Here is a 62,811-nt window from a genome sequence, read left to right as displayed (position 1 = left end):
TCACTTCTTAGGCTCTGTGCAGGAGCCCTGAGGCCTCTGGTATTAGAACTCACGCCCTGGGTGTGCTCAGGCTGCGGGCCGAGCACCAGCCCCCCAGGGATGGTCCAGTATGTGGGCAGTGACAGTCTGTGCCTTGTGGCCCCTCCCTAACCAGTGACCACTGCACTGCCCACACCACCCAGGGTCTGGGCTGCCTCCCACCCTCTGGCTCCTCCCACTGGACGCCTCACACCTGGAAGGACTTGTCCCCGCTGGGCTCCGAGCCCTTGATGAGCTCTGAGTGGGGTCTGCCTCCTTAGGGGCCTGCATTCTCATTTTGCACTGGGTCTTGCAATTATGTAGCTGGTTCTGATTACCCATAATCTGTTTGCTTGCTTGCTTGGTTGTTGAATAGACACAAAGTAATTTCATGTTTGCTAACTCAGGTCTCCGTACAAAACAGACTTACTAACAAGGCAGCATCTGCACGGCCCCCTCCCCTCCGGGTCTGCCCCGAGCACCGCTCCCTGTGTGCCAGGCTCTCTTCCCCACACCCTCACGCACGGCCCCCTCCCCTCCGGGTCTGCCCCGAGCACCCCTCCCTGTGTGCCAGGCTCTCTTCCCCACACCCTCAGTAAACTTCACTTGTTGCTGCCAGATTCCATCTTGGGGCTCCTCCCAACCTGGTTGATTTTAGCCATTTTCTGACTTGGGGGAGTGTGATACATCCCATGTTCCCCTGGAGGAGCACCAAGGCCTGAGCGAGCCAGATGCACCAGCACGTGCTCCCCAAGGCCAGGCGAGGACCCCATTGTCCTGTCGCTCCTCTGGCCCTCTCACCCCTGAACCCTCACTCCTGCTGTGAGGGGGACCCTCACTGGGAGGGGGAGGGGACAGGTGCCTTCTTGGCTGGCCACACACTCTCAGTGTGAGTGTGCCCTGGGCAGGTGTGGGGCTGTGTCCCCGTGTCACTCCAGCCAGCCCAGCAAGGAGTATCCAGTTAAGGCAGAGGGTTCGGGTGGGGTGGAATCCTGGTGCAGGGGAAGTGGGAGAGCCATGCAGGGCATGCCCAGCTAGGAACAGGGGCTGGGCAGGGGTGGGCCGGGGCGAGCTGCCCTCCTCTGCACTTGGTGGTGCAGGACCACAGGCTGCACCTCCCTGTGCTGGGGCTCTCAGGGGCAGAGCTTGGGTAGAGAGGTCATTCCTGCTTCTGGCACACCTGGCCCCGGGCACCAGGACACACCAGCCCCTGTCACTAGGGAGCCATCGTGGTGCATGTGGTGGGACCCAGCCCAGGGTGATGGTGTCGAGGAGAGGGGCCGGGGTGGTCATGAGGGCCACATGGACGGGATCAGCGCCCTTTCCATTTCCTTGGAGGGCAGTTGTTCGGCCCTAAATCGGAGAGTGTCCTGATCTCACTTCCAGAATAGGGAGCTGTGTCCGGTTGCTCAGAACACAGGCCAGAACGCAAGACCAAGCTGCACCAGTGTCACGTGGTGCAGGCTCACGTCTAAGCACTTGCCAGTCCTTTCTACAGCTGCCCGAGCTTGGCGCCAGCTCCCAGGACAGAAGGATAAACTGAGGCATGGGGGCTGGGAGCCTTGCCCGGGAAGGGGCAGAGCAGGTCCTTCCCAGGCCGCCCTACTGAGTCCTGCCCTTGCCCTCCTGCCTGCTGCCCCTAGAACCCCCGATGGGGTGGATGAAGCCAGGGCAGAACAAGTGCGAGAGAAGCCGGGCATCCGAGAGGTCCGCGCCACCTGGAGCGCTGGCACTGCCTCTCTTCCTCCAAGCCTTGGACGTCAGCTCTCGTGGGACAAGAGACCTTTGGAAGGTTATGGTTTCCCCTGTGGAGGGCGCGCAGGTGGCTGCCGCGCTTCACACCAGGCTTCAGGCCAGCGTCCTCATCCTTTGGCTCAGAGTGTGCCTTGGGCTTAACCTGACCTGCGGGGGTGGCGACGGTGGCGTGGCCCACGGTCCCCAGAGGCAAGGGCACAGATGAGAGGGGAATTTCTGCCTCCGACGCTGTGTGAGCGCACACCGTCCAAGGGCCAGCAGGTGGGCGTCCTGTCCAGGGGCCCGCACCCATTGGCAAAGAGCTCCCAGGAGAAAGGAGCCCAGCTCTGGGAGAGGAAGACATCCAGACTCCAGTAACATGCTCAGCCTCGCAGGCGGACCCCGGCTGGGCCCTAAGTTCAGTTACCTGAGTGGGATCTCCTGCATGCCCTCAGGAGAGCAAAGCCTGGGGGCAAATAGAGTGTAGGACTCCTGTGGCACACCATCTGTCCACTGGCCTTCGACTCTCCGACTCTCCGAGGGCTGGTGACCCGCCAAGTGACGTCTCCAGGGGGAGGGGCACAGTGTGGGGCTCCTCCAGCACTGGCTTCCTTGATTCCTTGAAGCCCTTTGGGAAGGCAGGCAGAGCAGGAGCAGGCCGCCCTCTGTCCTCAGGCTGTGGACACTCATGGCCTGGGCTGGGGATTCGAGAGCTACTCTGTGATCCCCGGATCTCAGAGGCAAGCCTGAATGGGCCTCTCTGCTTCCTAGGGGCTCTGCCAAGTGAAGGTACAAGCAGGTGATGCCGGCCAGTGGTCCAGATGCTGCCGCCCAGCCCAGCACTGCCCACAGGTGGTCCTTGGAAGGTGGCCTGACCTCCCAGTGGTGGGCGGAGGCCATTGGAACAGCCAGGCTCACGTGCTGAGTTGGGCCTGCCTCCTGGGGTGGTCCTTGGGGGACGAGTCACAGTGGTGACATTTGTTGTCCTGTGGGGGCTGTCTGGACCAGCTCCGTTGCCCCCTGCAGGACACCATGTGGATGACATGCAGGGGGCTCCCAGGCTCCTGGGCTGGGGTCCCTGTGAGGCAACTGGGATGCAGAGCTGCACCCCCAGGCTGGCTCCACTCACCCCCTGCTGGCCTCTAAGCAGGTTCCTGGGAGCCTCCGATGAGTGGTCACATGTCCCCTGTGGGGACGTCTCTGATGCTGCTCTTGCTACAGAACCCTGACTCCTCAGGTTGAGGCTAGACTCGGGGACAGGCTATCCAAACATCGATGTCTAAATTCCTAGCTTCTCAGAGGGGAAGAGGAGGAACCAGAAGTGCCACGTGCGCAGCTTGCCTTCCGTGGTGTGCAGCAGGGTGGTGAGGCCAGCAGCACCGCTCTGGACGGTGCACCTCGCTGGTCCTCATGCTGTGGTCTGCCTTGGGCTCTGTTACCTGGCCACACCCAGCTGGTGTGCGCTGGTTCCCCTGGCAGAGACGGGGCACTCGGTGTCCCTTCAGTCCACCCCACACACCTTGCTCTTGAGTGGACACATGACACTGGCCTGCTGTAGCTGGACACGCAGAGCGGGTGGGGCAGCCTGGGCGCCGCCTCCTCAGCCCCGTTCCCTGGCCAGTGGTGAAGGACTGGGCTCAGGGAGGTCAGGGGAGGCCAGGCGGGGCCGTCGGCTCTGCTTCTGCCTTGGCAGCTCTCCGAGTCAGGCACCCTGGTGCTAGAGGGGGTGGGGTGGGAGGGCACGAGCTTCCCTGGCCACCACGGGGGCTGCTGGTCGCGGGTGGCAGTGCTGGGCTAGCTCTGCCTGTGCCTGGCACATCCCGGGAGGAGGGGAGCAGCGCCCTCCACCCTTCCACGGGGAGCAGGAGCGCAGGCCTGGCCCACCAGCCGGGGCTCAGAAAAGGGGCACTTTCCCCTCCTGTAATTGTAAATCAGGACCAGGTAGCTGCGGTGCCCTTTGGTCTGGTCGGACGAATCCACAGAGATCAAAGGAGGACCGTGGAGTGAAAAAACAGAAAAAGCCAAACACGAGGAATCCGTTTACCCTTTAAAGCAGGCTTCTCGCTGCTGCGGAGCCTTTATTAAAACGCTTCTCTCAGAGGAGCGCTGGCTTTTCTGGGCTTTACCTCCCAGACTGCGGGTCTAAAGGTCACTCAGTGGAGAGCACAAATCCGACGGTGAAGAGCAGAGTGGGCACCGAGGCTGGAGCCCTGCCGGGCGGCAGAGTGGGCCCAAGTGGCGGGCCCAGGATGGTGGCTTCTGACGCTGGGACGAGAACCCTCGGATGTCTGGTATTAGCTCGTCTCACTAACGTGAAAGAGCCACCATTCCCTCAGGAACAAGTGCCAAACGCAGCTCCGTGCCCTTAGTGCTGCCAGGCACTGGGTTTGGGCCAGAAGGCAGACGTGGGGAGGTCCTCCGTCCATCCAGCTGCCCACTCATTCACCTGTCTGAAAACCTGCTCCACTACCTGCCAGGGACCAGGCACCTTCCAGACACCCCCAGAAGCCAGTGAGGTCCCACACTTGGAGTAGGACAAGCAGTCTCCTGTGTGACACCTGCTAGGGAGGCCTGACCAGGGGCCAGGACCTAGAAGCTGGGGTCAGAGCAGATGTCCAAAGGTGATGCGCAGTGGAGGCTGGGCTGGAGGTGGAGTCTGGAAAGGGTGGATGGACAAGGAAGATGTCCAGACAGGAGGGTCCCTGGGGCCAGAGTCCCCGTCCAGGTGACCTGCTTTCTGATACTTGGAGAGCCTACCGCCTGTGGCTCCCGTGGCCAGGGGACGAAGCACAGGTGCACCTTGAACAGCAGGGTCGAACTCTGCTGAACATCGGGTGTGCCTGGGGATGTGGACACTTTGAAATGCTCCCAGAAGACCACAGAGCCCTGCGTGTCGAGAACTAGAGAGAAGGTGCGTGAGTATGTGACTCGCAGGTGGACGACCGGTCAGCACAGGCCTCCCTCAGAGCGCGAGTCATGGAACTCGCTCTGGAGCCCTTGCTGGGAGAGGAGTGAGAGGGACTTGAAGGGGACACTGACAGCAGCCACACAGCATTGGTGTGGCACGGTGTGCGCCTGTGTAATCCCAGCCGCCTCCTGCAGCGTGTAAGCCTGTGTCTTGGCGTGTCCCTTCAAGTGCTGGGTGGCACGCACCTGCTCAGGTGAGCGATTCACCTCCAGCAAATTGCACCCCAGGGTCAGATACCTCTCAAGGTCCCCACATCTCTTAGTGATGTACAGAGTGTGCTGATGGCCAAGGCTTCTGGTCGACCGCAGGCCGTTGGTAGTTACATTGAAAAGCTGTGGGGGAAGTGCAGGGGAGACCCTAGACAGCTGAGCACTGCAGCCCGTCACTTTCTCACCAGGCTGAGCTGCAGCAGTGCGCCAAGAGCAGCCTGGAGAGGTGACCGAGGACGAGGAGACCTAAGGACAGCAGACCCTCAATGCTACACAACCTCTACTGCCCCTCAGACACCCTCCTCTGAGATGGCAGAGGCAACAGCGTCTGGCTGTCCACCCACTGAGCTTCTGGCTGCTCCGCCGCTGTGCGTGGGTCTCTGCCAGGCCACCCACCACAACAGGGTGAGCTCAGAAGCTCAGCTGCAAGAGCTAGGTGGGAGAGGCCAGGAGAGGAAGGAGAGGGCCAGAGAGGGCTGGAGAGGGCCGGGCAGGATGGTCTGCATTGTCCGGACAGCTCTGGGCTTGCGGTTCTGCCAGTTTTACCTCAAGCTGCCTCTTTGAGTATTGAAAAGCCTGGGTCTTCTCTATCCACCTTTGCTTTTAAATGTTTCCTATCAAGTTGAGATTTTTAAGGACTTCATTTTAAATTTGTATTAAAATTTATGACTTGGATTTTTCAAAAACTGTGATCAAACTACAAGCCCTTCTTAATAAAAACATTGAATACATTTTTAATAGTTTCATGCAGATTTTGATTCTGCAGTGTTGGGTTCCCTGACCCCAGTTGTTCAGGGGCCAGTTCCTACAAACCGGTGGCTTAAAGAATGGGAGTGCTTTGTTAGGCTGCAGATCTGAGGCCGAGGTGTCACAGGGCTGCTCCTGGGAGCACCTGTGCTGTGGCCACCTCCACCCTGTGGCCACCCCCAGCCTTGTGCCCATCCCCAGCCTGTGGCCACTCCCAGCCCAGTGCCTATCTCTAGCCCTGTGCCCATGCCCAGTCCTGTGGCCACCCCCAGCCCTGTGGCCAACCTCAGCCCCATGGCCACCCTGAGCCCTGTGGCCACCATAGCCCCTGTGTGCCCAGGCCCACAGGCCCATGGCCCAGTCTCCCCTCTGCCATCCCGTGGCCTCCTGCCCCAGTGCACCTCGGGCGGTCTCTGTTCTTTCTGCTGTCATGGGCTTCCTGCCCCAGTGCACCTCGGGCCATGTCCGTCCCCCCTGCCATCACAGGGGCACAAGCTCCCATGGCGCCTGCAGCCGCCCACCCCCAGCTACGATCGCTGTGCAGGTACTGGGGCTGCGGGACTCCGCGTGATCTCAGCATGCTCCCTGAGGCCAGAGTCTGTGGCTGAAGGTTCTTCCTGATGCTGAGCAGGCTGTGGGCTGGCATTCCGGCCCTGCCCAGCGTGGACATTTTTTGATACTGGGGATGGAACCAGAGGCACTTAACCCCTGAGCCAGCACTTTGGGCTTTTTATTTAGAGACAGGGCTTGCTAAGTTGCTGAGGCTGGCTTTGAACTTGCCATCCTTCTGCCTCAGCCTCCCGAGCCTCTGGGATCACAGGAGTGTGCCACCGTGCCCGGCCCAGTGTGGGCTTATGCACACGCTGTACACGTGCCGTGAGGTGCCGTTGCCCACATCTGCCAGGGTGGAGGTGGCATTATCTGAGGTCTACGAGTGCCCCGAGTGGGATTCATATGCCAACTGGTGGTGGAGCCTGTAGCAGAAAACTGGGTGGCACGAAGTAGGCAGGTCGAGGAGGCTGGTCCCGTGGAGCCTCGCTCCTCCTGATCCACGGCGACCTCAGGCTAGCAGGGGCTGGCCACCCAGGTCGTGCGGGCAGGTGAGATGCAGGCTGGTGGTGCTGCACCTCGGCAGGCGGATGAGGGGTCCCGCGTGGGGTGGGGCCCCAGCAGCACCCCACAGGCAGGCTCTCCAGATGCCACACCTGTCCCTCCTCCCCTGGAGGGTCAGTGCTCCTGCCCTGTGTGGACGCTGCCTATGTGGAGCTCAGCTCTGGGGGCTGAGGGCCGCACCACGTTCCCTCCAGACCTCCTGAGGCTGGCACCACCCAGGTCTGCTGCCGCATGACGCCCTTCCTGTGTGCCCGCTGCAGACTGGGTCTGCAGTGACGCCAGGGCCCATGTGTGGAGGGGGGTCCCCACCTGCAACTGTTGGGAGTGTTGGAACCTTAAGAGGGGGGCCCAGGGTCTTGGACTCTGGGCCCAGCCCTGCTGCCTCCTCCCTTGTGAGTCCTGGCTGTGAGTGTCTTCACCGAGTACCGCCATCATGATGGCTGCCCTTCTGTCCGCCCAAAGCTCCAGGGCCCACCAATCTGGGACAGAATCTCCCAAACCGAGCAAGACAGGCCTTGCTCTTGTGAGGGCACCAGCTGGACCACTGGTTACAGTAATGGGAAGTTGGCCGACACAGTGCCCACTCAGGACCTCTGTCCCTTTTATCAGGTTGTTTCTAGTTGATTTTCAGGGGCTCCTTCTGAAACCAGGGTGGAATCCCCTGCCCCCTTGGTACTTTCTGAACGGCCAAGTGAAGTGCTCAGCCCCCACACTCTGTAGGCCTCCTTTTGGTCTCTTGCAGAGCTTGAGGCTGGAGAGCACACAGACACAGGAGCCTGGCTGCTGTGGGGTGTGCAGTGGCAGCCGCAGGGTGTGCAGTGGCTGCTGGTCCTGTGGCACCTGCAGCCTGGGGCCCTCCCCTGTTCTCTGCAAGGTGCTTGCCACAGCTCTACCTCAAGAGCTTTGGCTCCTGCTGGTGGACTTTGGTTGTGCTGGGCCTGGGGAGGGGCACCTTCAGCACTGTGTATGGCCCACATGTGACACTGGCCAGACTGCGCCTCACTGAGCTAGATCTGCTGTCTGGACGGTGACCCGAGGGCACCCTGACTCAAAGTGGCTTGGGCTATGAGCAGGGGAGACTCATGTGGCCAACCCAGCTGACCTGCGTGCAGGGCCTCTGCAAAGTCCCCCTTGAGGCTGCCAGTGGCAATCCTGGAGACTAGGCCTTGGGCCCTGAGAGAGAGGCCCTGGCTCACATGGTGTTGGGTCCAGTAGCCTCCATGGTGAGGCGCTGTGTGGGCAGAGGCCTGCAGGAAGCCAGGCCGCTCTCCTGGGACCTGGGGTGAAGGTCATCATGTGGGTGGCAGCAGAGGTCTCTATGTGGGTGGTGCCTACAGGACCCTGTGGATGCGTGGGCTGTGCTGTCATGCAGCATGCCTGTACAGGGCCACTGGGTCATCTGGGTCACAGCAGGGAGTCCATGAGCAGGTGACTTCTCGGGTCTCACTGAGGATGCCGCCATTCAACCAGGTGGCCAGGTTGACTGGTGTACCTTTGGCTACAGAGGGGACAGAGACCACGGAGAGCCAGGGCTAGGTGCCACTCAAGAAACAGGGGACATGCCCCTGGAGAGGCTAATGGGCTGGACAGTGGTGGTGGTCAGGTTGTGGGGACAGAGGGAGGCAGGGCAGAGGAGCCCACCTGGAGGCTCCTCAGTGGCCTGAGTGGGCCGCTGTGACACCCAGCACATGCCATGTACAACCACAGGGCAGCCTGCAAGGCCACAGACCTGGGGCGGGGGCCAGGCCATCCCAGGCACGCCTGTGGGAGCCCAGGGCGGGGGGTGTTGCCTTGGCATGCCGCATGGGAGCCCGTGGGGGGGATGGGGCACCCTGGCACACCTGGGTGGGAGCCCATGGGGGGGGATAGGGCACCCTGGCACACCTGGGTGGGAGCCTGTGGGGGGGATGGGGCACCCTGGCACACCTGGGTGGGAGCCCATGGGGGGGATGGGGTACCCTGCCACACCTGGGTGGGAGCCCGTGGAGGGGAGGTGGACCATCCCAGTACACCTGCGTGGGAGCCCGTGGGGGTGGGCCACTCTGGTACACCCACGGGGAGGCTGGGGATACACCTGCCCCAGGCTCTGGGGAGCAAGTGTGGAAAGCCGTGGTGGGATGGAGGGTGGGCTGGGAGCACCAGGTGACGGTGTCCCCTGGAGCTAGCTTCCCCCACCCAGGTGGAGCCAGTTAGCTGGGCCTGTGCAGGGCAGCAGGACCGGGCAGGAGTGTGCGACACAGCCATGGCCATTTTCTGGACAGGTTTCATTTATTGTGCGTGAGGACCACACAGACACTGACGGCGGAGACGCTAGCATGCTGAGGACACCTGCTTCTACAGAGCCACACCTCGGCAAGGAGGAGGCACGGGCCTTGGCCGTGACTGCGGGGCTCAAGGGACATGGCTCGAGTTTCCCCAGTGTCAGGGTCCAGTCCCTGGTGCCCACGTCCACCTGTGGGAGGCCCAGAGGGCTCTGTATGCAGCCTGCGCCTGCTGGACGGCACAGGGTACGACCTCTCTGCAGGCCACATCCAGAAGCTCCAGGTGACCTGGGGACACGTGCCCTTCCCTCCAGGGGCAGCAGCCAGTGTGCCGTGGAGGTGGCCCTGGGTGGCCTTCTTCACTTGGTATTGCTGATAGCTTTTGTCAACAAAACCAGCCACCAGCATACAGACATGCAGAGACTGACCTTAGGCCGTGAGAATAGTCTGGATTCGAAGGTAAATGTGATTTTAAAAAGCCACTCCCTAACAGGAAAAGTGTCCACAGATGTGATGGTGCCTGAGAGAAACGACACCCTGTTGGTTCTTCCCCAAGGGCCAGCTCCAGGACACGCGGGGTGTCTGCAGGCTGCCTAGTGGCTCCCACGTGCCAGGGGCCCTCGAGCTTCGGCATGTGGCTTACAAGGAGCAGCCCTCCTCCCATGGCCTGGAAGTCCCCAGCGAGGTGACCATGAGCTGACCAAGAAGCCAAAAGAGTGCCCAATCCCACGTTCCAGACCCCAGTCGTCCATGGCCAAAACAGACGAGGGGTGCCAGGCGGGCAGGGCGCTCACATCCAGCCTGGCCACACACGGGAAAGGAGTGGGGCCTCGGGGCGGTCTCCCCGACTCTCCTTCTGCACACTTAGACAAAACAGGACACTTGGCTTTTAAAATCTGAGCAAAATAAATGACCCAGGCAGCTATCGTGAGCACAGGGGTCCTCACACAGTGTATGTACAGTCACCCGGGTCCCTCTCCCCAGAGCATGGGTGACAGCAAGATCGTGTTCCAGGGTGGCCGCAGGGGAGGAGCCAGCCACGTGGACCCGTGTGCAGGGATGGGACAGGCTGGAACCTCACCACGAGGATCTCTGCTGTTCTCACAGGACGCAGGACGCAGGACGCAGGGCGAGCCCTCTATGGGGCGTGAAGCGGTGAGGAGTCAGAGATGGAGCCTCGTGCTGCGTTCTCAGTAGAGGCAGGGGTGGGAGTGGCCCTCTTTCTCTGGAAACGTCAATCTCCCTCCTCTGTCTCCCTGTGGCAAGAGGACTGCCCTGGTCATCCGTGGGCTCCGTTTACACCAGGAGCCAATGGCGCAGCTGCAAGGAGGACATCTGGTCAGAAGCAGGTGGCAGCCCTGGCACAAGCAGCTCCTGGGCCCCACCCTGCTGCTCAGGGCCGCCCCTGCCAGCCACCTGCCCACGGGAGGCAGCGGGATGCAGGATCAACACTGCTCCTGGGGGCCTGTTTTGAACCTGCGACTCAGCTGCAAAGCAAGGGCCATGCCTGGCGGGGGAGGCCACGGCAGGGGAGGCCACAGCAGCCTCTGGGCACATTAGAGACAGCAGCTGGGGTGGGGAGATGCTGGCCTCAGAAATGTGACCTCCTGCAACCTGTGAGTGACCCAGTGGTGTCCCCTCCCCTGCACCCAGCACTTCCCCACTTCTCCATCCTAGTGAAGCCCTGTGCTCTGCCACCAGCTGGCAGTGTGACGCACCACGTGGGGAGCGGGCCTCACTGGTGGCTCCAGGTTGAGGACACTGAGGGGTGACTGTGGCACTGCAGCCACTGCCATCGCTGTTACCGTGCAGCTACCAGTTTGGCTGTTTCTGAGCGAGAGGCAGTTGGTGACATGGTGGCCAGAACTCTGTTTTTAAATATTTTCTGAGCAAAAGCTTGGTGGCTTGTTTCTGACCCCACGGTACCAGAGGGGGAAAGCGGGAACTGGCCCTCTGGCCATGCAGGGCCTCTCTGTCCCTTCCACTGGGAACCCTGAGGGGCTACCTCCGCTGGGTCAGGACATACCACACGTAGCGGGAGGCGGGGGGCTGCAGGGGCCTGGGGCAGCTGCAGGTGATGCCAACATAGGTACTGTCCAGGTGTGTCATGGAGCCCAGTGATGGCAGTGGTGGGCAGGACCTGGCTGGGGTCACAGCCAGGAGGGCCCAGTGGCCAGAGTCCAGCACAGCAGCTCTGGGTGGCACTCCCTTCAGATCACGAGGAGGGACGTTGCTCTTGGACCCACTGTGGGACTCACCTGAGTGAGAGTGGCCCTCTCTCCTGGCCACCTCCAAAAGCAGAGTGACCCTCTCTGGAGGGAGGGGCATTTGGGGTGACTCTCGAGTTCCCACAGACTGTGGTCAGGCCACAGACTTGCAAATAAAAAGGCCAGAAATAGGAGGCAGGCCAACTCTGAGAGGGAGTCAGCAGGAACCAGAGGTCAGCAGAGCCAAGGACCAGAGTCTGCGGGGTCCGATGACAGGACAGCTCCAGGCAGTCGGGTGTCCCAAAGAGGGACAGAGGCACATTACAACATGCTCACTGCACAAGAAGCAGGCAGGCCAAGCGCATCCACAGAGCTGAGCCGGAGGTAGCTGCCAGTCAAGGGTGCACACAGGGCATGCTGGCTCGTCAGCGCAGCAGGTCACACGTGTGGCCACGAGGGTCCTCCCAGAGCCATAGGCACATTACTTCTAGCCGAGATAGACTAAGGGCCAAGTCTCCCCTCCCACCTGAAATGCCTTCAGAGTGAATGGCACACACACACCAATGGCTTGGAGACCTGGAGTCAGATGGCCAAGGTCGGGGTTGTCCCCATGCAAGAGCCAGCAAGCAGCATGTCCAGTGCACCCAGCCTGCTGCCCGGAGGGACCTTGTGGACTGTGGTGCAGGGAACGGGAGGCCAGGTGGAGCCCACAGGGCTGCTTCGGTGGGGGCCCACAGCACTGAGCTTGCAGGCGCCTGAGGGGTGACTGCACAGGGGTGCCCAGGCTGGACCCAGCACCCACAGTGCACGCAGAAGCGGGGAGAGCCTCTGATGCACTGCAGGGAGCCACCTGAGGCTGGGCAGGGCTGCAGCTGCGCCTGCCCACCAGCTGGGCTGCAAGCCTCACGGCGGCCGGGCCCTGGGTGGGGAGAGCTCAGGGTGGCTGGCTAGACGAGCTCTGGTCGACCTGTTTCCAAGTACCTAAGTTCAAGAAAATCTACAGGAATGCAAACTCAGCACCTAGCAAGGAAAACCACAGCGTCCAGGGACCATCTGGACACAACCCAACACGCAAAGAGGCAGAATAGAACCACAGGGAGAAAAGCCGCAGCAAATCTGACCCAGGATAGACACATGTGCAAACTGCAGGTGTTCAGAAGTAGAGACACAGAAGGCACAAGAAGACCCCAGGGGACCTCACAGAGCCAGGTGAAGGGTGCGTGCCAAAAGGGGTCCGAAGGAGGGCACGGAACTAAGCAGAACAAACCACAGCAAAGCCACGCGGCTGGAAGCTCCCTCAGCCACCTGAGGGCACAGGGCATCCAACCCGAGGCACCCAGAGACAGCAAGGGAGAGGGGGAGTGACGCACAGCGGTGCCGTGACTCCAAGTGGCAGTGCTCATGCAGCCACGGGCCCTGGGGGCAGAATGAGTAACGGTGGCTGGAAATGCCCAAACGGGATGCCAGCTACGAACCCCAGCGGCACGGAGAAGGGCCGTGCACCCTGACTGTGCTGGGGGAAAGCAGACCTGGGGTGGAAGCAGAGGGTGCCCTTTCCAGAAGCAAGAAGAACTGCCAGCCAAACATGCTTTGCAGGACCACAGAGATGGCTCCATCTGCCAGGTGCGGTGGCCATGCCTGCCATCCCAGCTGCTCAGGAGGCTGAGGCAGGGCACCAAGTTCATGGCCAGCCCAGGCACTTAGTGAGGCCCTGTCTCAAAGTAGAATTAAAATACAAGGGCTGGGGACCACAAAACAAACTCTTTCTACCCACCACCCATCCATCCATCCTCTGTCCATCTATTAGCTACATATTCGGTCATTTATGTCCATCTTCTATCCACCTACCTTCTGTCTTCTATCACCCATCTTTCCTACCTATCATCGATCAGTCACCTGTCCACCCATTATCTATATATCAATTTTGCCTATCCTCCTATCTACAAAATGTATCATCTACCGTCAGTCTTCTATCTTTATCCACCTATCTCTGTCTTTCCATCATCCATCATCTACCTTCCTTCTGTCAATCATCTATCTTTCTACTCATCTTCTGTCATCTACCTACCTCTGTCTGTACCTTCCTATCATCTCTCTACCTTCTATTTGTCCCCTATCTCCTGTCCATCTACCACTCTTCTCTCTCCATCATCTCTCCTCTATCTACCTCTGTCTATCATCCATCCATCTCTCCATCTATCTCTTTCCATGTATCTACCCTCCACCCACCTACCTTCTGTCACCATCTACCTATGGGACAAACTTATGCAGTGGGAGGACAGAGGAGGGATTCACGTGGGGCTGAGGCTGTTTGCTCCAAGGACACTGGGGAGAGGGTGGGCGGCTGGAGATAATTGCCACCAACACTGAGTTCTTGAGCAGCAGTCTCACAGGGGCTTATTTTGTTTGTGGACAAATAGATAAAAAGTGTCAGTGACAGAAGCCTGCTGTGGGATTGTGGCTCTGGAGCGGCGGTAAGGAAACTCCAAGTGAGGGTAGGAGGGCCAGAAGTGGCAGCACGGGCTTGCTCTGCCCTGTGCTGGTGCTGGGACTGAACCCCGGTGTGTACCACCGAGCCACGCCTCAGCCCCTTTCACCTTTCACCTTGAGTCAGGGTCTCGCTGTTGCCCAGGCTGGCCTGGAACACACATCCTCCTGCCCCAGAGTCCGCCTCTGGGATTACAGGCTTGGCCACTGCACCTGGCCAAAGGCAAGGTTTTAGTGTCGTTGCAAAATTCCCACAAGTGACACAAATCATGGATCCACAGTTCCTGTTCACACGACATATCCTAAGAGATGTGAAGACCCATCAACAGAAGGCAATAAAGGAGAAAAGAGAACTTAACCGGGGGACAGACGGGGTTAAAGGCCCCAGGACAAAGCTCAAGCCTGTCAGTAACCACAGCAAATGTCAGTGGGTTAGTCTGCCCAATGGCCAGAGGGAGGAGTTCCAGGGGTGTGCTGGGCTTGCAGAAAAAACCCACGTCTTACTATCCCCAAGGCCATGAGTGGACAGACTTGCCCAAGGAAAACCCAAAGGCACCAGGCACACCATATTCCCCACAGACAAAACGGGTGCCACAGCAAAGGCCTCGCTGGGAGAAGACCGCTGGCCAGGAGCTCTGGTCATTCTAAACGCAGCTGTACCTCGGAGCAGAGCTTCAGATGGTGTGGAGGAAATGCATGAGCCGAGGAGAAAGCTGAGCAGACGTGCTGTCAAGGAACACACCACAAACGGCTCTCGGTCATTAACTGTCCAGCAGACCTCAAATGGACAGGCTGAAGGCGGCATGGGCAACGTCCATAGCAGCCCAGTCTATCGGGCAGAAGCAGGCTCAGCGCCTTTCACAGGTGTCTGAGCACAGGGTGGTCAATTCAGAAGCAGCCACAGAGAGGAACGGAACACCCCCTAATGTGGGAATTTAAAAGCAATTTGTACGCAAGTTATGAGTGAAGGTAGGATGGAAAGTAAAATATGTGAAGAGCTAAAGAATAAAACACCCTCTGTCAAAGGGTGTGGGGTGCAGCAAGACAGGCATATGGAGGGACATTTCTAGCCTTGAGTGCTTGTTAGAAAAAAAGGAAAGTTGAAAACTAATTATCTAAGTTCCAAATTAAGAAGGTAGTAAACCTCAGAAGACCTGGGGGGAGTGGAAGGAAGGCATCGGCACGACGGGACAGAGCCAGCAGACTTGTCCGCACAGTTGCTGTGGAGCCTGAGAAGTCCCACCCAAGGCCACACACAGGTGACCCCCGCCAGCCCAGGCTCTCAGAGGACCCGACTCTCACGGGGGTGGCAGGGCCGGCGGGACAGGAAGGACGTCCTGTGCAGGTGGGGTGGGAAGCCTGGGTGTGCCTCTTGTGCTCAGAGCAGGAGGTGGTCTGGGGAAGGCGGGAGGCTGACCCTGCACCAGGACCTGCACTAACAGGAGGAGGAACTGGAGGCGCAGCCCCGTGGGGGTCGACCACACTGGCCAAGTGGCAGTGAGTGTCCCACTGCCTGGCTCAGGTGAACATGACTGCCCCCACCCTGGGTTCCTAGGGCCCCTTGTCTCTGGGTGCCATCCAGGTGACTAAGGCCTGCACACCCTGAGAGCTGACACAGCAGGCTTTTTAGACCAAGGCAGAGGGACAGCAGCATCAGAGATCTGTGCTGTGGGTGTGTCCCAAACCTTATCCGCAACCGGGTGACCTCCCCCTGGGGGTCCCGAAAGCACCTGTGCATGTCGGAGTTCCAGGTGGATGCCACCCTAGCACCACCCCCCCACCCACATGTACCCCTGCTTACAACGTCCTTTGAAACAGCCCAAGGCCTGGACGTGTGCTCTGGGCCCTCGTCCTCCCCAAGCGTGCCCTGCTCCTGCGGGTCTCGCTTCCCTAGGAAATCTCTCCAGGCTCTTTGGATGCATGCTGAAATTCCTGTGGTCGAGAACCTGCCAGGGCTTGGTTAAGGTCCCTTCTCCCTTTGGGGAACCTTCTTGGACCCCATCTGGTGACAACTAGATCTGCCCAGGGGACGGTCGGTCACTGCCCTCCCACTGCACAGAGGAGGACACCAGGCGGGAGGGGTGGGGGAAGGGCGGTCACAGGATACTGCCAGGAGTCCCCTCTGCCTCCACTCTGCTGGGCTCGAACACCCAGCCAGTTGACCTTTGAGCCCTTCTCATCCTGGGGTCCCGCCACCCTGCATTCAGCTCATGCTAGAGTTCTGGAGTTGGGCCGCTCTCCTGGGGTGGGGAGGGGACAGCTGAGAATGCGCCAGAGCTTGGCCGAGACCCACCTCCCACCTGGTAGTGGGGCTGCAGGCAGGTTCTGGAGCCTCTCTGGGCTTTGTAGGGAGCAGACCTACCTCTGAGGTTGTGGCAGTCACAATCTGCCCCATGCTTATACTGGGCTCTCGGCAGCACTCCTGCCCATGGCACATGATGGGAGCCTGGTGTGCACAGTGCACCCTGGGCCCCCCCACAGCATGTGACTGGCACGGGACATGCACAGTGCACCCTGGGCCCTCCACTGCACATGACACGGGGGGTGATGTGCACATGTGCACCCTGGTACCCCACAGCATGTGACATGTGGGTGGTGTGCTCACATGCACCCTGGGACCCCCACAGCATGTGACATGTGGGTGGTGTGCCCACGTGCACCCTAGCCCCCCATGGCATGTGACATGTGGGTGGTGTGCTCACGTGCACCCTAGCCCCCCACGGCATGTAACATGTGGGTGGTATGCTCATGTGTACCCTGTTCCTCCACGGCATGTGAAATGTGGGTGGTGTGCTCACAGGCACCCTGGCTCCCCCACGGCACATTACAGGAGTGTGCAGTGCTCACATGCACCGTGGCCCCCCAAAGCATGTGACATGTGGGTAGCGTGCTCACGTGCACCCAGGCCCCCCATGGCATGTGACAGGAGTGTTGTATGCCCACGTGCACCCAGGCCCCCCACGGCATGTGACAGAGTGTGGTGTGCCCATGTGCACCCAGGCCCCCCAAGGGCATTTGACAGAGTGTGGCGTGCCCACGTGCACCCCTGCCCCCCATGGCATGTGATAGAGTGTGGAGTGCCCACGTGCACCCCTGCTCCCCATGGCATGTGACACAGTGTGGCATGCCCACGTGCACCCAGGCCCCCCATGGCATGTGACAGAGTGTGGCGTGCCCACGTGCACCCAGGCCCCCCATGGCATGTGACAGAGTGTGGCGTACCCACGTGCACCCCTGCCCCCCATGGCATGTGACAGAGTGTGGCGTGCCCACGTGCACCCAGGACCCCTATGGCATGTGACAGGAGTGTGGCATGCCCACGTGCACCCCTGTCCCCCATGGCATGTGACAGAGTGTGGCGTGCCCACGTGCACCCCTGTCCCCCATGGCATGTGACAGAGTGTGGCGTGCCCACGTGCACCCCTGCCCTCCATGGCATGTGACAGAGTGTGGCGTGCCCACGTGCACCCAGGACCCCTATGGCATGTGACAGGAGTGTGGCGTGCCCACGTGCACCCAGGACCCCTATGGCATGTGACAGGAGTGTGGCGTGCCCACGTGCACCCCTGTCCCCCATGGCATGTGACAGAGTGTGGCGTGCCCACGTGCACCCTGTCCCCCATGGCATGTGACAGAGTGTGGCGTGCCCACGTGCACCCAGGACCCCTATGGCATGTGATAGAGTGTGGCACGCCCACGTGCACCCAGGACCCCTATGGCATGTGACAGGAGTGTGGCGTGCCCATGTGCACCCAGGCCCCCCATGGCATGTGACAGAGTGTGGCGTGCCCACGTGCATCCAGGCCCCCCATGGCATGTGACAGAGTGTGGCGTGCCCACATGCACCCCTGTCCCCCATGGCATGTGACAGGAGTGTGGCGTGCCCATGTGCACCCAGGCCCCCCATGGCATGTGACAGAGTGTGGCGTGCCCACATGCACCCCTGTCCCCCATGGCATGTGACAGAGTGTGGCGTGCCCACATGCACCCCTGTCCCCCATGGCATGTGACAGAGTGTGGCGTGCCCACGTGCACCCCTGTCCCCCATGGCATGTGACAGAGTGTGGCGTGCCCACATGCACCCCTGTCCCCCATGGCATGTGACAGGAGTGTGGCGTGCCCACGTGCACCCAGGACCCCTATGGCATGTGACAGAGTGTGGCGTGCCCACGTGCACCCAGGACCCCTATGGCATGTGATAGAGTGTGGCATGCCCACGTGCACCCAGGACCCCTATGGCATGTGACAGGAGTGTGGCGTGCCCATGTGCACCCAGGCCCCCCATGGCATGTGACAGAGTGTGGCGTGCCCACGTGCACCCAGGACCCCTATGGCATGTGATAGAGTGTGGCATGCCCACGTGCACCCAGGACCCCTATGGCATGTGACAGGAGTGTGGCGTGCCCACATGCACCCCTGTCCCCCATGGCATGTGACAGAGTGTGGCGTGCCCACATGCACCCCTGTCCCCCATGGCATGTGACAGAGTGTGGCGTGCCCACGTGCACCCAGGACCCCTATGGCATGTGACAGGAGTGTGGCGTGCCCACGTGCACCCAGGACCCCTATGGCATGTGACAGGAGTGTGGCGTGCCCACATGCACCCTGTCCCCCATGGCATGTGACAGAGTGTGGCGTGCCCACATGCACCCCTGTCCCCCATGGCATGTGACAGGAGTGTGGCGTGCCCACGTGCACCCAGGACCCCTATGGCATGTGACAGGAGTGTGGCGTGCCCACGTGCACCCCTGTCCCCCATGGCATGTGACAGAGTGTGGCGTGCCCACATGCACCCCTGTCCCCCATGGCATGTGACAGAGTGTGGCGTGCCCACGTGCACCCAGGACCCCTATGGCATGTGATAGAGTGTGGCATGCCCACGTGCACCCAGGACCCCTATGGCATGTGACAGGAGTGTGGCGTGCCCATGTGCACCCAGGCCCCCCATGGCATGTGGCAGAGTGTGGCGTGCCCACGTGCATCCAGGCCCCCCATGGCATGTGGCAGAGTGTGGCGTGCCCACATGCACCCCTGCCCCCCATGGCATGTGACAGAGTGTGGAGTGCCCATGTGCACCCTGAGCTCCCCAGTGAGGGAGACAGTGCTGTCAGGGCCTGCCGGGGCCTCGGTGGACACCTGACCCACTCTAGACCTGCGAGAGCCGCTTCCCCCCTCCTGTCCCCTCTCTGCCCCCAAAGCTTCCAGGACCCTCTGCCTCCTCTGCCTCACCATGCCCAGGGAGGCAGGCTCAGCCCCCCATGGGCCCCGCCCTTCATATGGGTGTCCGTCAGCGGTCACCTGTTCCGTCATCTCCACTGATTCTGCTGCTCTCAGCTGCCCCGTCCTCAGCCCGAGACCTCAGGTGGCCCCTGGCCCTGTGGCACGGGGTGCACCCAAGTGTGTGCTGCTTCATGCAGCCCTCTGGGGCCCCAGGAGCAGCTGTGGGACGAGGACACTGCTCCTCCATCGTCTGAAGCCCTGCCGACTCACCGTGAACTGGCGCACCTCCCCTCGGTCCACCAGCGGGCGGTCCTTCTCAGGCGTGATAGCATAGGCCAGTTTCTGAGGGAGAATGAGCTGTTGGCATTGGTACCCGCAGGCCCCCACCGGCCAGAGGGCACCAACGCCCCTCAGGGGACATGTGGGCAGATGCAGGAGCCCACAGCCCGCATGTCCTGGTGGGGCATCTGCCAGTGTCCAGGCCCAACTTGCAGCCCAGGCTGTGGTTCAGGGCCCTGTCCCCCAGCCCAGGTGTGGCGGCTCCACAGTGTCTGCTGGGAGCCCCTGCTTCTCTCATTCAGCGCTGAGCCTCGTCCCTCCAGCCTCGAGAACAGGCTTCACCAGGACTGTCCCTGAGTCCCTGTCCCTACCTGGGGCCTTGGGTGCCTGGTCCATGTGGGGGCACAATCTGGTGGCACCAGTCTAGCTACTGAGGTCCCTCTTGGTCTGTGTGGGAGCTGGCACCAGAATGGCCGCTGGGGCCCACTGCATGCAAACCTCTCCCCCGTGGGCTCCGCACCGACTGCCCATGGTCCTGGGCCCTGGGGAACCCGTCTCCCTCCAGGAACTGCCCGGCACCTGCTTTACAGCAGCTTGGAGGTCAGCAAGCGTCCACAGCAGACAACATCAGCTTCCTCTGAGGCCACGGCAGCCCCAGGAGCTATAGCCCTGTCACAGGCTGCACTGGACCCATTCCAGGCCCTGGCTGGCCTGAGGACAGGGGAACTGGGCCAAGGGCAGCCTGTGAGGCAAGGGGCCCTCTGTGGTGCCTCAGACCAAGGGACGCTGGCTCTAGAGTGAACCCTTGGACCCGGGTACACGGATGGGCTCTCCCAAGGCACTGCTCCTAAGCAGGCCTGCAGAACTCGGGCACAGAGCAGAGCTGGGGACCACCTGGGGGCTCTCAGGGAGGACAGTCCTTCCAAGGAGGTCGTCCCTCATCCCTTCAGGAACTCAGGGCAGGAGTCTGACATGGCCTCCGAGACCTGTCTCTGCCCTGCTCCAGGGGCAAAGCCGGGTGGAGAGGAGGAGCATTCTGGGTGGGGGCCCAGAGCTGCCCGTTGCTGCATCAGGGGCTTCACCTGGCCACCCTGGAGGGACACAGGTCACCTTTTCACCACGGCAGTGTGTGGGTGTCCATACACACAGACACACGGACTCACAGGTGGACACATGCACACATACGGTCGTTGACAAGACACAAATGTGAGGTGACCTAGACACACACGTGGACACTGCACGGGCTCCTGGACTCATACTCCCTGCTGCACTGGCCCCACCCCTCAGCCTCCCCATCTCCCCTGGTCGGGGCTGAGCCAGGGCGTGGACACTGCCCAGACCTCCTGGGTAGCCGGGTGAGGCGGGAGGGGCCGGGCGCACACCCACCTCTCGGAAGGACCCTGGCAGGCTGCAGAACTTGTAGGCTGCGTACAGGGGCACCATGGCCATGGAGGACGTGGCGATGACCCAGCCCAGGGCATTGGCCCAGGCAGGAAAGACGTAGGCTCCGTAGTGGGGTGGCCTGAAGGTCACGATGCTGACCACAACCACAAACTGCAACAAGGACACAGGGGTCAGGAATGCTGGGGGTGGGGGTGAGACAGAGTGGCAACCCCCAGGGTTGCCCCACCGCACATGCTGGACCCTGGCCAGGCCCTGCGGACAAGCAACCTGCAGAGGCGGCTGGACAGCTAAAGCCAGGTCCTTTGGAGTGTATTGGTTTGGATATGAGGTGTCCCTCCAAAGCTCCCATGCGAGGTCACGCAAGAGTGTCACAGTGAAGTGATTGGGTTAGGAGAGCTCAGCTCTAATTGGTGGTTGATCTGCTGATAGGGATGGGTGGCCACGTGGGCAGGTGGGGTGCGGCTGGAGGGGGTGGTCCTGGGGCTGTGCCTCTGGGGATGCTGAAGCAGAGCCTCTCTGTCCTGGTGTTGTGTCCTGGGCCGCTGTCCTCCTGCACGCCCTTCCGTCATGCTCTGCCTCTCCTCGGGCCAAGAGCAGTGGAGTCAGTCCACCACGACTGAGCCTCAGAAACACGCGCCTTTTAAATAAACTTCTCCTCTCCTGAGTTCCTGTTGGGTCTTTGGTCACAGCGACACAAAGCTGCCCAGAACAGCGGCATGTCCTGCTCCGTTCTGCGCTCTCCTGCCCTGCCCCAGGCTGCTCTGCCGACTCCCCTGCTCTTTCCTGCCCTGCTCACCTGACTGTGCCCCACCCTCCCTCCCCGCCTTCCTTCTCTGCCTACCCTCCTTGCCCTGCGCTACCCACCTACCACCCACCTCCACCCACTATACCCCTCCCTACCCTGCTCCGTCTACCCCACCCAGCCTACCTACCCTCTCCTCTGCTGAAATCAAAGCCACACCAGCTCCCTCCAACACACCGAATCCCATCTGAGGCTGGAAGACACTGTGGCTCTGTGGCACCCCGGGCAGCCTGGGCGTGGCCTCTTCACCCACTTTTGAGAGGGATCTGGCAACTGGCATCATCTCAGACACACTATGATGGCCACAGCTGCGAACGGAGGGCGTGTGGCAGCCGCTGACAGGAACAGGTCCCATGTCGGAGGTCTCTTGATTGATGGGGATGGGGTCTCATTGCTGTGGGGGTCTTTTCATGCTGTTGCTCATTCTTCCCCTCCACAGGGCGTTATCAGGAACACGCCCTGCACGTGGGCCACACACCCACACGTGCACTGCAGCCCACACGTGCCCCCGAGTGTGTGCTGTGCCCACACGTGCACAATGGAGTGTGTGTACCTGGCGAGGGGCCTTCTAGAGGGAATGCAGGAATCCTCGGGGACACAGTTCAGGATGCAGCTTGGAAAGCAAACTCTTGGCTCTTCTCAGGGTCCCCAGTTAAGGGCCCACACAGCCACCTTGCCGAGCACATTTGACACCTGTCTGTGTCTCAATGTCCTCTTCAGTGTTGCCTATTACCTCAAGGCTTGGAGCCAAAAGACGGAGGGTGGGGCTGGGATTCAGGCTGGTGTTGAGCAAGGCGTGGGAAGCCCACGGGTCGCTCACGAAGGCTGGAGCACCAGATAAGCGTTGCGGCTGCCTGCGGGTCTGCGTGGCTTGGAAAGGCCGCACTCCCACAGGCACCGACTGTGAGCTGGTATACCCTCTGGGAGCGTGTTAGTGCCCTGCGGACTGTGCACACCCACAGTGCACCAGCTCCCTGAGGCCGGAGGACAGGGCCATGCTGTGACTCAGGGAGACAGGACAGTGTGGAGCTTGGTTTTCTGTCACATGCAAATTTCATAGGAAGGGCTCTGACCCAGAGTCCTCATGTCCCCACCAAGCTGGCAGAACAGTACGAAGAGTGTTGAGTAAGAGGTTCCGAGATGCAGTCAGGTGTCTGTAGGTGCTGGTCTCCCAAGACCTGGGTCGGCTCTTGGTGGTATGAGTGCTGAGAGGGGCAGACAAGAAGGTGATGGCACGGTGTCCTCGGGGCAGCTCCTGAGCTCCACGTGGGGTCCCCAGCAGGTGGAAGCACTTTCCCGGGATGCCGAGGGCTTCAAGCCGGGCTGGGGGAGCTCGCCCACAGAGCCACAGGTGGGCGTGGAGCCACTGGCAGTTCCTCAGGCAGCCTGCTGGGCCTCGGGCGTCGCGTCGAGCCCTCCAGGAGAGCACTCACCACTTCTCGCCTACACCCCAGGTGCTGCTGTCAGCTCAGGTTCTCAGACCTCCGCATGTGAACTTGCTGGGACCGTCCAGCTGCTGGTGAGTCTCTTCACCTCCCAGGGCCCCTGCTGGCCCTTGGGAGAGGCCCAGGCTGCTCTGAGGGTGTCTGGCTGCGGCTCTCCTCCAGGGCTGCCCAGGTGGCTGGGGATTCCGGCAGGTGTGCCCGCCTGTGACAGCTCAGGATCTGCTCCAACCTGCAGCCCTACACAGCCAGCGTCTGCACTGGCCAGGGCTCTGGCTTTGACAGGCCTCCTGTTCTGTGCTGTAGCAGATGAGACTGCCAGAGTCCATCCTGAGGCCACCGGCTGCTGCCAAATTTGGGTGCAACTCTACAAAAACAGGTGGCTGGGGGACTTTGCTAGTTGGGCCCAGTCGGATCCCTGTCCCTGCTTTAAGCCAGGGGCTTACTGGCCACATTAATGATGCCCAGGCTGAGGGGCCCTGGGGACAGTGGAAGGCTAGTTCTGTCTCTGACTCGCAGCAGACGGCCTGGCTGGTCTCTAGGTTTCCTCCGACACAGAGGGACAGCTCAAGGCCAGGACTCGCTGGGACCTGAGTAGCCCAAGGGTCCTGCAATCCTGCATGAGTTCCTGTCCAGAGGCCGAGGTGGAAGATGCCTCGGGAGGCAAGAGAGGATGTGGGGGACCCACCTGCCTCCTCTGCTGAGTTCTGAGACCCCAGCTCCAGCCACAGTGCCCCGGGCTCCAGACCCTGGGCACAGGCCAGCTGGGGCTGAGACGGAGTGACGGGCGGCTGTGGCACTTACCAGAAGGAAGCAGGGGCTGACCAGCTTCCAACACAGACGCCAGTACAGGCTGGGCCGCTGCCCCGTCATCTGCTTGATGTCCTCACTGAACTGCTGGACACCTGAGGTGGGGACGTGGCGACCACAGGGTCAGGACAGCCATGTTCCCATGACACTGAACACATGCCAGTTCCTTTTATGCTCAGGGCTTCCACCCTGCAGACCCCAGGCTCTGGCTGCACTCAGCCTTCCGTGGAGGTGTCCAGGACCCCTGCCCTGCCCAGACCACCTGGTGGCCTTGCAGACTATGGGTCCCACAGAAAGCAAGAGGAAGCCGGCCTGGTGGCCACAGAGAAAGCACAGCAGTGTGACTCTGGGCTTACCGTAGAACCAGGCCACTCCGATGACTTCAATGAGCACTCCAAAGAGGATGGACGTGCCGGCTGCGAAGTGGTCCAGCAGTGTGAAGACGTAGATGCCCCCCTGGAAGAGAGGGGGCCCGGCTGGACTTGGTCCCCAGCAGAGGGAATCCCTGCTGTGGGGCCTCCCTCACAGGACTGGCCTGCGGGTCCACTCTGCAGATGTGTCCTGTCTACTCCCGCGGAGCCCAGAGTACTGAACTCCAGCACATGCAGCTATCACGAAAAGCTTGACACTAGGTCCCCTTCCCAGGACTCCAGGAGAAACAGGCAAGTGCCACGCTCAGGATTCTTCTGCCACCTCCTCCCCTTGCCCACCCAGTCCCCCACGTCCCCACGTTCCACTGAGGGTGCTTCCCGGAGCTCCCTGGGTGGTGGCGTCACTCTGGGACCACGCTCCAGACAGGCAGCTGTCCTGTGTGGGGCTACGGGGAACTGTGTTTGGGGACTTGCAGCTTCTGAGAGATGCAGCTGGCCTGCCCAGCCCGATGGCACCAACCACCTGCCCACGCCAGGGAGAGCAAGACCCGTGCGTACGTTGGTGACGCAGAAGAGCGAGAGCAGGAAGGTGGCCAGCACGATGCCGAGCGTGAAGAGCTCCCGGTGCCGGTGCAGCAGCGGGAACTCGTCAACCAGCCCCGTGATCACGGACTCCATGCCACCCATCTGCAGGACACAAGCAGGGCACTGGCACCACCCGGCAGAGACAGTCCTGTCGTGGGGGGTGTGACCCGGGAGGGACATGGGGGAGGGGCCTGCACAATAGCTCAGAGCTGTATGAAGAAAGGGCTTCCGTGAGGGACACTTCCTTGGTGACCTGGCCCTCAGAGGGCGGCCTGGAGGGTGACCACAGCCACCCCAGGCATTGGCTCAGACATATGTTGAATACCACGCGGGACCTTGCAGGCCAGGCTCTGCTTCGAGGGCAGCCGGGTGCTGCTGGGCTGCCCAGGCTGCTCAGAGACCTGTGTCCTGTCAGCATCCTCCATCTGAGTGCAGGAACACAGAGGCCCGGGGTCACAGGGCTGTGACCGAGCTGGGTGGGGGGTGAGGGTGGGCTGTGGCCGGTGGCCCTCACTGCTTGGGAAAGGGATTCCTGGTCCACGCTTTCCAGCAAGCATATCTTGGGCCCATCAGGATGGGCAAATGCAAGAGCCACTGCCCCCTCCCGCCAACCCTGTGACCCCCGAGGCTCAGCTCATGGGGCAGAAGGACCCTGAGAAGGTGCTGCCAGCCCAGGCCCCGCGAGGGCCCGGGCAGCCTCCACTGCCGGCCGTGCATGCCCTACGGCTGGTCATGCTTTCTGAGCCAGGCCTCTGGTGGCTGGGGCCTGCTGCATGTGTGCTCAGACTCTGGGGGGCCCAGGGTGGACACACTGAAGGCCCAAGGGGGAAGAGGAAGGGTAAGCTGAGCTCCAGGAACCACTCAGCTCCCAATCTGGAGGAGAGGAGTCTAGAATGACTTGGCCTGCGTCCCTTGAGTAGGCTCTGTGCTGAGCAGGGAGGTTCGGGGGACCATCCATGGGTCTCTGGGTCTCTGCCTGGCCATGCCAGGGCATCACCCCAGGAACACGCCGAGCATGGTGCTGAGGGCCCCAGGGGGCTGGGCACAGCAGCCAGGGCCCACCGGACTCACGGCACTGTCGATCCCCAGGGTGAGCAGCATGGCGAAGAAGACCACCGCCCAGGCGGAGGACAGGGGCAGTGTTGCGATTGCCTCAGGGTAGATGATGAAAATCAGCCCCGGCCCTGCAACGGAAACCCGCTCTGGTCACTGCAGGGCTTGGCTCTCTCACTCACCCACCCTGAAGGCCGGCTCCACCCTGTCGGGGGCCCGGGGGGCTGACGGGTGGGAGGTTTTCCGGCCGTTCTCCTTGAGGGTCCTCCGTCCTGTGAACTCAGCGCACACCTGGCCCAGACCCCAGAATACGCACACCCAGAACCCATTAGGGGCTTGTGCTTGTCCCCCATCGCCACCCGAGTCCCCACTCATTGGTGTGCGCCCGGGCTTTGGGGCGCAGGGGAAGCAGTTAAGGCAGGAACAGAAGCGAGGGCGGAAGGGTCGTGGGCAGCCTGCGAGGCTGCCAGTTAGCCCTGAGGTCTTTCCAGTGCAGGCACACACAAGCACACGTGCCCACACACAGGCACACTCCCAAACATGCAGGTGGACACTCATGACAATGCACAAACATGACACGCGTGTGCCACAACATGTGCATGAACACTGCGCACACAGAAGCACACCCATGTTCACACTATTGGTGGCCTGGCTGTAAAGTGAGAAGGACGTCACAAGCATGCTGCTGACACCTGCTTCCCGACTGTCCACGCTCACTCCGGCCAACTCAACGCAAACGGACATGGTGATGTCACTTCCAAGAGGGCACCTCGTGGATGAGCGTGTGGCTGACCTCCCCACCACCCTGCAGCAGGGGCCCTGGAAGACCACACAGATGCAGGCACCCCCAGCAGGCCCTGGAGGCTCGGGAGGCAGAGACTCAGCCCAGGGGACGCCTGAGGTGACCAAGCAACACTGCTGCTGGGCCCGAGGCCTGGTCACGGTGCACACCCAGGATCCTAAGATCAGCTGCAAAGCCGGGGCATGCTGTCCCAACAGGATGAGGCCTTGCAGGGTCCAGGGGAGGTGCCTGCGAAGGCCCCAGGGTGGCCCCCTGCAGGCCTCACTGGGGACATTCGCAGAAGCAGCCGAGAGGACGGCAGGGGAGCAGGCTGGGGAGTGGCAGGCCTCCAGCACAGCCCCACACAGCTCCATCCTAGAGGGTCCTGGATGATCCCACCCCATGTGGCGGACAGCCTCAGTTCCAGCTCACTGTGGATGGGCACCTTCACGTCTCCTGCCGACCCCAAGTCTCTAACTCCTGCGACCCCCCGTCTTCTGCGTGTCTGGCCCACAGGAGGAACTCGCACTCACTGTCTTAAAGAACCACACCCACAGGGTCACCGGGATCTGCCGTCAAGCACGGCTGGACCTGGGCGCCCTGCAGCTCTCAGGATGCCCTGTCAGCTGTGACCCGGGAAGGCTGTGGCCTGGCGGAAGGCAAGGACAGCGAGCCCACCTGTGGTCTCTGCCTGAGTTGGCACTGTGCCCTGGGGTCCTGAGAACTGGGGCTGTAATGACATCTTCTTTGTCAGAAATGCAGACACAGGCAGCTCACTTCCGGGCGCTGGGGCTTCAGGGCCAACGCCACTTACCACACCAAGGGCAGGGGGACGGGTGACGGCGGCGAAGGCAATGGCAGAGCCACTCCCGGGGCTCCTCTCCTGCCCGTGCCAGCATCACTCGCTGTGCGGGGGGGGCAGCCTTCTCAGGACCTGCCCAGATTCTACCTGCAAAGCGAGGGTCCTACTGCGTGGCCTCTGGGGACCAAGTGGGTAACCAAGGCTGGCTGTGGCCAGTGCTCAGGGCACAGGCAAGGTGGCCCTTCCTCCAACTCTGGGCCCCAGGAGGAGGTCAGCTGGTGATGGCACTGTTGAGGTGGGGCAGGTCCATCTGGGTGCAGTGGTTATCATGGCCTATCTGCACACAGCCCTGTCCCTTCCACTGCATGGATGCCATCTGCCTGAGGCCCTCACCAGAGAGGAGCTGGTGCCAGCTCCACAGGCAAAGTAGATGTCACTTTCAGCTCTTGGACTCTGTGAGCTAAGCAAGCCTCTTTTCTTGGTTTTGGTGGTGGGTACTGGGGATTGAGCACAGGGGCACTTAACCATTGAGTCATATCCCCAGCCCTATTTTGTATTTTATTTAGAGACAGGGTCAGCAGGAAGCAAAATCCTTGCTTTTGCTGAGGCTGGCTTTGAACTTGAGATCCTCCTACCTCAGCCTCCCAAGCCACTGGGATTACAGGCATGCACCACCATGCCCAGCTAAACCTCTTTGCTTTATAAAGTTCCAATCTCAGGTATTTCATTACAGCAAAAGAAAACAGACTAAGACACCATGCCACTCAAACACACAGTGCTACAGCCCTCCCACTTTCTCAGTTATAAGACACAGGTGTGGAAAGACATTTGGAATCTGAAAGCAGGCTGTATGAGTGAGAGTCCACATGCCAGGGACTTTGGGGATTTCTCTGTGACCTAAATTCTATCTACGTACGTCATGATCTCTGGATCTTGGTCAGAAACAGATTAATTGCTGACATCAAGAACAAGCCAGCTTGGTTGTGGCAAGGCCAGCACTGCTTAGACCTGTGTCACATGCAACTGCAGCAGTTCAGTCCCCCTCCCTGGAGCTGTAGGTACCTCCATCAGGGTACAGGCCCTGAGGGACAATGTCCTCCTCAGACCTTGCCAAAGGACTCAGGGTGTCTGCAGGAAGCATGTGTTGAGGGACAGAGGTGTGAGGTGCTTTGGGGACTTGTGGCTCTGTTGGCCATGTTGGCCTGGTGCAGAGGGCTGCAGAGGGTGGGGGACTACAGAGGGCTGGGGTCTGCAGAGGGCAGGGGTCTGCAGAGGGCTGCAGAGGGCAGGGGTCTGCAGAGGGCTGGAGGCTGCAGAGGGCAGGGGTCTGCAGAGGGCTGGGGGGCTGCAGAGGGCTGGAGGCTGCAGAGGGTGGGGGCTGCAGAGGGCGGGGGCCTACAGAGGGTTGGGGGCTGCAGAGGGCTGCAGAGGGCAGGGGGCTGCAGAGGGCTGCAGGGGGCAGGGGGATGCAGGGGCAGAGGGCTGCAGAGGGCGGGGGGCTACAGAGGGCTGCAGAGGGCAGGGGGCTGCAGAGGGCTGAGGGGCTGCAGAGGGCAGGGGACTGCAGAGGGCTGGGGGCTGACGCTGCTTCTGACAGCAGGCTGCTGTGGGGCGGGCACTGTTAGGTTGCCCTTGTTCAAGCCAGACACTCATGGACGGAGGCTCAGGCCCCGCCTGTTCCCTTTTCATCTTGGGGAGTGGGGAAGGTGGGGCGGGGCTGGGCTCACCGTCCTTGGCCACGTCCCCAATGGGCACGTTGTGCTTCTGTGCCATGTATCCCAGGAAGGAGAAGACGACGAACCCGGAGGAGAAGCTGGTCAGAGAGTTGATGGAGGTGGTGACGATCGCGTCTCTGCAAGGACAAGACAGGCCGTTGGTGCCAGCCGAGCTGCAGCCCTGTAATTTCCCAGTCATTACTCTCCATTTCCTGTGTCTGGGGGGGGGGGGCAGGAGCTCTAGAGGGGCTGCTTCTCCAGATGAGCTCGGCAGCCCTCTGCAGCCCGGCAGGGCCTGACCTGTGGCCACCCTGGACCTCCTGCCTCAGGGTGGGTGAAACAGCCTATATTCTGCTGGCCCAGGGTGGTAACTGCCCCCTTTGCCAGGGGGCTGCCAAGCAGGGCTTCTAGGACCAGAGGTGTGCACACCCCTGTGACATCACTGAAATGCAGATCCTGAGCGGTGGCCCAGTGGCCGCTGTGTGTGCAGGCACACATGGGGACGCTGGTGCTGCCAGTCTGAGGTCCTCACTGGAGGGCCAGAGGCAAGCCAGGAGGGGCCAGGGCCCTCAGGCGGCCAGCGCTCTCCTCCTGGGTCCATGTGGCCAGCCTGCCGCAGAAGAGTGCATTTCACCCGCAGAGAGCCTGGACCCGGTTGACACGGGGTGGACTCTGGGCTGGGGCTAGCTGGGGGCCTCCTGCATGGTCTGACTGTCCGTTTCGCTGCACTCAGTCTGAACTTTGTGCAATTTAATCTTCATGATGTGAAAGAAAGTGAACCAGGCTCTGAGGGTGGGAGGAAGCAGGACTCAGACTCGATTCTGTTTGCTTTGGGAGGATTTGGGTTTGGCATGAGGCTGCAGGTGGCCCGCGCCCTCCTGAGCTGGTGGACCAGCCGAGTCTCCTCAGGGTCTGGCATGCCATCCTGGGGTCCAGGCTCCCTCAGTGCAGGCCTGAGGGGCACACTGAGGTGGCTCCTTGGGGTAGGCGTCTTGGTGAGGTTGGACCCTGAGCAAGGGGACAAAGACTGCTGCGCTGGCCTGGGGAGGAGGTGGCAGGAGGAGAGCATGTCTGCGCAGAGGGCTGGCTGTGCTGCCCCACTGTGTCCCCTCCAGGAAGGTCCTCCCCAGGAGGGGGCACGCATTCCTAGGGACCAAGACCCCAAACCCATGGGTTTCGATACCTTCCTCGAAGTGAGAATTAAGATCTCACTGAGTGCCCACCTTATTTTCCATTTAAAAATCTGTGTGGCCAGAGGTTGTGCAAGCAGGGTTGAGCTTCCAGGGACCCTCGTTTCCCCACGTCAGCGTCCCTCTCCCGGCCACCGGCCAGCAGTGATGCCGACTAGCTCTCACAGACCTCTGAGGGCCGCTGCAGCTCAGGACTTACCTGTAGCAATTGTTGGTGAACTTGTTGTAGCTGGAGAAGGCGATGAGCACCCCGAACCCAACACCCAGGGAGAAGCACACCTGGGTGGCAGCATCTATCCAGACCTGCAGAGCCGGGAGTAGTGAGACCGCTGCTAGAGGCAACGCAGGAGGGCGTTCCTCGCCCACCCACCTCGGGGACCTCTGCAGCTGAAAGCCTCGGACTCCAAGGAGCAGCGAGCCTCCCTCCTCCCACCCTGTAGGAAGCAAATGGCATTAGCAGAGTGCTTGGCGGTGGCAAATGCCACCAAGGGAGTGACCCTCCTGCACCACTGGCCTGAGAGAAAGGGGGCAGGTCTGCGTGGTCTGCCTATGTCTGAGATCCCCTTAGAGCGTCCACACAGCTGTTCCACACGACCAGGGGCATCTGGTCCCTTCCCACTGAAGCTGCTTTGCGTGTTAAAGCACCAGTGAGCCGACGCTCCGAGTGGCCCCCGACACTCCGCGTGGCCCCGCCGCTCGGCATGGTCCCCCTGACCTGCTAACTCGTGCTTTGTGTCTTTCCCAGCACCCCAAACCCAGCAGTGAGCCAGCATGAGCGGTGCCCAGGAGCTGGGGGCCACCTGAGGCCAGATGTTGGTATCCAGCAGGTGGCTGGCCCACTTCCTGAATGTGAAAGGAAAGTATGCAGGTCAGTAGCTGCCTGTGGTACATGACTGTTCACGTCAGGGCCTGCAAAGGCCATCAGAGCCCAGGCCTGTCCGACTCCTGCACAGCCCGTGGGAGGCTGAGGAGAAGCCCCGAGGGTTTGGGCAGAGGCCGCTACCTGAGGCGTCTGGGGCTGAATCCAAGGAATGACAGCAGGAGCTCCCTCGGGTTGTGGGGTGGGAGGGAGGGCTGGAGGCCTCCAGTGTCCCAGGCGACTCCCCTGTTTGAGGGAGGCGAGCTGGACGCAGAGGAGGCCAGAGCCTCGGGCTGCTGGAGCCTCGGGCTGCAGGGCACCAGGTGCCTCCGTCCTTTGGACAGAATGTCAAGATCCCCAGGGCCACCATGTTGGGGACCTGTGTTAGAGAGCAGCTGGCCAGCTGATCGTCAGGGCTGAAGAGGTGGCCCAGCATGGTCAGGCGGGCAGCGGGCAAGGGGGTCCCTGCTCTGCTGTCCTGTGGCCCCAGTGCCAGTGATCATGCCACCCCTGCTCAGGTGGCTGTGGGCAGCGGGGGCAGCACTGACGAGTCCTGCCTCCTGCATAGCCCTTGGCCCTTGCCCAACTGATGTCACCCCAGCCTGGGCCAGCACCGGGCCCAGGCCCTCAGTCCTGCCCTCCCCAGCCTCTTCCCCGCTGCTTGCCCACCCGTCTGCGCAGCCATCGTCCACCGCCTGCCTCAGTCTCCTACCCACGTCGGCCTCCTGCCCAGCCTCCAGCCACCGTCCTACTGCCCACCTGTTCCTTCTGTCCCCTGGTTTCCACGCCCTCACGTCTGGGCCCCGCTCTCCTCTGCGGAGTGCCTCCCACACGTGCACCTGCTGCCCTCTTGCAGGCTGCCTGCTCCTGCTGAAGCCCTGTGCTCTAGGTGGCCCCTGCTTTGCCCTGGATTCTGGAACATACCTCCCGTAGGCATCCCCTGCCCGGCTGCCCACCCTGCCCTGTGCCCACCCTCCACTCTGCCCACCCTGCCCTGTTACCCACCCTCCACTCTGCCCACCCTCCACTCTGCCCACCCTCCACTCTGCCCACCCTGCCCTACTGCCCACCCTCCCTTGCTGGCCCACCCTGCCCTGCTCCCACCCTGCCGTTACCCACCCTCCACTCTGCCCACCCTGCCCTGTTACCCACGCTCCACTCTGCCCACCCTCCACTCTGCCCACCCTCCACTCTGCCCACCCTGCCCTGTGCCCACCCTCCACTCTGCCCACCCTGCCCTGTGCCCACCCTGCCCTACTGCCCACCCTCCCTTGCTGGCCCACCCTGCCGTGCTGCCCACCGCGCCCTCTGCCCTGCTGCTGACGGCTGCATCTCGCCTGGCCTGGTCCACACCACAGTCCCCTTTGCCGGCTCCTCCACGCCCCAGCCCCCAGGGTGCTCCTGTCCACTGCCCTCAGGCCTCTGCAGCTCTCAGGTCTCCTGTGCCCTGAGGCCACCACTGCCCCAGGCGTCCACTGTCCTCAGGCCTGGCCTCCATCTTCAGCTGGGCTTGCCTCACCACCTCCTGCCCGCCCTCCTCCCTGTCCTCGTCTTCCTGCTTCCCTGCGCACCTGGAACTGACTCCTGGCCTTACCTGCCTAGCGCCACACCTGCGGAGGCCTCCTGCCCCCGCCGTCCCCTGCTGCTGCCCCTTCCCACAGTGACAGCACCCCTGGATGGCCTCCGCCCGGCCATCCCGCCTTGTCCACCTGAATCTGACATCCCCACAGAGCTGCTCTCTCCACCACCCGCGCCCAGGAGCCCCTGCCACGGGCCACTGTACTCCTCTTTGCCCAAACAGCACTGTCCCTTCTCCCTCCCGCGGGGACCCACCCCGCAGGGCCTGGCCAGACCTGGCCTCTCTGAGGCCGCTCCATCCACATGCTTTAACCCAGAGGCTCTCTCCCTCTGTGCGGCCTGACTAGATTTGGTTTCCCCCGGGACCAGATTGAGGTCACCCTCTTATTGTGCTCAGGCCCAGGAGACCCTGGCGCAGGCAGCACTGCGGGTTGGTGGACGGGGAACCGCAGCAGCCGGCTGAGCCGCACGGTGTTTTCTAGAACTCCCGGGCACCCTTCTGGCAGCAGGTGGCAAAGGGGAGGAGCGCGAGGCAGCCCTGGGGTTGCCTGGAGGACTGCCCCCCAGGGTCCTCCCCCTGCACCTGCTCGGGCTCCCTGCTCTGCACAGGCCCCTCACCTGGCCTGACAGTGCAGGTGCCAGCCGGCCTGCACCTGCTGGACAGAGATGTTCCTGCCCACTGCTTGTGGGACTCCCGGGCCAGAACGTAGGTGCTCATGGCCTGGGCCCTGCCAGCCCTCGAGGTCTGGGGTCCACCGGGGGTTACTCACAGATGCCTCGCAGAGCCGGTAGAAGTCCACGCTCAGGTAGGCTCTGATGCCGTCCAGGGCCCCAGGGAGGGTGATACCGCGCAGGAGCAGGGCGGTGAGGACCACGTAAGGCATGGTGGCTGTGATCCACACAACCTGCAAAGAGCAGGTGACACTGGACTGCCCAGGCCACTGGGAGGGGGCCGTGGTACATCAGGTGCTGGCAGGAGAGCAGCACAGGGTCACCTAAGTGGTGAGTGCTAGGAGGTGGCCTCTGAGGGCCGCCTGGTGTCCTGCGTGTCACACAAATGCAGCCCAGGGAAGCTCATTGAGTGGACCGCAGTCCTGTGTGTGCTGTGTGCCTCTGTCCTGTGTGTGTTCCAGGCCTCTTGCAGTGGGCAGGAGTGGCTGGGCTCCCGATGGGTGAGGGGCACGCCAGCTGACCTTGCTTGGGAGTGAGAGGACTGCTGTCCCGGAGGGCTGAGTGTGCCTACCACAAGTGCAGTGACCGCTGTGTTAAAACTGCTCTGGGTACCCACGTCCCTCCACAGCACTTTCATAGGAGAGAGAGAGAGAGAGAGAGAGAGTGCGCCAGCACCCCCTGTGCTTGTCTTCACTTTGGAAACCACCTGCTGTGGGTGATTCCCTCTCCGTTTCCTTCCCCAAACACAGCAAGTATCTCCTCAACCCCACAGGGCCACATGTCCACTTCTGCCCATGGACAGACACTTGTCCATGCTGACTCAGCTATGGCATGTGTCCCGACCATGGCTGTGCATCCACCCTGACCTGACCACCATCCTGTGTCCACACCTGGTGGCGGGGCCCAGCACTCACCTTCCCCGAGGTCTTCACCCCCTTCCACAGGCTGAAGTAGAGCAGGACAATGACCAGGACCAGGCAGGCTGTGAGCTGCCACCGCGGAGGGCCCAGGTCGTCGATGCCACGGCTCTCGTGGAGATGCAGCACGCCACGCCTGGAGGGGCACAGGGGCTCAGAGGGCAGCCACCACACCCCGACCTGGACAGCTGGCCAGAGACCTGCCCTCCCTGCTCAGCAGGGACACAGCAGTCACACCCAGGGAGAGGCTGGGAACCCGACCAGGCACGGGATCTGACCAACCAGAAAGCCTGCTCTGGAAGGTCCAGCCCACCAGCCCGTCCCCAAGGCTTCTGGACACCCGGCCCTCACCGCCTGCCCATGGCACCCTGCTGTCTGGAGTGGGGAGGGAACGGGTTCCCTGGGTCTGTGGGGAGGGAACCCCAGGAACCAGAGGGAGGCTGCTGCCCGAGATGGCCCCAGGCTTCCTGAAGGCCGAGCAGCTCTGAGCAATAACAGGCTCCTGACCCCTCCCACTGCCCGGCTGCTTCAAGGAGGCTCCTCAGGGACGGACTTGGGATGACTCTTCTCTGGGCTCCATCAGGGTCCCCATGTGGCTCCTGTCCCCAAAGGGCAGAGTGTAAGGTAACAAGGAGAGGGGGTGGGGTGGAGCCAGGCTCCAGTCCTGGACACTAAGTCCTGGTGACCACCTGCAGGAATCTGTAGGAAAGGAGGGACAGGAACAAGAAATGTGAACTGAAACCAGGATGAGACCAGTGAGGTCCACGTCCACCGTGGGAAAAGACTGAGTCGGCACAGACACTGCACTCTCCGGGGAGGAGACGGGGACGTCGGCTCGGCCTGGGGTTCGACAGCGGATTCCTAGACACACGTGAAACCTAGACAAGTCTGACGTCATCAGGTGTCAAGACGTCTGTACGTCCGAGGAGTCCATCAGCGAGGGAGCAGGGACTGTGGAAGGGGGAAGACGCGCCCAACTCCCCGCTGAGCAACAGAGTGGCAGCCAGAAGGAAGGACTCCCAGGACCAACAGCACGGCACAGCCCTCCACGCTAGGGTGGGCTCCGGCTGGCGCTCCTCCCCGCAGGTGCACCACTGCCAACCAGCACGTGGGCAGACACTGAATGTACCAGTCACTAGGGACGCGCCAACCCAGACTATGAGAAGCTGCACTGCCCACACGGATGGAGGTCATCTGAGCCAAGAAACAGGCAGAAAAGAGGTGTGGTCCAGCATGGAGAAGCTGGGAACCGTGGGCACTGCCGGGGTGTGAGGGCCGCGCTGCGAGGTCAAGCTCAGGCTGTCCCGGGACGCTGGCATTGCGTCTGGGCACACACTCAAAGGGAAGGAAAGCAGGGTTCACACTCCACGTGCACCCACATTCCCATGGGTCCGCAGCAGCCGGAAAGCCCCAGCTGCCCAGGGGTCCAGGCAGCTGCAGGACGTCATCAAGACCAAGAGCCAGCTGGGCTGAAAATGAAGTCAAGCCCTGGCACTGGGTGGACCCTGAAGGTGTACCCTAAGAGGAGTGGGTCAGAGCAAAAGACCCCCATGGTCCACGGGCGGGACGCCCCGGGGTCATCGGAGGCATCAGCTGGTACCTGTAATGTGGGGGCCAGGCCTGGGGGGACTCCAATTGAGTTTAGTGGGGACAGAATTCAGGTTTGGGAAGCCGAACACAGTGGAGATGAGTGGTGGCGATGGTCTCCCACTGTGTGAACGCGCTCAGTGCGCCACAGACCTGCGCGTAAACGGGAAAGCACTGAATTCATGTGCAGTTGCAACCTGGGAGCCCCCGAGAAGGAAGAGCACGCTCAGGAGGCCAGCGAGTCACTGGCACCGTGCTCATGGGGGTGCCTCACGTGGGGGGCAGTGGGCCAGAAGGAGCCTCCCCACAAAGACGAGGCCAGGTGCTGGCAGGCGGGAGGGTGGGACGGATCTCCGGGCCGCCATTAGAGCACATCCCAGCCAGGACAGTCGGCAGCACAGTGTGGGGAGGACCTTGACATGGCCACACAGACTGGGAGGAGGGAGCAGGCTGCGGGGCTGTCCGGAGCCGTGGAGCCACGCGACGTGAACGTCACCTGGCCACGAGGCACGAGGGGCTGGAGCCTGGTCACCCGCAGTGCGGATGAGGGGAAGCCTCAGAGCTGATTAACCCCAGAGGAGAGGTGACACCAACTGAAAAAATAGCAAGAGAGAGACTTCAACCCCACCATACAGATGACAATCACAGGCAGACTGTCACACGAGACTATGCTGTGTACCAGAAGCCCACTCTGAGTGAAGGACACACAGGTCAAATGCCAGAGCGGGAACAGGTCACGACATGGCCACCACTCCTGATGGCGGGGTGGCCATATTCTTGCCAGAAAAGCAGCTTCAGGAGGAGGTGACCCAAAGGGCAAGCATGATGGCCAGGGGGTCAAACCAAAGGCCGACACTCACGCACACACCTGCCTTCATCCCGGAGCCTCCGGACGCAGTGCAGCCAAGAGAGCATGAAGAGGAAAGGCAAGCTCACCACTGCAGGGGGTCCCGACACCCTTCCCAGGACCTGGCCAGCAGGGGACAGCAACTCCCTGCAGACACAGCGACTGAGCAGCACCGAGGACACCAACCAGCGGACCATTCCCTTGACGCCCCCGACAGCAAAAAGCATGCTCTTTCTTTTGAGATGGGTCTTACTGTGTTGCCTGGCTGGCCTTGAACACCCAGCCCCTGGGACCCTCGCTCTGTAGGATCCAAACACCACTAAGTTGCTGAGGTGACCTTAAACTAGTGATCCTCCTGCCTCAGCCTCCTGAGGTGCTGGGATTAGACGTGCACCAGCATGGCCGGGCCACCGTGCGTTTAAAAACCCATTCTTTTTAGATGCATCTTCCACCAAGCTACCAGAGTAGAGGGTCCATACAGAGCATTCCCCAGATGCACCACACAGCAGGCCGTGAACAAGCCTCAGTAAATTTTAAAAGATTAAACTTTTATAATTATGTCATTTTGTCAAAATGAAATTAAATTAGAAATTGATAACAGAAACATCTAGGAAACCTCCGAATACTTCAAAGTTAAACAATCAACTTCTAAGAATATTCCATTAGTCAAAGTCGAAATCATAAGTGAGATTAAGAAATACCTTCCCTTGAATGGAAATGAAAATACATCTCCAACTTTGTAAGATGTAGCTAAACTGGTCCCTTAGAGGAAAACTCATAGCTCTAAATTCAGGACTTTCTACTCTGTGTTAGAAAGCGGGTGAAGGCAGACTTAGCAAGTGTCCATGGCAGTGAGGGGCATTCAAAAACGCCTGGAGCCACGCAGGCCACACTTTCCGGGCTCAGGCTTCTTGCTTGCCATGCTAACTGACCCTCAGTCCTCAGATCCATGGAGAGGCGCAATTCACACAGCACAGGGAGGCTGACTGCTACGGGTGGGTGCCCACCTGCAGGACGCACACTCATTACTGTCACCACCGTGGCCTTTCTTTGCCGTACAGTGTGACCTAGGCTCCTGACACGGAGCCTGTAGGAGCCTGCTTCTCCTTCACGGTGAGCTCATTATAAAGGGGGTCTAAACTCCAGACCCCTGCAGACCTGTGCACGGAGGTCGCTGGGCCTGAGGCTTCAGGGGAGTGAAGCCCGGGAGCGTTTGGGAGGCACAGCGGGCACCTCGGTGCCAGGAGAGGCTCCTCGGCACTCGGGGCTGTGGGTCCTCCTGCTTCCCCTCCCTGCCTCTGCCCAGCTGCTTCCAATGACAGTGGCCAGACCTTCCTGGAGCACAGAGCTCCATCGCCTCTCCATCTGTCTCAGATAGTCTGATTTCTGAAACATGCATATTCCTTCCTCCATTCATCACAAATCACTGAATTCTCTGCCTGACCTTCTAATCTGAAAATCACGCAGATGAACAGACACCCCACACCTTCCGAGAGGTGACAGAGAGGTGACATCTCTGCAACCTTCCCATGTACTCCAAAGTACACTGGCGTCCACCTGAAACTTGGGACAGGTGCTGGCTCGGCACCTGTCACTGTACCCAGGCCTCATGCCCCCCTGCATCCTCCAGGGCCACCCAGCTGTCCTGCAGATCCTGTGCAACCACAGCCCAGGGTAAAACTCTTGCTGGAAACAGGATCAGGGAAGGACCACCAGTAGCCCAGTGTGGCTCCCCACAGCGAGCTTTCTCATGCACACACACATCTGGTTCCAGAGGGTCCAGGGGAGGGGTGGACCTATGCAGAGGTCACAGCCCTTCCAGGCAAGGCCACCTGGTGATGGAGAAGGGGACGAAGGAGTGGGTGCAGGATCGAAGGACTCAGAGAAAAACAGATTCCAGGAGAGGGGCTGGCCTGAAGATGGCCTGCAGAGGGTCAGGCCTGGCAAGCGGATGGCAGGAGGAGACAGAAGGCCAGGGGGAGCCTGCAGGGCACGGGGTGGGCTGGGGCAGCAGAGGAAGGGGCCTCTAGACAGGGGAGGAACCCAGTGAAGGCAATAAAGTTGTGTTTGTAAGAAGAGAAAAGCTCACGAAAGTGGGCTGCAGCTAGTGCACACCCCCTTGATGACCCCAAGGGCCAGGCTGCACTGCCCAGGAGCCCCTCTGCTGGAGAGAGTGGAGCCTGCACGCACCAGCGTGGCCGACCCAACGTGCAGAGAGTGGCGGCCAGAACAGAGGCCGAGCGCACTTCCCCTCAGCACCCGGGAGGCTCCTTCCCCACGGGGAAGCGGGATGGATAGTGAGGGGCTCTTCTACCAGAGCTGCTGAGCTGCCGGACCCCTGTGGGATTCAGAAGCTCCCTCCACCAGGAAGTGGAGAAGCAGGTCAATGGCAGCTCCAGACAGGACAGAGGATCCCCTCCCCACCTTGGGAGCAGCAGGGCAGGGTTTGGGTGCCCTCGGGGCTGCCCTGGGGGCCAGCCCTGCCACCCGGCCACTCTGCAGGCCTGTAGGAGTGGAACTTCCACTTACTCAAAGTACTCGGCGGCGGGCGTGGTCCCGAACGTGTCGTTGGGGCCCAGGCTGGCGCTGGCGTTGGCGGTGCGGGCGTCGGAGCAGTTGGGGCTGTTCCAGGAGTTGTTGCAGTGCACCCAGGGCAGCTCCGCGGAGAAGGAGGAGAAGAGGTAGTGCAGCGCCCAGGCGATGATGACGTTGTAGAAGAAGCCCACGTAGAGCGAGATGAGGATGACCGTGAAGCCCACGCCTGGCGGGCGACATAGGGCCGTCAGCAGTGGCCCTGGCACCCCTCGAGCTGGCAGGGCTCTGGCCTCCACAGTGCCAGGTGACACACACGGAGGCTCATGGAGGGGCTGGTCAGGCCTCAGGCTGTGACTTTAGGGAAGGGCCCTCTCCTCTAGCCAGAGACATCAGGGTGTCTCTAAGGGCCACCCAGGGTATATGAGACCACCCTGGTACCTGCAGGGACCCTTAGGGCTAGCTAAGGACACCCAGCATCTGGGGCCACTCTAGATCATCCAGAGCCACCTAGGCATATCAAGGTCACCCACAGCCACACAGGGCAAGTGGGGACCATCCATTGCCATCACAGCCACTCAGGCTCATCTAGGGTCATGTGGGGGCTACTCTGGGTCATCCAAGAGAACATAACCCAGGGTTATATGGGGCCACTCTGTCTACATAAAACTGTCAAAATCATCTACGTCACTTATGGCCACAGTATCACCCTGGGCCATCTTGAGATGCCCATGCCAATTAGGCCATCAAAGGTCACCCACGAATGCTCAGTGTCATCAGAGGATAATTGGGGTCCTCCATGACCATCCACAGCAACCCAGGCCCAAGGACCACTAAGGGCACCCAGCACTATCCATGATGAACCAGGGACACCATAGTCACAGGACGGCTCACAGCCAACTGTGCTCATCCTTGCCCATTAGGTTACCCAAACTTACCCAAGGCCATCTGTGGCCACCCACAGGCACCCCTACCTTCCCCTGAGACTACCCAGGGTAAGCAGGGTCATCTGGGGCTATTTGCAATCACCCAGGCCAGGCCTGACCATTCAGTCTCCCAGGTTCATGTATGATCATCCAGGGCTCCCTAGGACCTCACGGGGCCACACGAGATCATCAAGCACCAGCAAGGAATGTCAGGACCATGTGGAGTTTCCTAGGATCACCCAGGGCCATGCATGAAGACCTGAGGCCACCCAGAGACAGACAGGGCCTGTCACCTGCTCTTTCCAGGATCACAAAATCTAGAATTTGGGACCCTCCACTTGGTGGGGGTTCCTGGTGAAGTAAGCAGAGCTCAGTTGTGAGCAGTCCACAGAATGGGGTCAACCTGATGGTGGGCAGATGTGTCTGGTGGCTGGAAGGCCTCTGCATCGGTCAAGGGCTGGTCCTTAAGGATGCTGGACAAGCCAGTTGTGTTCTTGCTACTCTGGCTGGCTTCCCGTGCTCCTCAGCTTTCCTTCTCAGCGCTGTGCACATGGTGGGCGGGTCTGCAACTTTAATCTAGGTCATGAAAACCTGTGGGGTGCCGGTCTGATGGCTTGCAGGGGAGGAGCCTACCTTCGGGGTGCCTTTTTCAGGGAATGGCGTGGGGTTCTTCCCATGGTTACACACTCGGGGAGGCTGCTCTCCTATATAAGGCACCATGTTTAAGTTCTCTTCCTATCCCGTAAGCAAAGATCAAGGAAGTGTAACTTGTTGTTTTAAACCAGGATCAGGAATGCATATAACCCCCTTGGGAAGTGTGCTAAGAGCAGTCAGACAAAACCTGAATGCCCCCTTAGGAAGGCTTCTCCAGAGTGGAACTGGTCAGTGATGAGTCATTCACACACAGCTCTGCCCCTTGAGCTCTGTAGAGAGGCTGGGTTCTGCTAGAGAAGATGGCCCAGGCAGCCATGTCGCCAGGAAGCCAAGATGTTCCAAAAGGCACTGCAGCTGGCTTTTCAATGTTTTCAAGGTTAAAACTTTGAATCCCAAGTCCTCAGCTTGGAACTTGAGGAACTCAAAGGAGCTCTGATCAAACACTAAGGTGCATCCAAGTCTGCTGTGCCAAGGGAGGGCCAACTTTGTCCTTGGTCCTTCCAGGGCCACTGCTCTGTGGGAGAGTTCTGGGCTTCACAGCAGAGGGGCAGGAGCACCACCCTTCACAGGAGAGGAACAAATCAGCTCACCGAGCAAGTGGGCTTGTGTGATCAGCAACACAGCACACGGGAGGGCCCTGTCCAGCAGCCCAGGTGCCTGGGGAGAAAACGGCTGCCCAGGAGGGTGGTTGCCAAGTGTTGACTGCTCATCTGGTCACACTGAGCTCTGCACATCAAGAAGGCAGATGGTGCCCCTGATATGCAGCCTCACCAGCCCAGGAACCTCGGTGCAGCTCTTCCGTAATGCCATGGAGGACCCAGCCATGGGGAAGCCACGTGCCCCGCTGCAGCCACATCTGGTTGCTGTGTGAGGAGGACAGCACAGTGAGGCTCCACAGGTGCCTCTCTTGCCACTTAGTGCCAATGGTTTCCGTCTCCTCTGAGCCAGCGGCAGGCTTCCTCCAGGAGGAACGGAGGAAGCAGGGCACTTCCTTTCCCGGGCACTCAGTGACAGACGTGGACGCCAGTCTCAGCTCTCAATTTTCTTAGTATTTCTTCATGTTGACCTTGTGTGTATTCTATCGTTTCCTTTGAGCCACTTTGAATTCTTTTTCAGAATGAGGATGAGTTTGATCAGTCACACTAAAACATTACCGACTGCAAAACATGATGATCCTTTTACGTTCAGTACAATAAGGTGATTTTCCCACAGCGCAGTCTGTCCTTGGCACCTGAACGGGAGCTTCCCGCTAACCCGGGCACCGAGTCCCCAGGAGAGTCATGTGCACCTTTCCCCACCCACAGGAGCCAGCGCTCCTCGAGCACTGACAGGCTGGCTGTAGGAAAGTGTCACAGACTCACTGCAGGAGTCCCGCTGGAAAGCGCACTACATGATGGGGCACGACCTACAGTCCCTGCGGAGTCGCTGGGCAGGACAGAGACATGTGTGGAGAGAACGGGAACGAGAGGGAGAGATGGAGGGGAGGGAGAGGGAAAGAGCCGGAGGTTTGCAGACGTTCTTCTCCAGGGCCCCACGGACAAGGTGAGCCGCAGTGCTGGAGGCCCCCTGAGCCTCTCTAGCTGCTTTCCCTCGGGCCTTGGAGGCTGCAGAGGGACCACCATGACTCACGGCCTCAGACAGCCGGGCTCTTCGGAGTTCACCGTCTGGCTTTCAAAGTGGAGCTCAGCTCCTGGTTAGGAGCAGGGGCAGCTCCCAGAGCTACCCAGACACGTCAATCATCCACCCAGGATGACCTGAATGACCGTTAGCTCCAAAAATCATTTTGGGGGCACTTTAACTGTTGCCTTATTTGCCAGGTGGCACTCCTATTTCATGAGACACGAAAATGTACCCAGGGTTATTAACCAGACCTAAGAGAAGACCGAGAGGAAGGAGAAGCATACACCAGGGGACGTGGGAGAAGGCTTCTGCCTCACCTGCTGTGAGGCCAACCACACCCTCTCATCAACCATCAGCCAAACGAAAGGGCAATTGCTTTCTGGGATTTTAGTTTGGTTGGCCTTAAACTACTAAAGGTCTTTCTTCTTGGAAAAAAAAAAATCTTTTTCTTGCATCAATTCATTGTACTTTCCATGGCTGCACAGGTGCCAGAGCAGACAGCCTGCCTCAGCGACCCATTTCCCCATCACAGGTCACACTGTGGGAAAGAGGCTCTGCTGAGCTGCCACTCGGAGGGCGCATGCGCTTCTTCCTGGGCGCCCTTGGCCCCAGCATGGCCCTTGGGGGCAGCTGGGATGGAGTCTCCCTCCCTCCGGGTTCTCACACCTGCTGGGGACCCGCATCTGTGATCTCTGTTTCCCAAGACAGGGTGTGGACAGCCATGCCTGCTGAAGTCAGATGTCCTCTAGCAACCCAAGACAAGTCATCAGGGTCACCAAGTGCTCTGAAGTTCTTGGAAAATGCTTATTTTATAGACTTCAAAATAAAAGTCCACTCTGGCAGTTTTGTTGGAGAATATTCTTGTGGTGTGACGTTCAGATAGAAAACATATTTCCTCTGCCAACCCAGCCTCAGGGAGAATGGCCTCCTCCCTGCCGTCCCTCTGGCAGTCCCTGCCTACAGAGAGCTGATTTTAGTTTGAGTGGACACTCAGCTCCTTGCAGGGAGTGGGGCACTGGCCATGTCAAGTAGGAACTTGGGACGCACTCCAGACATGCAGAGGTGAGCGCTCAAAGTCCACACAGCACCATTTGGCGTGGCCGCAGCACACAGGGCAGCACACGGTCCTGGCACCTCCCCCACTTGAGGTGAGCAGCTCCACTGCTGAGTCAGCACTCATGGGCTCTAAGCTCTCAGATGCCACCTGAATGTCAATCTCAGCTCAAGCCCATCAGGCCACCACCACAGCCTCGGGTGCAATGTCCTTGGCACTGCTGGGCAGAGCCTGGGAGGTCACCATCACTTCCCGTGCACCAGGTCCTGTTAGTCAGCCAACCTGGAGAAACCGTGCTGTGCAGTTCCCGGGCAGCACGTCGATGCCCAGAGCATGCGTTTCTAGAGTCCAGCACCTTCAGTCACCGGCCACACTGCTCCAACAGGGGAGGAGGGTGCAGACGCACCGCGGGCAGCTCTGGAGCTTCGACTCCCGCATTCGGATCCCAGGGAATGCCCAACACCGCCTTGCGCCCCCCGAGTGTCTACCTCACTCGTGGGCTATCATGGGTGATGGTGGGAGGGAAGGCTCTCTATGTAGCTTCCTTGTGGCGTGGTCCAGAGAATCACTTAGCCCAGGAGAAAATCCCTGACCACTGGGGTGTTGGGAAGGAAGGCAGCCTACTGCCCGGAAGAGCCGGCTTGCCTGGCTGTCTCAGTGCTTCTGCTGCCAAGAGGGCAATCCTGTCCTCCGGGCAGACCTGCCCTAGGACAGCAGTATCCGCTGGTCCTGGATATGGATGCCTGGGCACTGACGGCACATTCCTGCAGACTTCTGCTCTCTTCCACACTCACCAGGTCTTCAAGACCTTCTGAGAAAATCCCAACTCTGGCCCTTCAAGGGTCGTTTTCTTAGTGAATGCCGACTGTCTGAGGGGCACCTCTCCTGTGTCTCCTAGAGGAAGTGCCCTCAAAGCCACCTAGAACCCACGTGCCAGGAGGGAGACCTGGAGCAGAGACTGTGTAACCCTGGGGCCTGGCTGAGGGGCTGGACAGGTCTGGGATGGAGTCCTGCTCTGCTCATCCTGGGCAAATTATTCAAGCCCCCTGACCCTCAGAGTGTATCTCCAGCACAGAGAGAGACAGCATGGCGTCCCTCCAGGGATCTCCTGGGGACGAGTGAGCTGCTGGGCCACCTGGAGTCAACACGGGGTGTGTGCCTCATGGTGCTGTGCCCTCACATCAGCAGCCTTGAAGGATTAGAGAAAAACCAGACTGATGATAAACAGATAGATACCAATAGATAGATGACAGCTAGCAAGAAAGATGATTTACATAGGTCAAGATAGCTGGGGAATCACAGACAGTGACCAGGTGAAGATGATAGGAGATGATAGACAGATGGCTAATGGATGGATGAGAGGTGGCAGATTGACAGGTGGGTGTTCTATATCACTACCATTTCAGCACCCTGACAAGATAACCCTGCTGAAGAACCGCAGGAGCCTCCCCTGGGACCACCAATCCTTGGTCACGGCGGAACTTCAGCGCAGGACCAGCTTAGAAGGTGGGTGAACTGCCTACGGGCCTCAGCAAGGCAGGACCGCACATGCACACTGGACAGCCTGCTCTGAAAGCCTCAAGCCTCTGCGGCGGGCTGCATCACTGTGTCAGGGCAAAAGGACATGTCTCTGCACATTACCTTTCAGGATGGGGCAGATCTTCCAGACGCCGGCAGCCCCTTCCCTGTTGAACTGCCCAAGGGCTAGCTCCATGTAGAAGAGCGGCATCCCAGCGATGACCATGAAGAGCAGGTAGGGCACCAGGAAGGCACCTGTGGACACACGCCTTGGCTGCGGTGTGCAAGGGGCTGCTTGGCGTCCTCTGAGCTCTCACTGTCCCAGACTGAGCGTGGCCCTTTGCACCCAGTGGCCTTTCTGGGTACAAATGTCTGACCCTTGGAGGGGTGAGTCTCAGCTATGGTGGAGAGCCTGCCTCCACACCTGTTGCCCACCATTTCCAGTGCCTCAATATGTCCCTCCAGAAACCCTGGTCACCCCCAACTCACACGATGACATCAAACCTATGGCAGAGCCGCGGACAGCCCCGCCCACTCTTGGTATTGCTCCCACTGCAGGCCTGGCCCCTCCGTGGCCCAGATCCATTTACCTCTCAGGATCTGGCCCCAGCACCCCCTGACCCTCCCCAGGGCCTGGCACTCGGAGTCTGCCTCTACCGCAGGCCACCACTGAGGTCCTTGCTGCCAGGAGCTGACCAGGGGCCGGTACCCCTTGGGTGGGCCTGGTTCCCTGCACCTCTGCCCTCTATCTCCCCCTCGAAGGCCTGGGCCCTGTGCAGGCCTCCTAAGTCCCTCTTACTCCCCCCCAGGCTGACCTCTGTAAGGGAGGGCTTTGCCACAGCTCCCTTCTGGGCTGTGGAGAGCTGTGGAGACCCCTCAGCTCTGTCTTGGGACACTTACTGCTCAGGCCTTGTTCTCCTGTCTTCAAGATGGGCGTGCCATGAGGCTTCCTCAAGAAGTCTTGCCCAGCCCTTCCTATGTCTGGAGGATCCAAGCAGGGAGGCCAGGGGAAGGCCCCTGACGGGGACGCGTGGGGAGGAGCGCCCTTTGACTTGGCTGCTCAAGTGAACTTTTCAGTGACCTGCCCCATCCCAGCCTGCTGAGTGCCATGCAGGCAAGGGTCTATGGCTGGATGAATCCAGAAGTGAGGGCAGGGCCACTGGAGGCCCCCATTTCAGGGCATCATCTGCCCCTCCAAGTTCAAGTTCTACATACTTTTAAACACTATCAAGCCATTTTTTGGCCCTTGGAGAATTTTTCCAAAGTGAAAACAACCACTGGAAACAGAGGACAGGGCCAAGGTGCCTCCACCTACTTCCTCCTGGTTGCCTCTTTTCTGGCCTCATTTTTCTCAGCTGTTAAGATGCAGAGCAGAACCAGACTCTGTGTTCTTCACCTGGGAGAGCCTTCACCCGCTGCATCTCCTGCACCTGGGACAGCCTGCACCCAGGACAGCCTGCACCCACTGCATCCCCTGTGCCTGGGACAGCCTGCACCTGCTGCATCTCCTGCACCTGGGACAGCCTACACCCAATGCATCTCCTGTGCCCAGGAGAGCCTGCAGCACTACATCTCCTGTGTCTAGGATAGCCTGCACTGCCGCACCGCTTGCATCTGGGACAGCGGGCACCCACTGCATCTCCTGCACCCAGGACAGCCTGCTCCCGCAGTATCTCCTGGAGAGCCTGCACCCACTGCATCTCCTGCATCTCGAACAGCCTGCAGTGCTGCATCTCCTGCACCTGGGACAGCCTGCACCACTGCATCTCCTGCACCTGGGAGAGCCTGTATGACTTCATGCTCTGGTATGAAGCAGCCCTGTCTCCACCAGGAGGAGAGCATAATTTTGCCAGTGAGCATGTGTTCCCTAAGAACACTGCTCCCTGCTGCCCTGTGGCTCAACCTGGCAGAAGGAACCGGGCCCCAGATGGCACTTACCTCCACCATTTTTGTAGCATAGGTAGGGGAACCTCCAGACATTGGCCAGGTCCACTGCAAAGCCGATGACTGAGAGCAGAAAGTCGATCTTCTTGCCCCAGGTCTCCCGCTCCTGGGCCTCCTCAGGGCTCCGTGGTGGGTTGATCAGCGTGGAGTTCGTGAGCTGCACCCCGTTCTGCTCCTTGACCAGGATGAGTTCCACGTCCCTGGGGCCCATGGCATTGGGCTCCTTAGCCGGGGCCACCATGGGGGACATGGGTCCCACGGAGCATTTGCTCTTACTCATGGGAAGACTGGAGCCTAGGGATTCTGTGCTTTTTCCTCTTGGTCTTCAGCCAACATGAAAAACACAGAGAAACACACTGGTGTGGTAGCAGGTTGACAGTGTGCGTCAAGAGCAGAGACCTGAGGCAATTGTGCTGCCTTGGAAGGAGCAAACACATTCCAAGCTCCTAGGATGACATGATGGTGCTCAGGAGAGGTGGAGACTCTAGATCTCTTTGGGGGTCACGGGGGGAACCAGCCATGGAAACCCCAAGACAGACCTGCTGATGTGCCTCCTCCCCCACCTCCCACCTGTCAAGCACAAGGCTTGATTCGCTTTCTAATAACCATGCACAGATGTTCTGTCCCTTCTCCACATTCCCAGGGAGTCATCCCATAGTCTTCAAAGAGCACCAATAGAAGGTCTTTGTAACAGCACTATGCATTCTTTATACCAGGTAATAAAACAAAGAGCAAAATTTATATAAACAGCCACACTAAACTAAAAATTTAAAAAATAATTACAACCACTTGTTCAAAGAACATCTGTATTATTCAAAGTCCACATCCACCTGCGCCCAGGGGCTTCTCCATGTCCATCTGTGTTCCCTAAGAACACTGCTCCCTGCTGTGCCCTACCTGAGCTGCATGGAGGATTGATTGTGCAGGACTTCACCCAGGGTGGGGCAGCTGCCACACAACTCCTTACCAGGGAAGTGGCTCTCAATTACTTCCGCAAAGCCCTGGGCAGAGTGGAGGAGGGCTGAGCACTGACGCATCGACAGCCTGCAGACCTCAGCATTGTTCCCACTGTGCACAGACACTAAGTAAGCCTGGGCAGCAGGGTGACCGCTCTAGTGGGGTAACTTTCCCCTGCACCCAAAAGCAGACGCCTGACAGACGTTACTGTGTGCGCCACTTCTCTGTGGCCTCTTCCCTGCAGGGACAGACCCATCCCACGTTCTCAGAAGAGCCACAGGGGTGCAGCACAGCAGTGGGACTGCAGCAGTGGCCAACAGTTGGGGAGGGTGGGAGGTGCGAATAGCGCAAAGGCAGGCCCTTTAGTTCCTTGCAGGTGGGCGCACCCGGGCTCTCCTGCTCACCCAGTGGTGCTCAGCATCGGGAAGGATCCAGACCCTTCCTGTGCTGAGGATATCAGAGGCCAGACTTGAGCCAAGAGGGCAAAATGTGGCCTCTGAGACAGCATCTTTCCTTCCGCTGCCCAGGTCAGGAGACAGCTCCATGATAGGCTCTGTTCGCCCCCCTCCCCACTGTGGTTCCCTGCAACAGTGGCCTGGAGCTCCGAGTCGCAACCCGCGTCCTGGCACCATCTTACAAATCGGACAAAAACCGCGGGAGATGAACCACCTCAGGATTGAGGCAACCACCTCTATGGGACGTGGGTTCGCGTGGCCAGTTCCGCCGACCCCAGGTGGTGTCAGGTCCATCGAGGCGGAGCAGGCGCCCCAGCCGCAACCTCAGACAGCCGCGTGTCCCGGGAAGCCGGCGACCTCAGCGCCTGCCCACCGGTCCGCACTCCGCGGGCGGGGCGGAAGTCCCCTCTGGCTGGGAGGGCCTTAGGGTCTCCCATTTCACCGCCAGACAGCGCTCTGCACCGCGACTGGTGGCACTTTCGGAGACCGCTCTGTCCCCGGGTAGCGGAGTCCCCGACGGACACCGCTCGCCCTGCTGGGCTCCCGGCGGCCCAGCCCGAGGGTCTGTGGAGTGAGCGGCGCGCCCGCCCGGAGGGTGCTAGGGGCCGCCTGTGCAGGGAGCGACCCGCCTTTACCTGCCTCTGGCCCTCGGCTACAGCTGCGTTCAGGTCTCAGCAGGTAGGTCCGCGGAAACTCCAGCTCAGCGCCACCGCACTGGGCGGTCGCAGCCTCGGGCTCTTATCGGGTCGCGGGGGTCCGCCTCGCCCCGCCCGCCGTCGGGGCCCCCGCCCTGGCTCCGCCTCCTCACCCGCCCGCCCCGGGTGGGCGGGGGACAAGCTAGGGCCGCGCCCCCGCCCCTCCAGGGCACTGATAGCCCGCGGAGCCTGCTGCCACCGCTCTTAGGCTGCAGATCGAACCGCCTGGATCTTGCGTGTCCTGAAGCCTCGGACGCGTGGGAGAGGAGAGGGGTGCACCTTTGGGTCCGATGAGTCTCTGGGAGACCAGCGGCTGCCAGGCAGGAGTTGCCTGAGTCTACCTTCCACCGTCGCCTGCACCCCCAGTGCTGCCCCACACACCGGTGCCTGCCCTGGGGGCTTCCTGGGCTAACCTGTCCTGCCAGGTCCAGGCGAAGCAGGAGACCAAAGGGAGGGAGCCGCGGGTGCACAAGGAAATCCACTCGAGCGGGCTTAGGGTCAGCCCCACCACGCTTCCCCGGATCCCCACCCTGATTCTGGGCGACTCCCACCCTGACCTTCTGCCTGCCCCTCCTGTCCTCGCGCGCTGACATCTCCAACCTCCCTCTCTGGGAGGTGGTGCCGCCTGCGGTGGGGGTTGCTTGGTCTGGCGAGGGTATTCTGCCGGCTTCTCCAGCCTCAGGGGCGACCCGTGGGCCCTGCCTGTCGGGGTCAGGACCCTGCCGCAGGGCTCTTCTCGGGCCACGTGCCCTGGCCTAGGACGTGAGGTCCGGATCCTCCATCCACATACTGCGGTTCATCCTCTGTGGCCCCCAGCCAGGCCCCAGTGTGAGGCCAGGTTTTCAAGACCAGGCAGGAGCTCAGCCTCCTTGCTCTTGGCCCGAAGCAGGGGCGCAGGGATGGGCACCAGGGGCCTCAATCAGTCTCCTGCTAAACATTTCCCAGGACAGGTTTCGAAAGACTGGATGTGCAGGTCCAGCTCCAGGCTCCAGGAACCAAAGGACTCTGAGAGAGTGCCACCAAGCAAGACCCAGGACAACCAGGCACGGAGAAGGTGCCAGGTGAGTGGCTGGGCCCCACTTCTGCACCTGCACCCTGTAGGTGGCCAAAGCTCAGGCCTTCCTCCCAGGTGCACCTTTATTTTCCCCAATATGAGTCACTGAAAGAGGGTTGCCGAGGGCTCTCCCCACACCTCAGCCTGCACACTCCCACTGAGCTGCTGAGCTGCATACAGCAGTGTCCCTTTGTGCCTGGGACTCCAGAGTGCTCTTGCTCCTCACCTCCCCTTTGTGCCCCAAACCCTGAGGCCCCACTGTCTCCCCACAGCCTTCTAACTACAGGGCAGGGGCCAGGCGAGAAGATCCCCCAAGCAGCTCCTCCAGGCTGTGTTAAAACCAGGAGGAAGGGGCTCTGTCTCAGTTCATCCAGGGCTGCTGGAACAGAAACGCCGCAGGCAGGGGGCGGGGGGGGGGGGGACAACCTCTGTTCCTCACAGCACTAGAGCAGGGGGTCCTGAGCCACGGGCTGCAGTGCAGATCTGCCACCTGCCAAGGGCTGCCTGGGGCTCCAGGGTGTTCTCTGGTGTCTCCTCAGGTAAGCGGGGACCAAGCTTCCCAAGTCCTGTTTTATTGGGGCACAGATCCTGTCCCTGAGGGTGGAGCCCAGGAGACCCTCACCCTGAAGATCCCCCCTCCTAGTACCATCATAAAGGGGATAGGATTTCCACCCCTGCATTTGGGAGGGCACATTTCAGTCCCTGAAACGAGGAGAAGTGATGTGCCACCGTCACCAGGGGAGGGGCCCCTCTGCTTGTGCATGGTCAATAATAGCATGGGCTTCCAGAGGAGGGGCGAGCCCAGGATGGGCCCCACCAACAGGCTAAGAAGGCAAATGCTCACCAGGGAGGAGGTTCTGCATATAATCAAGGGAGGTCATTTAAGTCAGGAACATGGGGTAGGTGTCATGTGCAGCTGCCACACAAAACACACAGCCAAGCCACACGTGGGAAGGGATCATGAGCCCTGCAGAAGGGCAAGACCATGACCCAGACCTCCCAGGGCATTTGGAGGAGGGAGCATATGGGAAGGGGGCAGCCTCTTCTACTGATGCGTCACATGCAGACAGAATATGCCAGTCACGCCGGTGCAGCTCAGGGTGGCATGAAGGGAGCCCGTGTCACCTGCACCCAGATTGAGAGAGAGCACCCACCCCCAGAGCCCTCCACTCCCGCTGCACCTGGCTTCCAATCGCTTGAAGCAGGACACAGGAGCTTCGGATGTTCTTGGAGCACAGTAACCCTGGGGGCTGGGCCCTCAGCCAGGCCACAGAAGACAAAGAGCAAGAGCCTGCGCGTCTCCATCCTCTGCAACAGGAGGGCTCCCTGGGCTTGCACAGGTAGATCAGTGGGGTTGGTTATGAGTTGATTAAACCTGATTAAGTGGCCGACCTTTGCATGTCTGGCACTTTGCCCTAAATGTCAAGCTGGCTTTATTATGGCTGCTGTCAGCTCAGGGCACTGGACGGGAGCAGGCAGAGCTGCAGAACAGAGTTGCTTCCTGCTGGCTCTAAGAGCAACCTCCCCTTGCTGGGGACCAGCCACAGTCCCCAGGGGAGCCCATGTTACCAAATGGAACTTCAAACACAGCCTTGCCCATGGCTGCCCCCAGCCTGGGGTACTGTCCACCCTGGGGAGTTTCATGCTGTTGCCCTGCAACCTGACCCAAAGCTGACTCCACGCCTGACCCAGAAGGCTGCCTGGGCATAGGCTGGTGCTGGTGTCAGGGTTACAGCCTCAGGATTCCCGGGAGGCTGAAACGATAGACTCGGCTCTGTCAGAGCTTCAGGAAAGGATCGGGGTTCTGCTGAGCAAATGGAGGGGTGAGCCTCTCCTGGTTTTACTGCAGTTCAAGTGAAGACAGATGAACAGAAAGAGCCCGGTGCAGGATCAGCCAATCACAAGAGCCAGGCTGTCGGGAGCCCCCAGGAGGCTGGGGCTGCAGACACCAGGCTCTCCTTCACCTCCAGAGAACCGGGGGCCCACCTGTGGCACCATGTTGGTGATGAGTTGGTCTCTGGAGAGACTCTACCAATGTGTAAGTGAGGCAGGTCACTATGACAAAGGACCACCCACGGGGGAGGGGTGGGCTTGGACAGCACTCATCCTCTCAGTCCTGGAGGCCAGAAGCTGAGACCGAGGTGTGGGCAGGGCTGGGTCCTGGGAGGAATGATTGCAGGAAGGACTTGCTCCAGGTGTGTCCCCCAGGGCTGCCGTCTTTGGGTCCTTGGAGGGCAGATGCACCACCGGATCTTCGGATCTCTGCTCCACCTTCACATGGTGCTGCCCCTGCACATGTTCGCCTCCCATTTTCCCATTGCGTGGGGACACCAGAATGTTGGGTGAAGGTCTCCTAGTGACCTTATTTTAGCCTGGTTTCTTCTGTAGAATCTCCATCTCCAACAAGGCCCTGCTCTGAGGGACAGGATCAGGGCTTCAAATGTGAATTGGGGGAAGTCATGTCCATCCCAAGGAGGAGTGAGCCCAACGAGCTGGTGTGGGGGAAGGGCGGTTTTGAGGGTGGCAGTGCCTTGAACCAGGCATCTGACACAGGAGCATAGCGAACTGAGGCATTTAACCTGGACCTACAAGATGTGGAGGGGACAGAGTGGGACAAAGGAGCTGGCTCCAGGCGTCCGGAAAGGTTCAAGGGCCGGGGACACTCTCAGCAGCGACACTGCAGGGACAGAGAGGCACCTCACATGAGCCCAGGATGGGGCCCCATCACAACCCCCTGTGACTCACCAACCAAGGACCCACCTTTTCCTTAGAAGTAAGGGGACAGTGCCCATGGCCTCAGCCCTCCCAGCCTGGCCCCTCCGGGTCTGGGATCAACAGTGTGGCTGGAAGATCGATGGTGGCACCGTGCTGCTGAAAACCAGGCTCTGCTTGCCCTGGAGCACCCAGTGTCCTCAGGAGGCCTCCAGGAGTCCAGCTCAGGTGCTGGACACTGATGTCTCACTGGAGCCCGGAAGGCTCTGGGAAGCTGGGGGGCTGACAGGGCTGTGAAAGGGACATGGCATGGCCATATGAGGGGATACTAGAGCTGCCCAGTCCAGGCTTACATGGGAGTGGCTTTCTGTCCAGGTTGTAGGGACTGCCAAGGTGGGAGGGGGGCACAGATCCGGGGTCCCTGAGGTAGAGCAGGCCCTGTGTGGCAGGGCCCTGAGATGGAGCTGGCCTGGAGGCCACGTGGGTCCAAGAGCTCACTGCTGCCCTGCGTCTCCCCATGCCCACTCAGGAGGCCTTAGTCCTCCCTGTGGACTCCAGCAAAGGCAGGACCCTCCTACGCTCTTCCCCAGGAGTCCTCGTGTGCCAGATGACCAGCAGACCAAGGCTTTGAGAGGTTCGTCCTTCCTGCGAGAGGGCCTCTGCCCCTTGCCTCAGGGTGCAGAGAGGCTGAGGGCAAACCAAGAACACTGTGGCCCTGGTCCTGCACTGTAAGCAGTGGGTCCTCTGTCACCTAAATGCTGTTCTCTGTTCTATTTTATGTCACTGAGGCTGTCCCAGAAGGCTGCTGGCCTGGCTGCACTTCTCAACTGCCCTTGTCCACATGGAACAGCATGTCCAGGGAAGCCCCACCTGGCCCAAAGAGGGCAGCAGGTGGGAGATTCTTTGTGGTCACTCAGCTGTGGGTCTCCCTGCTCAGGGGCTTTGGCCTCCCAGGCAGCAGGAGCAGGCTCCTGCGTGCAGAGTCGGGTGGTGCCTGCTGCTCCTCGGCTCTGGGCAAAGCCGCCCTCCCACCTTAAACCCCCTCAGGGCCCGACTGAGTCCTCTGCCTCCAGGCCCTCCTGGGTGTCCGTGTGCTGGCCGAGCTCTGGATGAGGTGCGTGTTTTATTTAAACTGAGCTACACTGTCTCGGACTTCATTTCCCTTCTTGGGAGTTTTTGTTTTCCCTTGAGATAATAATTGCATATTTTTCATGGATTAATTTTCTTTTTATCATCAATTCATTTCCAAAATCACCACCAGATACCTTAAAACACAGGAACTACTATGTCAGTTTGTATCGTTGTAATCATTTCATTGCTCTTTGCTGCTTATTTAATCGTGGTGTCTACTTAATCTGTAGGAATGAGAATCCCTGATGGATATCTAACTTGTCACTGCAGCAGAGACACGGCCCCTTGTGCAGCCCATGGGTCTGAGCCAGTTCACAAACCCAGACCCTGAAAAGGAGGGCTGGGTGCACCCGGGAAAGACCCTGCTGCGCACAGACATCGCAAATGCCAAGTCTGTCTCCATCGGCCACCAGGGAGCTGCAGCTGTCTACTGGGTGTCTGAACTTCAGAAAGCGACCTGGGGACCTACGAGGACGGACTCCAGCTCTGAAATGGCACTAATCCCTGGGCTCCAATGTGCCATGTGACCCCTTTGGAGCTGGGCCGTGTTTGGTCTGCAGATAAATGGGGTTTGGCGGGTTGGTTGCTCATTGTTTTCTCAGTCTGGAATTCATGGTCTAGTGACATGTGCTGGGGGCTGCAGGACCCACAGTGGTAGGTGGGGTGGAGGCAAGCCCGTAGGGTGGAAGCTGCGACTGGACACCTGTGGGGACTGCCAGGATGGGAGCTGGGCCGTGAGGCTCATCTTGGAGGCTGGCAGGCGAGCACAAGCCTCGTTGGGAGAGTCCAACTCCCGGCTCCCTCCTGAGCTGGGGAGCGCCTTTCCCCTTCCTGACTCTGGGGACAACCCTCAGGTGCAGGCCCCTGCTGGAGCCAGGACAGTGGTGGCTGCATCTACTCAGGTGATGGCACGTCCGCGGGGTTGTGTCTCCCAGAGACCTTGGCGGGCAGCCTCCCCATGGCATTGGTGCGGGGCCACCCTGACTGACGTGCTGAGTCAAGCTGTGAGCAAGGAGTGAACGGAAAGCTCCAGGATGCCTTCAGCTTGCTAGAGTGGGAAGACAGAGAGGGGCAGCGCTGGGGAAGTCTCCCTGGGTCCTCTGGCCTGGGGCTGGCCGAGATGACCAGGAGGGAGAGGCAGCCTGCAGCATGTGGCCACTGCGTGTGCAGGAGGGAGCGCCATGCCCCCTGGGCTGCTCGGGCCATTGTGCAGCACACCTGGGAGTGCCGCTGGGCCGTGTCCTGTGGCTTCCTGAGGGCATCCTGGGGAGTCACCCAGCATGGCAGGTCCAGGACACACGCTGCTGCCCAGGAGGCTTCAGGCCCAGGTGACTCTCAGACTTGAGCATGGCCGGGCCCTCATGGATAAGCGGTCACTTGCACATCAATACAGATTGCTGGGCCTCCCCAGAGACCCAGACTTGGCAGGTCTGGGTGGGTGCAAGCATTTCAAGTCTGTCATGTGCCCAGGTGACCCGATGCCACCAGCTCAGGAGCCCTCCCTAGCAGAACCCCTGGGCTTGCTGCTCTCTGGAGGTCACAATGTCATTGGCAGTGCAGGGCACAGACACTCAGACTTGGGTAAGAGTGAAGGTTCTTCTGAAGCTGCATTCTCCCTCCCAAGGAGTGTGTTCCAGGGCCACCGCAGAAACTGTCTCCAAGGCCCCGTGTTCCCGGGCAGCCCGCGGCTGGCCGTTCTTCAGCCTGCAAACCCGTTAGTTCTGGTGCAGATGTGGACTCCCTAGGGTGGGGGAGCATGGGCAGCGTGGGCTCAGCAGGTCCTGAAGACCCGGGAAGTGGCAAGTCCCCTACAGCAAGGGAACTCCCCTGAGCACCCTTGTCTTGACTGGAAAACGGGGCACGGTGGAGCCCATATCTTGTGTGTTTGTGCAAAATATGCTGACCCACTGCGAAGTGGGCCCCACTTCGATGACCATGCTCGTGGACACACGCAGGAAGTCCCCTAGCATAGATGCTCAGCCAGGAAGCCGCTCTTCACCACCCAGGAGAGGAGGACGGAGGCGCAGGTCCCACTGCATTGGCTGGCGGTCCTGCTACAGAGAGACACCGAAGAAAGCCAAAATGGTAACAAGATCCTCCTGGCAGGATTTCACGATCGCTTCTGTAGAAAATCTTAAGGAATCTTCAAAATAACTATAGAACTAATGAGCAAGCTTAGGTAGGTCAAGTGGTAAGAAAAGAACCAGTTGTATTTCTAGATACTAGCAGCTATCAATTGTAAATAAAATGGGAAATGATTTCATTTACAACGGCATTCAAAATAAAATGCTTAGGCATGAAGTATGTGTGAGGCTGTGCACTAGAAAACTAGAATCTATTCCTGAACTTTAAAAAGTCCTGAATAAAGAGATGCATATCATGTTTATGATTAAAAACTTGATACTATTAAGGTGTCAATTCTCCCTCAAATAATATAGATGCAACTCAATCCCAACCAAAATTCTAATTTGCTTTTGTGAAGAAACTGACTAGTTGGTTGGTAAAATGTATCTGGGAAGGTGAGGGACCTAGAGTGGCCAAAAGGATCTTAGAAAAGAATGACATCAGTGGGTGTGGAAGGTGCCACTCTTGATCCCACCATCCTGACCAACCAAGCCGCTGTCTCCTGGGCTTCTGTGTCCTCTTTATGGGAAACAGCGTCTGTGGCTGTAAACGACAGACAATACTCTGAGTACACTTTGTTAAGTTGCTCATGTCCGGCTGTGGAAACACGACGCAGTGGAGATGACCAAATGGCTGCTCTGATGACCCAGAGCCTTCGTGGTCTCTTGACCAGGTCCACCCCGGGTCCCCATGGACTTGCAACCGATGAGTGACTTGTTCCCTGACTTTCACAAACGTGGAGGTCAGGTCTGCTTTTGCCTGTTTCCTCACATTGAGTCCTTGCTGCATGCTTCAGTCTCCCTGCTGAGTAGTGTCCACTGTACGGACACAGTCCACCTGTGGACGGACACTGGCTATTGCCATAGACCTCCTGTGAGCACTTGGTTTGTGAGGGTGCAGACTTGAGGCGTGGCTGATCACTTGGCAGGTGTGTGTGTCACTGTTGTTAAAAGTGTGCTGATTGCCTCCCCAGCAGTGCACGGGGGCACAGGGGATTGTGCATGAGAAGCGCAGCTGCTCCGCAGCCTCGCTGACACCGGGCATTCGGACTCACTGTCTTCACAGTGCTCTTCCCTGAGGACTGCCATGTCGGGAAGCTCTGTGTTTGGCTGCCGTCAGTGAGACTCATCAAGTACCTGCCCGTGTCATTGCTGCCAAGGGTTCGGAGAGTCCTTGCACACTCTGGGTACCAGCTCTTTTTCAGAGGGGCGCTTTGCAAATGTCTTCCCCACTCTTAGATCGTCCTTTTAGTCTCTTACTGGAATCTTTCAAAAAGCAGAAGTCATTAATTTTGATGAAGTTCAATTTATCAACTTTTTTCTTGTATGGATCCTGTTTTTAGTGTCATATTTAAGAAATATTCACCAAACTGAAGATCACAAAGCTTTTCTCCTAAGTTTTCCTCTGAAATTTTAAAATTATAGATCTTACATTTTTGCTGTGGTCTACTCTCCATCAATGTGCTGTCCCAGAAGGCCTGAGCTCCTTGTCTCATTGTCTGGCACCCCGCTGAAGAGTCCTTTCTCCACTGGGTTGCTTTTGCATTTCCGTTAAAAAGTCAACGAAGCGTACAAAGAGGGGTGTATTTCTGGACTAGATTTCACCTCTTCTGAGGCCGGTTCCCACAGCAGTGTCCGTCCCGGATCCACAAGGAAGCCTGCCCAGCGCACCCTGCCTGCCTTCCTTTTGGTCCCAAAGTATGCTTCTCACACCGCCACCCGGGGCTGCCTGCACATCCAATCTGACAGGTGCTACCTTGTAGTTGGGGTGCACAGGCCATGACATTTACTGTGGCGTCGTCACGGCTGGGCCTGCGTGGATCCTCCTGCTTTGAGTCTTCTCCTCTCCCTCCGCACTCTCCTTTGTCTCTTCCTGCCTTCTTTGACTGGGTGTTCTGTTTTATCCCCTTGGTTGGGTTCTATTGTTCCTGTGCTGTGCTCTTCTGCTTGCTTTGGGCTCACAGTGTGTGCTAACTTGCCGTGTCCACTTCCAGGGACACCATGCTCTTCCCACGGGGGAGAGCCGTGCACAGTGTCCTTCCTGCACGGCCTGCTCTGTGAGCCCCTGCTGCGTAGTTCACCTCTACGCATGCCACGAATCCCGGGTGTACGTCGATTTTGCTTTAGGTAGCCAACCATCAGTCTCTCCCTTTCCTTCCTTCACCTGACAACCATCTTTTTAAAGGGATTTCAATAATGAGAAAAATGTGCTTCTATTACCCACAAAACTTCTGGTTTCTGGGGTTCCTGTTTTCACCAGGCAGGCCAGATTTTGACACGCATCGCTTTCCTTCTCCTTGAAGGCCTCATGTCAACATGGCTGGCACGGAGAGCGTGTTGCTGCTGAATTCCTTCAGCTCTTCTATGTTGGAAGAGGCTTTATTTCTCTGGAGACACTTTTGCTGGGTATAGAATTCCAAGGTGACCACCGTCTCCTCTTTCCTACTTATGATTGCTTCTACTGAAATCTGTTCTTAGGCGTTTCTCTTACCTTTTGTATGAAATATGTCTTTTTTATTTCTGGCTAATTTTTGAGGATTTTTCTCTTTATCATTGGTTGGGTAGCTCCCACCATGAAACTTGGAACACTTCTTGTCCTCCTCCTCCACGGAGGACTCAGGTGGCCTGTGTTCGGGGCTTCAGGTCCCACAGCTCCGACACTCACCTCACTTTTGCCTCAGTTCTCCATTTCCTCTGAACAGTGTGCCCTGCCTGTTCTCGCGCCCATTCACCTTCTCTTTGGAGATGCTAGATCCACCTCAGTCCCAAATATATACTTTGACTCTTGGGCACTGGAGTTTTTTTTTTTATATTTCTTAGTGTTGATGGACCTTTATTTTATTCATTTATTTATATTGGTGCTGAGAATCGAACCCAGTGCCTCATGTGAGGCAAGCACTCGACCACCGAGCCCCCGCCCCAGCCCCGACACTGGAGTGTTTACCTCCAGATTCAGATTCGTGTACTTGAACAATCTTCATGTCTCTTCCAAACACATTCACCTTGCTTGCTCTCTGAAGGTATAAGAGTCATAGTGATTGTCATTTCGGGTGTGTTCCCTTTGATTACAGGTCATGTCTCCTACCTTTTGCATCCTGGTGACTTCTGAGTGGGTGCTAAGAAGCATTGTTGAGTTTCACCCTGGTGGTGGGTAACACTGTGCTCCTGTGAATATCTGGAACTTTGTTGATGGCTGCAGATGAGCTGCTTATCAACAGTTTGGACGTTCCTTCGGGTCTTGCTTTGAAGCTTTGTTGGATGGGAGCTGAGTCGAGTTTCTTCCAGGGCTGACACTTTCTCACTGCTGAGGCAAACCATCTGAGCTACTTCAGTCTCTGCTCCTCCGTGGTGACGGGGAGCAGAACTTTGTCACTCCAGAGCTGCATTGGTGCCACCAGCTCTCCACAGCACTGTGGTGGGGCTGGCCCTGCTGGCCTTCCCTGTGGAAGGACACCTTGTGTCTTGCCACTACCTGGCTATGCAGCTTAGTGCTGTCCACGGCCAGGGTGGACCTCACACCACTTGGTGTCATCTAGACGAGGGACACACTACAGGATCGGAGTGCTTCGGAGTCCTCAGAGATCACCTCAGGGGCCAGCACTGGGTCTCGTGTCAAAAGCCTCCCATGCACTCAGAATGGCAGAGGTGAGTCGCGTGGCTGGTAAATAGAGTTTGAATTTTGTACGTAATTGCATTTCTCCTCCAAATGGTCCATCATTTACTGAAGAATTGTGTTAAAAATCTCCGACTCTGTTTGCTATTTTTCCTCCTTTGAGCCCTGTTGACGTTGCTCCTGCAGCGTGCCCTAGGAGCCCGTGCTGGTGAGGTTTCCCGTCTTGGGGGCCTCAGGAAGTGTCTGTCGTGACCCTGAGCAGGACGTCCATCTCACCAGATCAGCTACTTGAGGTCACGTTTCACATGTGATAGACACTCCCTTTTTTACTTTCCATCTTTGTCCACGTAGCACAGTTAGGTATTTTATTTTTTGTTAGTCTAACAACTGTCACTTAGGAGTTTTTAATGTAATCTGCAACAAGGTGGGATTCAAATTTACCATTTTGCTATTTGTATTCGTGTCATCTGTCCTTTGTCCTTTCTTCCTACTTTTCATCTCTAGTTTGGGTGAAATCATTTGAATTAATCATGCCTCCTTGGCACTCTTCTTCAAATGAGATCCATCCTGTGTGAAGAGCCGAGTTCCACATGATGTGGCTTTCTCCCGGCCTGCGTTACTTTCAGTGCTGCTGCTGATGAGGAACTATTAACAAATGTCTTCGTTTTGCCTTGAATTTTAAAAAATACATGTATTTTTGCTGTCATTGGACACAATACCTTTATTTTGTTTACTTTTATGTGGTGCTGAGGGTTGAACCCGGGGCCTCGCAAGTGCTAGGCAAGCGCTCCACCGCTGAGCCCCAGCCCCAGCCCTTGCCTTAACTTTGGGAGATTTTCCTTAGCAGAGTTTCAGCTTGGTGGTCAGCGGTCTGGCCCGGGCCTGGAGGATGCGCCAGCCTATGTGTCCAGCCTGTGTCCTGCTGGGGGGTCGGCGCCAGCTCACCTGTTCCTCCACACTGCTCTTGTTCTCTGGCTGCCTTTGCGGCCTTGTCTGGGACAATGTGCCTGGCTGCATGTGTCATTTATTCTGCTTAGTGCTTGTCATTTGGGAAGATTCTGGCCATTGTTGTGTTAAGGAATCCCCGCCCCCGCCCCCAGCCACTTTCTGGGCTCCAGTTGCCTGTGCTAGACCCTTGAATTGTCTCCTGGGCTTGGTTTTCTTCCATCTTCACTGGGATGGCACTTCGCGCAGTGCCAGGCTCACCACCTCCCCTGGTGTGGAAGTGGCACCCCCTTTCTCTACAGAAAAGCCCTCTCCACCAGGGCTGATTTTAGGACTGTCAGCAAAAGAGTCTCTGCAAAAGAGTCCAATGTAGATAAACTTCCTATTTTCGTGTCGCCCTGTTTACTTGGCCACTGGCCGGGAAGGTACCAGCTCTCCGGGTGCTGGACACCCCTTACTAGTTTTTCACGAACATGTATCTAGTATAGTACTTTGAAGAAATGTGCAAACAAGGCCTCTGGCCTTGAGCTGGGCTTCACAGAGATGTCTACATTTCTAAGACAAGTTACAATCGGGCTCCATGGAAACAGCTGGCAGGGGAGGAAAGAAGGGGAGGAGAAGCTCCCCCCTTCTCAGGTGTGGTCCTTGAAGGGTTAACTTGCTCAGAACAGTGAAAGAAAACGCTGCCTTTATGTGAACTTCTACAGACTGTGAACTTCTAAGCCCCGCCCCTTACACGCTGGGTATAAAACTCTGAAACTCCCTGAACTCGGGGTTCAGGGGATTGATTGATTACAGCAAAAGCTGTGCCCTCTGAGCCTGGCTGCAGCCAAATAAAACTGTTTCCTGCTGTCTTCGGTGCCCGGCCTCGATAGTCCCTACAGCAGTGTCTCACCTGGTGTGAGGGGAGGGTGCCTCTTGCCCAACCCTGAGTCCACTTGGCAGAATCCTGCCCCAGTGGCGTGAGAGGGATGGGGGTCCAGGGTGGCTCAGTAACACAGGGTCAGACAGCCCACAGCTGGCCTGGTAGGTCACCACTGAGTTCAGCTGGTCAGGGGCAGGCGCGGGATGGGCTGGCCTGGCTCTGAGAGGGGGCCTGTCACCCCTGGAGGCGGGCGGATCCCACGGCCTTCGTCCTGCGTGCAAGTGCGCCCTGGCTCGTCTCACACTTCATCTTCCCCCTCAGTCTCCCTGCCTGTGCCCTGTGCCCGTGCCCCTCCCCATGGAGGCTTTGACTTGAAGCCGGGCAGCCTGTGAGTCCCTGTGAGTCCCTGTGAGGTGAGGAGGCAGGGCCAGGCTCAGGGTGCTGCCGGCTGAGGGCCCACCTACACCCGTCGCCGTCCCAGCAGGTGTCCTCGCGCGTCCAGTGAGTCGTGCTGGGAGCAGCTAGGCATGGCTCCTCCCCCTGGCAGTCCTGTGATCACTGTGGCTGGCTGCCACCATCTAAGTGTCCCTTTCCCCTTCTCCGCAGGATCATACCCCCGTCTGTGGCCTCAGGTGTGACCATGTGAAGCAGGAGTGGGACCAACCTGCTCCTCCACAGGGAAGAGCCGACATCTAGGGCGTGCTCCGACCCCTCTTCCTTCTGCCATCTGGCTGCAGGGCCTGGGAAGGGCACTCTGCTGGTCCAGGACACACACGTGAAGGGCGGTGTTGCTGCAGCCGGCCTGCCCTGGACGGCACGAGCCAGCAGTGAAGCTACTGCTGACCCCAGTGCCAGTGGCCACACTTGTTACACAGCACACCCGCTGTGCCCCGTGGGTAATGGGCCCTCCACACAGGCTTCTCTGCTTGAAGGTCGGTTCCCAGGGTGGGACGCTCCACTCGGACCACAGCTGATCTACTGCAGTGTAGGTGGCCATCAGCAATGGGGGCTGCCCCCTCCGGAACCAGGGGCAAGACAGGTGCTGCACGATCAGACGGCGGCTGGTGAGGGGGAGATGGGGCTGCTGCAGTTTGGGCCCTGAGGCCCTGGGGTCCTCCTTGGTCTCTCATGACCGAGGCTGTGACAATGGGTAGGAGGGCAAAGACCCACCTGCTCAGGGCTAAGAGGAAGAGAGTGGGCTTGAGGAGGGGGCTGTGCACACCCGTCAGATCTTGTGACTACCAGGACGGTGGTGGCCGCGGCTCGCGCTCGCGTGGCCGGGTGAGTGCCCGAGCTGTGGTAAGCATGCACGTCAGTGGGCAGCACGCTGTCATTTCACAGAGCAACAGGCGTGG

At 59.5% G+C, this 62,811-nt stretch overlaps 1 protein-coding gene across 1 annotated transcript; it reads right to left on the bottom strand.

The window, feature by feature from the left end:
- Positions 1-9,034: 9,034 nt before the first annotated feature.
- Slc6a3 (solute carrier family 6 member 3) lies at positions 9,035-49,064 on the bottom strand. Its single transcript, XM_046430416.1, has 15 exons — positions 48,954-49,064; positions 46,901-47,229; positions 45,086-45,217; positions 39,188-39,419; positions 34,222-34,360; positions 33,406-33,540; positions 30,398-30,501; positions 29,021-29,145; positions 25,729-25,841; positions 24,631-24,759; positions 24,058-24,157; positions 23,696-23,796; positions 20,630-20,797; positions 19,235-19,306; positions 9,035-10,370 (listed from the first exon to the last, which is right to left on the bottom strand). Exons 2-15 carry the CDS (start codon positions 47,184-47,186, stop codon positions 10,347-10,349), a joined length of 1,860 nt encoding a protein of 619 aa, XP_046286372.1. The 5' UTR covers positions 47,187-47,229; positions 48,954-49,064; the 3' UTR covers positions 9,035-10,346.
- Positions 49,065-62,811: the final 13,747 nt, after the last annotated feature.

The sequence above is a fragment of the Marmota monax genome, unplaced genomic scaffold, assembly GCF_021218885.2.
Source record: "Marmota monax isolate L192 unplaced genomic scaffold, Marmota_monax_Labrador192_F-V1.1 WCK01_AAM20220418_F8-fsc00082, whole genome shotgun sequence".
Taxonomy (NCBI): Eukaryota; Metazoa; Chordata; class Mammalia; order Rodentia; family Sciuridae; genus Marmota; species Marmota monax.
Note: the sequence above shows the minus strand (reverse complement) of the source record. Positions and strands in the feature narration are given on the sequence as shown.

What these genes read in the sequence shown, in the direction of transcription:
- Slc6a3 (XM_046430416.1), bottom strand. Translation starts at nt 47,186, where the DNA reads ATGAGTAAGAGCAAATGCTCCGTGGGACCCATGTCCCCCATGGTGGCC. An exon ending in ACCGGCTCTGCGAGGCATCT is followed by an intron (nt 30,502 to 33,405) that starts GTGAGTAACCCC and finishes CCGGCTCTGCAG; the next exon opens with GTCTGGATAGATGCTGCCAC. An exon ending in TTCACCAACAATTGCTACAG is followed by an intron (nt 29,146 to 30,397) that starts GTAAGTCCTGAG and finishes TTGTCCTTGCAG; the next exon opens with AGACGCGATCGTCACCACCT.